This window comes from Ranitomeya imitator, chromosome 2 (assembly GCF_032444005.1).
Source record: "Ranitomeya imitator isolate aRanImi1 chromosome 2, aRanImi1.pri, whole genome shotgun sequence".
Lineage (NCBI taxonomy): Eukaryota > Metazoa > Chordata > Amphibia > Anura > Dendrobatidae > Ranitomeya > Ranitomeya imitator.
The window spans coordinates 376,506,313-376,567,260 of record NC_091283.1 but is presented as its reverse complement, the minus strand read 5'-3'; the positions used below and the strand labels follow the sequence as shown (position 1 = coordinate 376,567,260).

General features: G+C 45.2%; 1 protein-coding gene across 2 annotated transcripts; it reads right to left on the bottom strand.

The window, feature by feature from the left end:
• Positions 1 to 217: 217 nt before the first annotated feature.
• Positions 218 to 41,364, bottom strand: LOC138664023 (zinc finger protein 345-like). Of its 2 annotated transcripts, none has more exons than XM_069750428.1 (7): positions 41,322 to 41,364; positions 28,365 to 28,497; positions 28,056 to 28,235; positions 27,850 to 27,973; positions 27,660 to 27,766; positions 27,371 to 27,461; positions 218 to 2,661 (listed from the first exon to the last, which is right to left on the bottom strand). In XM_069750428.1, the coding sequence occupies exons 2-7, from the start codon at positions 28,440 to 28,442 to the stop codon at positions 1,316 to 1,318; spliced, it is 1,926 nt and encodes a 641-aa protein (XP_069606529.1). In that variant the 5' UTR covers positions 28,443 to 28,497; positions 41,322 to 41,364; the 3' UTR covers positions 218 to 1,315. The 2 variants fall into 2 exon arrangements, with proteins under 2 accessions (XP_069606529.1, XP_069606530.1); XM_069750429.1 differs by having other exon boundaries at positions 27,371 to 27,464; positions 27,672 to 27,766.
• Positions 41,365 to 60,948: the final 19,584 nt, after the last annotated feature.

Sequence of the window (60,948 nt, the reverse complement as noted above, 5' to 3'; positions counted from 1 at the left end):
CCCAAAAATTTAAAATATGACAGATCACTATCATGTTTGGCAACAAAATGCTTGCCTGCACCGGAATAACACCCATTTTTCTTGACCATATTGTTTAAATGCTCCAAAATTCTTTGTTTTAATTTTCTTATAGTGCATTCTATATACTACATCCTGCATAAATTGGAAAATATAGAGTACACTATGTGATAAGTATCATCAAAAAACATCAATATGATATGTGTCTCCTTGAGATGAGAAAAATATTTTTATTTATTCTGCAGCAAAAATGCACACGTTGCAACTATTTTCACAGCCCTTTTAGGGCCATTATGGAACAGACTAGGTGAAAGCATGTTGCCTAAAGTACAGCTCCTCTTTGACACAAATCTACAACCCTGAGAAATTATTTTATGAAATGTCATCTTGGTTTATAACAGGGTGATTTTTTTGTATGATATTCATGATTTGGCTATATTATAGGCTATATGACATGAAAAAGGTGACAGGTGCACATCAGTATTTCCTGGAGAGTTGAGAGGAGATAAAAAATTGCCAGGGCACTTTTTCAGTGGCCAGGTCAGTATTCACTGGATGGGAGCCCTGAAAGTAGGAATTAGTCCTACCGGTAATGGTGTTTCCATGGTATGGTTCTTTTCCTCAAGAAGGAGAATTTTAAAGGGACACTGTCACCTGAATTTGGAGGGAACAATCTTCAGCCATGGAGGCGGGGTTTGGGGCTTTTGATTCACCCTTTCCTTACCCGCTGGCTGCATGCTGGCTGCAATATTGGATTGAAGTTCATTCTCTGCCCTCCATAGTACACGCCTGCGCAAGGCAAGATTGCCTCCATGGCTGAAGATTGTTCCCTCCAAATTCAGGTGACAGTGTCCCTTTAAGTTAGAAATGGACAGTTTTTCAAGCCACTGGATAGATGTCAGATAAACCAAGCTCTGCTGAAACTGGTGTCGTCCCAATTAGGACCTAAGACTTTAATCCAATGTATTTTTTCTTGTAGTATTTTTAAAAGTAAATGAGCTAATTAAAGAAACTGATTTTTGGTTAAACCATTTACTGCATACAGCACATTAAAATAGTTTTTTTCACAATGTATCTCGTTTGGTTTTCCACAAAACTGGATTTCTGTTAATATTTACTTGAGCATGAAAATGGTTTCTCTCGTAAAAGGTTTTTGATGGTCAATAAAATTTGATTCTACATAACACCTTTTTTACCGCAATCAGAACATGAAAATGACTTCTTCAATCAGTGAGTACTTTGATGTGTAAGAAAAGAAGAGTGAATTTCAAATAAAACGTTTCCAATGTTTAGAGGATTAAAATAACTTTGCCCTGATGTGAATTCGCTGATGAGAAGCAAAGGAAGATTTACGTTTAAAAGATTTCCCACAATCTAAACATGAAAATTGCTTTTCCTTTGTGTGAGTTTTTTGATGATTGACAAGATAGGACCTCCAATTGTAAGATTTGCCACATTCTAAACATGAAAATGGCTTCTCCCCTGAGTGAATTTTCTGATGGGCAACAAGATCTGATTTGTGGCCAAAACATTTTCCACATTCCGGACATGAAAATGGCTTCTCCCCTGTGTGAATTCTTTGATGCCTAAGAAGATCTGCATTCTGGTGAAAACATTTCCCACATTCTGTACATAAATATGGTTTCTCCCCTGTGTGAATTCTCTTATGTTTACCAAGATTTGATTTATCTGTAAAACATTTTCCACATTCCGAACATGAAAATGGCTTCTCCCCTGTGTGAACTCTCTGATGCCTAGCAAGATCTGAATGCTGGTTAAAACATTTGCTACATTCTGAACATGGAAATGGCCTCTCCCCGGTGTGAAGTCTCTCATGTTTCTCAAGATTTGATTTAATTGTAAAACATCTGCCACATTCTGAACACGAAAATGGCTTCTCCCCCGAGTGAATTTTCTGATGCGCAATAAGATCTGATCTGTGGCCAAAACATTTTCCACATTCTGAACATGAAAATGGCTTCTCACCTGTGTGAGTTCTCTGATGCGCAATAAGATGTGGTTTGTGGCCAAAACGTTTCTCACATTCTGAACATGAAAATGGCTTCTCTCCTGTATGAATTCTCTGATGCGCAATAAGATGTGATTTGTGGCCAAAACATTTCCCACATTCCAAACATGAAAATGGCTTCTCCCCTGTGTGAGTTTTCTGATGTGCAATAAGATGTGGTTTGTGGCCAAAACATTTCTCACATTCTGAACATGAAAATGGCTTCTCCCCTTTGTGAATTATCTGATGTCTAATTATATCTGAATGCTGGTTAATACATTTACTAAATTCTGAACATGGAAATGGCCTTTCCCCGACGTGAATTCGCTCATGTTTTGCAAGATTTGATCTAATTGTAAAACGTCTGCCACCTTCTGAACATGAAAACGGTCTTTCTTCATTGTAATTATTTTGATGTTCAACACTCCTTGGGTGACGATTATTTTGTTTAACAGTATGTACTGAATTAGTAAGCAGGACTTGTTGAAAATGATCAGATGACAAATCTTTGCTTTGAAGGGTTGAAGGTATGGCTGGAATGAATACATTTATTTCAAGCTCATCTTCTATCATACCACGATCATCTGTTATAAAATCTGAAGATATCAGATGTCCTGAGCTTCTAGCATCGTCTTCTGTGAAGAAAAAAATCGTGGATTACTTTTCTAAATTCTAGGATCAAAAAATTATAATTTGTTAAATAAATTTTCTAAATACAAATTTGAATATGCCCTTGTCCCAAACATATTTTGCGCTCCAAAATTACTAAAGGAGAGCTCAGTCATCTCCTCTCTAAATCAACACCAAACTTATCCCATTCCTAACCCATCTCTTCAACATATCACTAACTTCTGGTACCTTCCCTTTTTCATTTAAACATGCCACTATCACGCCTATCCTCAAAAAGCCATCCCTCGACCACTATGACTTTGCTCTATCATGGATCTCCTAATACTATTTCCAACCGCACATTTAGTGTTTTCCACACCACCTGCTCATCCCGCCCTCTCTCTCTGTTGGTGTCCCTCAAGGCTCTGTCCTATGAACCCCACTCTTCTCCATCTATATCCTTGGCCTGGGACAACTCAAAGTCCCTTGGCTTCCAGTACCACCTATATACGCTGATGACACTCTGGCCCGGACATTACTTCTCTGCTGTCCAGAATCTAGTAGTGTCCATCAGCCATATCCTCCTTCTTTTCCTCCAGCTTCCTTATGCTCAGTGTGGACAAATCTGAACTCCTTATCTTTCCTCCATCACACGTATGTTCCCTACCTGTTCTATCGGTCACAATAAATGACATCACACTTTTTCTTGTACCGGAAATCCACTGCCTTGGAGTAAACCTTGACTCTGTTCTGTTCTTCAAACCACACATCCAAGCTCTCGCAACCTCCTCCGGCTTCCAGCTCAAAAATATTTCCAGAATCCGTCTTTTCCTCAACTCTAAATCCACTAAAATGCTTGCGCATGCCCTCATCATCTACCGCCTTGACTACTGCAATATCCTTCTCTGTACCTACCTGCTAACACTCTCGCACCTCTCCAGTCTGTCCTTAACCCCTTTCTGACCTCAGATGGGATAGTACGTCCGAGGTCAGAACCCCCGCTTTGATACGGGCTCCAGCGGTGAGCCCACATCAAAGCCAGGATCGCGATCCACCCGTCACTATTAACTAGTTAAATGCTGCTGTCAAACGCTGACAGCGGCATTTAACTAGCGCTTCTGGCCATCGGGCCGGAAATGCACGCATCGCTGACCCCAGTCACATGATCGGGGGTCTTCGATGCATCTGCATGCAACCAGAGGTCTATTGAAGACCTCTATGGTTGTTGATGTCGGATTGCTGTGAGTGCCACCCTGTTGTCGGCGCTCACAGCAATGCAGCAATTCTACTACATAGGGGCAATCTGAGAATCGCCATGAAGGCTATTGAAGTATGGCAAAAGTTAAAAAAAAAATGTTTTAAAAAATATGAAAAGAGTAAAAAAAAATATAAAAGTTTAACCCCTTTACCCCCAAGGGTGGTTTGCACGTCAATGACCAGGCCAATTTTTACAATTCTGACCACTGTCCCTTTATAAGGTTATAACTTTGGAACGCTTCAACGGATCCCAGTGATTCTGACATTGTTTTCTAGAGACATATTGTACTACATGATAGTGGTAAAATTTCTTTGATATTACCTGCGTTTATTTGTTTAAAAAACGGAAATTTGGCGAAAATTTTGAAAATTTTGCAATTTTCCAACTTTGAATTTTTATGCAATTAAATCACAGAGATATGTCATACAAAATACTTAATAAGTAACATTTCCCACATGTCTACTTTACATCAGAACAATTTTGGAACCAAAATTTTTTTTTTATTAGGGAGTTATAAGGGTTAAAAGTTGACCAGCAATTTCTCATTTTTACAACACCATTTTTTTTTAGGGAGCACATCTCATTTGAAGTCATTTTGAGGGGTCTATATGATAGAAAATACCCAAGTGTGACACCATTCTAAAAATTGCACCCCTCAAGGTGCTCAAAACCACATTCAAGAAGTTTATTAACCCTTCAGGTGTTTCACAGGAATTTTTTGAATGTTTAAATAAAAATGAACGATTAACTTTTTTTCACAAAAAATTTACTTCAGCTCCAATTTGTTTTATTTTACCAAGGGTAACAGGAGAAAATGGACCCCAAAAGTTGTTGTACAATTTGTCCTGAGTACGCTGATACCCCATATGTGGGGGTAAACTACTGTTTGGGCGCATGGGAGAGCTCGGAAGGGATGGAGCGCCGTTTGACTTTTCAATGCAAAATTGACAGGAATTGAGATGGGACGCCATGTTGCGTTTGGAGAGCCACTGATGTGCCTAAACATTGAAACCCCCCACAAGTGACACCATTTTGGAAAGTAGACCCCCTAAGGAACTTATCTAGAGGTGTGGTGAGCACTTTGACCCACCAAGTGCTTCACAGAAGTTTATAATGCAGAGCCGTAAAAATAAAACAAAAATTTTTTCCCACAAAAATTATTATTTATCCCACAGTTTTGTATTTTTCCAAGGGTAACAGGAGAAATTGGACCCCAAAAGTTGTTGTCCAATTTGTCCTGAGTACGCTGATACCCCATATGTTGGGGTAAACCCCTGTTTGGGCACACGGGAGAGCTCTGAAGGGAAGGAGCACTATTTTACTTTTTCAACGCAGAATTGGCTGGAATTGAGATCGGACGCCATGTCGCGTTTGGAGAGCCCCTGATGTGCCTAAACAGTAGAAACCCCAAATTATAACTGAAACCCTAATCCAAACACATCCCTAAGCCCAACGGTAACCCTAACCACACCCCTAACCCTGACACACCCCTAGCCCTAATCCCAACCCTATTCCCAACGGTAAATGTAATCCAAACCCTAACCCTAACTTTAGCCCCAACCCTAACCCTAACTTTAGCCCCAACCCTAACTGTAGCCTTAACCCTAGACCTAACCCTAATGGAAAAATGGAAATAAATACTTTTTTTTTTAATGATTGGCAGCCGTCACACACTGAAAGACGCTTTTTATTGCGAAAAATATTTTTTGCGTTACCACATTTTGAGAGCTACAATTTTTCCATATTTGAGTCCACAGAGTCATGTGAGGTCTTATTTTTTGCAGGACGAGTAGACATGTTTATTGGTACCATTTTCGGGCACGTGACATTTTTTGATCGCTTTTTATTCCGATTTTTGTGAGGCAGAATGACCAAAAACCAGCTATTCATGAATTTCTTTTGGGGGAGGCGTTTATACCGTTCCGCGTTTGGTAAAATTGATAAAGCAGTTTTATTCTTCGGGTCAGTACGATTACAGCGATACCTCATTTATATAATTTTTTTATGTTTTGGCGCTTTTATAAGATAAAAACTATTTTATAGAAAAAATAATTATTTTTGCATCGCTTTATTCTGAGGACTATAACTTTTTTATTTTTTCGCTTCTGATGCTGTATGGCAGCTCGTTTTTTGCGGGACAAGATGACGTTTTCAGCGGTACCATGGTTATTTATATCCGTCTTTTTGATCGCGTGTTATTCCACTTTTTGTTTGGCGGTATGAGAATAAAGCGTTGTTTTTTTGCCTCTTTTTTTTTACGGTGTTCACTGAAGGGGTTAACTAGTGATATAGTCTTATAGGTGGGGTCGTTACGGACACGGCGATACTAAATATGTGTACTTTTATTGTTTGTTTGTTTTTATTTAGATAAAGAAATGTATTTATGGGAATAATATATTTTTTTTTCTTTATTTAGGATTTTTTTTTTTTTTTTTACACATGTGGAAATTTTTTTTTAAACTTTTTTACTTTGTCCCAGGGGGGACATCACAGATCGCTGATCTGACAGTTTGCACAGCACTCTGTCAGATCATGTTTGATCGCGGCGTGCCGGGGGCGGTCCGTGATCGCTCCTGGCACATAGAGCCGGATGTCAGCTGCGATAGGCAGCTGACACCCGGCCGTGCTCCCCCCGTGAGCACGGCCGATCGCTACAACGTACTATCCCGTCGAGGGTCAGATAGGCCCAGGTCACCTCGACGGGATAGTACGTCAAAGGTCAGAAAGGGGTTAAATCCTTTCGCCCCATTCAAAATAAAACAATAAAAATTAAATCAAACATACACATATTTGGTATCGCCGAGTTCAGAATCGCCCGATCTATCAATAAAAAAAAAAAGGATTAACCTGATTGCTAAACGGCGTAGCGAGAAAAAAAAATAGAAACGCCACAATTACGTTTTTTTTGTTCCCGCGACATTGCATTAAAATTCAATAACAGGCGATCTAAAGAAAGTTTCTGCACCAAAATGGTATCATGGAGTCAGCTCGGAAGGCAAAAAAATAAGCCCTTGCCCGACGCCAGATCATGAAAAATGGAGACGCTACGGGTATCGGAAAATTGCGCACTTTTTTTTTTTTAAATAACCTTTCAATTTTTTTTTCACCACTTAGATAAAAAATAACCTAGACATGTTTGGTGTCTATGAACTCGTAATGACCTGGAGAATCATAATGGCAGGTCAGTTTAAGCATTTAGTGAACCTAGCAAAAAAGTTAAAAAAAAAACAAGTGTGGGATTGCACCTTTTTGCAATTTCACCCGCACTTGGAATTTTTTTCCCTGTTTTCTAGTACATGACATATTAAAACCAATGATGTCGTTCAAAAGTACAACAAAAATAAGCCCTCATATGGCCATATTGACAGAAAAATAAAAAAGTTATGGCTCTGGGAAGGAGGGGAGTGAAAAACGAAAAAGCAAAACTGAAAACAGCTGGGGTCATGAAGGGGTTAACTCTGCTGCACAGCTAATCCATCTCTCTCCTTGCTACTCCTCTACTTCCCTTTGTAAGTCCCTTCATTGGCTCCCAATTCCCTAGAGAATCCAGTTCAAACTACTAAAACTGATCTACAAAACTATCCATAACCTGTCTCCTCCGTACATCTCCGAAATAATCTCCGATATGTTCCCTCATGTAATCTCTGGTCCTTCCAAGACCTCCTTCTCACACTGATCTGTGCTCTGTAGAGCATCTTCTGACCCACTGCAATGCTTGGCACAGAGGGCTCGCTGTAGTGACACCCTGTGCGCTGAGATGTCACAGAGCTCAGGTGCAGAGGGGGCATGATGGAAGAGGGATCAGCAGCTGACGGCTCCCTCTCCCATCATTGTTTGTAACTGCTCAGCATCCAGAACAATAACACTTGGTGTATAGTAAATATAGAACTGATCATCAATAACAACTGTGTACATACAACCATTTTATATGCAATCATGTCAAACTATGACCAGTCCCACCTATTTGCACCCTGAAGTCTCAAGAAGGGGACCGTTGAATAGAGCTGCCATAAGATGATTGGGGTCTAGGGAATGTGTCATAAGTAGAGTTATGAGTGATACAGATCCAAGGCTGGGGGCATTGGATCACTGCCTTCACCCCCTGCTGAGAACAGGTAATTGAAGCAGGTTATCTGATGAATACCAGGCCTGAACTTTGAATACATAGTAATAACTGGTAACTGTCAATATTGGATAACTATTTGGACCAGCAGATGTGCCCCTGTATTCCTTCACTTGCACATATGTGTTAAAGTGAACTTGTTAGCTGATACATGTTGTCCAAGGACTGAGTAGCATGTACCAGGCACTGGCTGTATTATCTCAGCCAGGTATGTTTGACTCTGAAACGCTGCGACGTTGGGCAGTATGCATCAGCTAACAGATTCACTTTAACCCCTTAGCGACCGCCGATACGCCTTTTAACGGCGGCCTCTAAGGGTACTTAAACCACAGCCCCGTTAATTAACGGTGCTGTGGAAAAAGTAAATAGCACCCCCCAGAGTCGGATTTTCTCTGGGGTCTCGGCTGCCTGGGGTAGCCGAGACCCCAGAGAACATGATTCGGGGGGTTTTGTACCGACCCCGCATTTGCGATCGCCGGTAATTAACCGTTTACCGGCGATCGCAAAAAAAAAAAAAAAAATACGCGATTTCTTTTTAATTTCTCTGTCCTCCGATGTGATCGCACATCAGAGGACAGAGAAAAGGGGTCCCAGATAGCCCCCCGATACGCACCTATCTCCCCCGGTGCTCCTCATGGCTCCCAGTGGGCGCCGCCATCTTCAAAATGGTGGGCGCATGCGCAGTGCGCCCGCCGGCCGGCACCGGGAGAATCTTTGGGGTCTCGGCTGCCGGGGGTAGCCGAGACCCCAAAGAACATGATCGGGGTCGGTTTTACCGACCCCTGTTTTGCAATCGCCGGTAATTAACTGTTTACCGGCGACCGCAAAAAAAAAAAAAATCAAAGTGTAATTCTCTGTCCTCTGATGTGATCGCACATCAGAGGACAGAGAAATAGGGGGATTCAGGGACCCTATCATACTCACCTGTGTCCCTGGATCCTCCTACTGCTCCTCCTGGCCGCCGGCCGGCAGGAGAACAGCAGTTGGGGCTAAAATTAGGGTTAGGGCTAGGGTTAGGGTTGGGGCTAAATTTAGGGTTAGGGTTGGGGCTAAATTCAGGGTTAGGGTTCTTTCACACTTACGTCGGTACGGGGCCGTCGCAATGCGTCGGCCCGACATACCGACGCACGTTGTGAAAATTGTGCACAACGTGGGCAGCGGATGTAGTTTTTCAACGCATCCGCTGCCCAATCTATGTCCTGGGGAGGAGGGGGCGGAGTTATGGCCACGCATGTGCGGTCAGAAATGGCGGACGTGACGTACAAAAAAAACGTTACATTGAACGTTTTTTGTGCCAAAGGTCCGCCAAAACACAACTGATCCAGTGCACGACGGACGAGACGTGTGGCCATCCGTCACGATCCGTCGGCAATACAAGTCTATAGGCAAAAAAACGCATCCTGCGGGCACATTTGGAGGATCCGTTTTGTGTCCAAAACGACGGATTGCGACGGATGTCAAACGACGCAAGTGTGAAAGTAGCCTTAGGGTTAGGGTTGGGGCTAAAGTTAGGGCTAGGGTTGGGGCTAAAGTTAGGGTTAGAGTTGGGATTAGGGTTAGGATTAGGGTTGGCATTAGGGTTATGCTTGGGATTAGGGTTAGGTTTGGGATTAGGGTTAAGGTTAGGGGTGTATTGGGATTAGGGTTAGGTTTGAGGTTAGGGTTGAGATTAGGATTAGGGGTGTGTTGGATTTAGGGTTTTGATTAGGGTTATGGTTAGGGTTGACATTAGGGTTGTTTTGGGGTAAGGGTTGTGATTATCGTTAGGGTTAGTGATTAGGATTATGGATCGGGTTGGGATTAGGGTTAGGAGTGTATTGGGGTTAGGGTTGGAGACAGAATTGGGGGGTTTCCACTGTTTAGTTACATCAGGGGTCTCCAAACACGACAGCCAATTTTGCGCTCAAAAAGTCAAATGGTGCTCCCTCCCTTCTGAGCTCTGCCGTGCCCCCAAACAGTGGGTTACCCCCACATATGGGGCATCAGCGTACTCGGGATAAATTGGACAACAACTTTTGGGGTCCAATTTCTCCTGTTACCCTTGTGAAAATAAAAACTTGGGGGCTAAAAAATCTTTTTTGTGGAAAAAAATATTTTTTTTTATTTTCATGACTCTGCATTCTAAACTTCTGTGAAGCACTTGGGCATTCAAAGTTCTCACCACACATCTAGATAAGTTCCTTGGGGGGTCTAGTTTCCAAAATGGGGTCACATGTGGGGGGTTACTACTGTTTAGGTACATCAGGGGCTCTGCAAACGCAACATAACGCCCACAGACCATTCTATCTAAGTCTGCATTCCAAAACGGCGCTCCTTCCCTTCCGAGCTCTGCCGTGCGCCCAAACAGTGGTTTACCCCCACATATGGGGCATCAGCATACTCGGGATAAATTGGACAACAACTTTTGGGGTTCAATTTCTCCTGTTACCCTTGTGAAAATAAAAATTTGGGGGCAAAAAGATAATTTTTGTAGAAAAAATGCGATTTTTTATTTTCACGGCTCAACGTTATAAACTTCTGTGAAGCACTTGGGCATTCAAAGTTCTCACCACACATCTAGATAAGTTCCTTGGGGGGTCTAGTTTCCAAAATGGGGTCACTTGTGGGGGGTTACTACTGTTTAGGTACATCAGGGGCCCTGCAAACGCAACATAACGCCCACAGACCATTCTAAGTCTGCATTCCAAAACAGCGCTCCTTCCCTTCCGAGCTCTGCCGTGCGCCCAAACAGTGGTTTACCCCCACATATGGGGTATCGACGTACTCAGGAGAAATCGCACAACAACTTTTGTGGTCTAATTTCTCCTGTTACCCTTGTGAAAATAAGAATTTGTGGGCGAAAAGATCATTTTTGTGTAAACAAAAGCGATTCTTTATTTTCACGGCTCTACGTTATAAACTTCTGTGAAGTTCTTGGGGGTTCAAAGTGCTCACCACACATCTAGATAAGTTCCTTAAGGGGTCTAGTTTACAAAATGGTGTCACTTGTTGGGGGTTTCCACTGTTTAGGCACATCAGGGGCTCTCTAAACGTGACATGGCGTCCGATCTCAATTCCAGCCAATTCTGCATTGAAAAAGTCAAACGGCGCTCCTTCACTTCCAAGTTCTGCGGTGCACCCAAACAGTGGTTTACCCCCACATATGGGGTATTGGCGTATTCAGGAGAAATTGCATAACAAAATTTATGGTTACATTTCTGTTTTTATACTTGTGAAAATAAAAAAAATGGTTCTGAATTAAAATGTTTGCAAAAAAAAGTTAAATGTTCATTTTTTCCTTCCACATTGCTTCAGTTCCTGTGAAGTACGTAAAGGGTTAATAAACTTCTTGAATGTGGTTTTGAGAACCTTGAAGGGTGTAGTTTTTAGAATGGTTTCACACTTCGTTATTTTCTATCATATAGACCCCTCAAAATGACTTCAAATGTGATGTGGTCCCTAAAAAAAAAAGGTGTTGTAAAAATGAGAAATTGCTGGTCAACTTTTAACCCTTATAACTCCCTAACAAACAAAAATTTTGTTTCCTAAATTGTGCTGATGTAAAGTAGACATGTGGGAAATGTTATTTATTAACTATTTTTTGTGACATATCTCTCTGATTTAAGGGCATAAAGATACAAAGTTTGAAAATTGCAAAATTTTAAAAATTTTCGCCATATTTCCGTTTTTTTCATAAATAATCGCAAGTAATATCGAAGAAATGTTACCACTAACATGAAGTACAATATGTCACGAAAAAACAATCTCAGAATCAGCGGGATCCGTTGAAGCGTTCCAGAGTTATAACCTCATAAAGTGACAGTGGTCAGAATTGCAAAAATTGGCCTGGTCATTAAGTACCAAATTGGCTCTGTCACTAAGGGGTTAAACGCAGGAGCATCAATGCTTTCAACAGGGAGTAGATTCGCATCAGTGGGTAAAATTGCAAAGGTTTTAGTAGCTGGAAATATCTCCCTGAATTACGGATAGATCATATTTACGTGTGGAATCTATGGAATGTTTGAAGGTTGTTCAGTGATATGTCTGTCTATGAGGTTCCTGAGGGAAAATATTACCAAAAATGAGGGCTAAAACTGGATTAGAATCAAATTTGTATCTAATCACTCATCCCTCTCTTACCTAAGCTGAGAGAGGAGTGAGGGGTCTGGTGAGACACGTTACGTTATAACATGTAATCTAAGGACTATCCATCCCAGACCCCAGGAGAACGAAGAGTATTGATGATATGTCCATATTTCTCACAACATTCTCCTCAGCCAGAAGCGTTCATGGATCTAATTTTTAAAACCTATGCGTATTTATCCCTTTTGTTTTGTGCTGTTTTTGCTTCTGTGTACGTCTTTTTGTTATTTCTTCTTTAGTAACCTTTTTAAGCACTTTACTCTTTTTGTACGGTATATTAAATCTGAAATTTAATAAGTTTATTGCTTGCACCCTCTCCTACTCTCTAGGCTCCAGTCACTTTGCATTAAGGACACTGCTCTCTCCTGGTTCTCTTCCTATCTTTCTGACCGCTCCTTCAGTGTTCTGTTCTCTGGCTCCTCTTCCTCTCCCTGTCGAGGTACCTCAGGGCTCAGTCCTTGGCCCCATTCTCTTCTCTCTCTACACGGCCCCAATTGGACAGACCATCAGCAGATTTGGCTTTCAGTACCATCCTTATGCCGATGACACACAACTATATACGTCATCCCCTGACCTTACCCCCGCTGTACTACAGAACTCCAGTGACTGTCTGTCCGCAGTCTCCAACATCATGTCCACTCTCTATCTGAAACTCAACCTCTCCAAAACTGAACTTCTTCTGCTCCAGTCATTACACTGGCTACCCATTCATTACAGGATACAATTTAAAGTACTTGTTCTCACCCACAAAGCTCTCAACAGTGCGGCACCCCCATACATCTCCACCCTCATTTCGGTCTATCAGCCTAGCCGACCGCTGCGCTCTGCAAATGACTTTCGGCTAACCTCTGCACTACCTCCCACTCCCGACTCCAAGACTTCTCCCGCGCTGCGCCAATCCTCTGGAATGCTCTACCCCAAGATATTAGGACCATCCACAATTTGCATAGTTTTAGGAGCTCGCTCAAAACACATTTGTTCAGAGCGGCCTACCATGTTAACTAATCAAAGTCATTTCATGTTTGTGTGTAGCCCATTCACCATCTCCTTCTATCCCCAACCCCCTGAAGATGGCTGGACCATCATTGTAAATACACACCTGTACTTTGTATCTCCCCCACCTCATTGTAGATTGTAAGCTCTCACGAGCAGGGTCGGCTTATTTCGCTTTAATTATTGTATTGTTAACGTTGTTACTTATGACTGTTGTGTTTGAAACTTTTAACCCCTTCATGACCCAGCCTATTTTGACCTTAAAGACCTGGCCGTTTTTTGTAATTCTGACCAGTGTCCCTTTATGAGGTAATAACTCAGGAACGCTTCAACGAATCCTAACGGTTCTGAGATTGTTTTTTCGTGACATATTGGGCTTCATGCTAGTGGTAAATTTAGGTCGATAATTTTTGCGTTTATTTGTGAAAAAAAATGGAAATTTGGCTAAAATTTAGAAAATTTAGCAATTTTCAAATTTTGAATTTTTATTCTGTTAAACGAGAGAGTTATGTGACACAAAATAGTTAATAAATTACATTACCCACATGTCTACTTTACATCAGCACAATTTTGGAACCAAAATTCTTTTTTGCTAGAAAGTTATAAGGGTTAAAATTTGACCAGCGATTTCTCATTTTTACAGCAAAATTTACAAAACCATTTTTTTAGGGACCACCTCACATTTGAAGTCAGTTTGAAGGGTCTATATGGCTGAAAATACCCAAAAGTGACACCATTCTAAAAAATGCACCCCTCAAGGTGCTCAAAACCACATTGAAGAAGTTTATTAACCCTTCAGGTGCTTCACAGCAGCAGAAGCAACATGGAAGGAAAAAATGAACATTTAACTTTTTAGTCACAAAAATGATGTTTTAGCAACAATTTTTTTTATTTTCCCATGGGTAAAAAGAGAAACTGGACATCAAAAGTTATTTTACAATTTGTCCTGAGTACACCGATACCCCATATGTGGGGGGGAACCACTGTTTGGGCGCACGACAGGGCTCGGAAGCAAAGGAGCGCCATTTGACTTTTTCAATTAAAAATTGGCTCCAATCTTTAGAGGACACAATGTCGCGTTTGGAGTGCCCTGTGTGCCTAAACATTGGAGCTCCCCCACAAGTGACCCCATTTTGGAAACTAGACCCACCAAGGAGCTTATCTAGATGCATAGTGAGCACGTTGAACCCCCAGGTGCTTCACAAATTGATCCGTAAAAATGAAAAAGTACTTTTTTTTTCACAAAAAAATTCGTTTAGCCTCAATTTTTTCATTTTCACATGGGTAACAGGATAAAATGGATCCTAAAATGTGTTGGGCAATTTCTCCCGGGGGTTATGGTCACGTGACTTGCTACGTCACTCAGGTCCTGCGCACTGCCGGCTAGTACCGCCGCTGACACACGCGGCGTCAGCTCTGCAGGATCTCCGTCTCCTCCCGGAGACCAGCTGTTTGTGGCTTGCCGCCGGCCGGGGCAGCCACTTGTCCAGACTTTCTGTGCCCGCTGATAGGACTCATCACGGAACAAGAGCGCTCAAGATTCTTCATCCTACGATACAGGTAGGAACTACCTCTGAGTGTTCCGAAGTGTTATTGCCCTTGCCAGGTGAATATACTGTCATTCTGTCAGCGGTCATTTGTCTACTTCGAAGATTGAGATCGGGACATTTCTCTGAGCAAGGCTTGTTTTACTGTGCTACTATTTTATTTTATTTCTTTTCTACCACCCTTCGTTATTTTCCTAGCGCTTACCGGTATATATTACCCACGTATATATACTTATTTATGTGTTTTGAAACCACTGTTTGTGCACACGGCAAGGCTCAGAAGGGAAGGAGCGTCATGTGTGTTCATTTCCACATGGGCAACAGGATAAAATGGATCCTAAAATGTATTGGCCAATTTCTCCTGAGTACACGGATACCTCACATGTGAGGGTTAACTACTGTTTGGGCACACGGTAGGGCTCAGAAGGGAAGGAGCGCCATTTGACTTTTTGAATGAAAAATTAGCTCCAATCGTTTGCTGACACCATGTCGCGTTTGGAGAGCCCCTGTGTGCCTAAACATTGAAGCTTCCCCACATGTGACCCCATTTTGGAAACTAGACCTCCCAAGGAACTAATCTAGATGTGTGGTGACCACTTTAAACCCTCAAGTGCTTCACAGAAGTTTATAACGCAGAGCCATGAAAATAAAAAATCATTTTTCTTTCCTCAAAAAATTATTTTTTAGCCCACAATTTTTTATTTTCACAAGAGTAACAGGAGAAATGTTGTTGTCCAGTTTGTCCTGAGTACGCTGATACCCCATATGTGGGGGGGGGAACCACTGTTTGGGCACACGTCGGGGCTTGGAAGAGAAGTAGTGACTTTTGAAATGTAGACTTTGATGGCATGGTCTGCGGGCGTCACGTTGCGTTTGCAGAGCCCCTGATGTGCCTAAACAGTAGAAACCCCCCACAAGTGACCCCTCTTTGGAAACTAGACCCCCAAGGAACTTATCTAGATATGTGGTGAGCACTTTGAACCCCCAAGTGCTTCACAGAAGTTTACAACGCACAGCCGTGAAAATAAAAAATCATGTTTCTTTTCCAAAAATGATGTTTTAGCAAGCAATTTTTTATTTTGACAAGCGTAACAGGAGAAATTGGACCCCAATAGTTGTTGCTGAGTTTTTCCTGAGTACACGGATACCCAATATGTGGGGGTAAACCACTTTTTGGGCACACGTCGGGGCTCGGAAGGGAAGTAGTGACTTTTGAAATGCAGACTTTGATGGAATGGTTTGTGGGCGTCACGTTGCGTTTGCAGAGCCCCTGATGTGCCTAAACAGTAGAAACCCCCCACAAGTGACCCCTCTTTGGAAACTAGACCCGCCAAGAAACTTATCTAGATATGTGGTGAGCACTTTGAACCCCCCAAGTGCTTCACAGAAGTTTACAACGCACAGCCATGAAAATAAAAAATCATTTTTCTTTCCTCAAAAATGTTTTAGCAAGCAATTTTTTATTTTCACAAGGGTAACAGGAGAAATTGGACCCCAATAATTGTTGCCCAGTTTGTCCTGAGTATGCTGGTACCCCATATGTGGGGGTAAACCATTGTTTGGGTGCACGTCGGGGCTCGGAAGGGAGGGAGCTCCATTTGACATTTTGAATGCAAGATTGACTGGAATCAATGGTGGCACCATGTTGCGTTTGGAGACCCCTGATGTGCCTAAACAGTGGAAACCCCTCAATTCTAACTCCAACACTAACCCCAACACACTCCTAACCCTAATCCCAACTCTAGCCATAACCCTAATCACAACCCTAACCCCAACACACCCTTAACCCTAATCCAACCCTAACCCCAACACACCCCTAACCCTAACCATAACCACAGCCTAATCTTAACCCTATTTCCAACCCTAGCCCTAATTCCAACCCTAACCCTAAGGCTATGTGCCCACGTTGTGGATTCGTGTGAGATTTTTCCGCACCATTTTTGAAAAATCCGCAGGTAAAAGGCACTGCATTTTACCTGCGGATTTACTGGGGATTTCCAGTGTTTTTTGTGCAGATTTCACCTGTGGATTCCTATTGAGGAACAGGTGTAAAACGCTGCGGAATCCGGACAAAGAATTGACATGCTGCGGAAAATACAACACAGCGTTTCCGCGCGGTATTTTCCGCACCATGGGCACAGCGGATTTGGATTTCCATATTTTTACATGGTACTGTAAACCTGATGGAAAACTGCTACGAATCCGCAGCGGCCAATCCGCTGCGGATCCGCAGCCAAATCTGCTGCAGATCCGCAGCCAAATCTGCTGCAGATCCGCAACCAAATGCGCACCGTGTGCACAAAGCCTAATTCTAACCCTAACTCTAGTTCTAACCCTAATTCTAGCCGTAACCCAAACCCTAACCCTAAGGTCAGGTTCACATGCGCTAGCAGCAGCCCATTAGTGTATGTGCTGAACGGGCTGCTGCTAGCGCAAGTGCCGACGTTTGCATCGCGCTAGCGCAGATAGAGCATCTGCTAGCTCTATCTGCGCTAGCAGTGACGGACCCGGAAACGCTGCAGCCCGCGTCTCCGGGTCCGTCACTCAATGACGGCACATCCCTAGCGTACATCCATTGTGGGCGTGCGCTAGTGATGCGTCCGACATTGCTGTCAATGGCGGCCGTAACGGACTACGTTACAGCACGTTCATGCCGTGGTGTAACGTAGTCCGTCTAACGGACTGCTTAGACGCAGTGTGAACTAACCCCAACCCTAACCCTAGTGGGACAAAGAAAAAAAAAATTTTTCTTTATTTTATTTTTGTCCCTACCTATGGGGGTGATAAAGGGGGCGTTTATTTATTTATTTTTTATTTTGATCGCTGTGATAGAACCTATTACAGCGATCAAAATGTACTTGTAACGAATCTGCCAGCCGGCAGATTCCTCGAGCGCACTGCGCATGCGCCCGCCATTTTCCAAGAAGGCGGCGCCCATGCAGCAGCCGGATGGACACCGGGAGGCACACGGGAGGTCGGTAAGTATGATGGGGGGGATTGGACAGCGGTGGGGGGGGGGGGGGACCGGACAGCGGGGGAGCGGACAGGAGGACGGAGGGGAGCGGAGGACAGGAAATGACAGGACAGAGGACGGAGGGGAGGTGATCGGTGGCGGTGGGGGGGGGGGGGGGCACATCGCGATCTCCAGCCATGGCTGATGCTATTGCAGCATCGCCCATGGCTGGATTGTAATATTTCACCAATTTTCATTGGTGAAATATTACTATCGCTCTGATTGAAAGTCACTTTCAACAGCCAATCAGAGCGATCGTAGCCACGGGGGGGGGGGTGAAAATAGAATTATTCTTACCGTTAATTCGGTTTCTAGGAACCTTCCACGACAGCCACTTCGGAAGTTGTCTTCCCCGCCCTAATAGGGGACAGGAACACAAGAGGTTAAATACCCCTCCCCTTCCTGCACCGCCAGTGTTTTCCTGGACACAGTAGCATGTATAGTTACCACAAAAGTGCAGGAATCATCCAATAAGAATATCAGGTAGGGAGGGAAATTAGTGCTGTCGTGGAAAGTTCCTAGAAACCGAATTAACGGTAAGAATAATTCTATTTTCTCTAGTCACCTTCCACGACAGCCACTTCGGAGTAGTACCAACAGCTAATTTCTCTAGGGAGGGACTACAGCCTGCAGAACACGTCTGCCAAATGTTAAATCCCTATTGAAATTTAGCCGGTAATGTCTGGTGAACGTATGGATGGACGACCAGGTGGCGGCTCTGCATATCTGCTCTGATGAGGCATTCCCCCTCTCTGCCCACGATGTTGCCATTGCTCGGGTAGAGTGTGCTTTCAGAGAGGCAGGTGGATCCAGTCCCTGCGATGAATAAGCCAAGCAAATAGACTGTTTGATCCAGTTTGCGATGGTGTTTTTTGCCGCCTTCTTTCCCTTGTTTCGTCCCAAGAACTGAATGAATAAATTTTGATCAATTCGCCAGGTTTCAGTTTGTTGTAAGTAAAATAAGACCACCCTGCGAACATCCAAGGTGTGGAAGGTCTGTTCTTTAGGGTTGGAGGGGTTTGGGCAAAAAGAAAGTAGTAGAATGTCCTGATCTCTGTGGAAATTCGAGACCACCTTAGGTAAAAAGGACCGGTCTAGTTTTAGTACAATGCTATCCGCAGTGACCGTTAGATAGAGTTCCTGTATTGACAGGGCCTGTAATTCACCAATACGTCTAGCCGTAGTGATTGCGACTAGAAAGACTGTTTTCAAAGTTAAGTTTTTTATGGTTATAGCATCCAGGGGTTCAAATGGATCCTGGGTTAGTGCGTTAAGTACAGTATTGAGGTCCCAGGAGGGTACCCTATTACGGAGTGTAGGACGAATTCTGGATGCGGCTGTCATAAAATCGCTTGATCCAGCGGTGATTGGCTAAATTTGAGTCAAAAAAGCTACTAATGGCCGATACTTGCACTTTGAGTGTGCTAGGGGTAAGGCCTATATCCAAGCCCTTCTGTAAAAATTATAAGAACCTCGCTATATCAGGATTGAAGGGGTCTGGAACTTCTGGGGAGCACCAGCACGTAAATTTTTTCCAAACCTTAGTGTAGATGGCATTGGTTACCGCCTTTCTGCTTTTTTGAAGGGTCTGGATTACATCATCTGAGAGTCCTTTAGCTTTTATAGATTGTGGCTTCAGTAGCCATGCCGCCAAGTTCAATCTGTTCAGGTCCGGATGTAGTAGGGGACCCTGGTGTAGGAGATCGGTCTTTTGAGGTAGAAGGCAGGGACCTTCCAGGGCCATATCTAATAGGGCGCCTTACCAACTCCTCCCGGGCCACAATGGGGCAATCAAGATTGTGGTCACTTCGTCTGTCCTGATTTTTTGCAGAGTTTTCGCCAGCATGGGAATGGGAGGAAAGGCATATGCAAGGTTGAATTTCCACTGGTGTGAAAAGGCATCTATTCCCTGTGCCTTGTTGTGATGAAGGGAGAAAAATGTTTCTACCTTCGCATTTTGCCTGTTGGCGACTAAATCCACCTCTGAAGTACCCCATTTTTCGGATAGGGACTGAAACACTGCTTGGTCTAGGGACCACTCTCCTGGATGAATGTCTTTCCTGCTGAGGAAATCCGCCTGAGTGTTGTCCAATCCCCTCAGATGTACTGCTGTGACCGATAGAAGGTTTTTCTCTGCCCAGAAAAATATTCTTGCAGCTACTTCTTTTAGAGAGGCATACTTTGTCCCCCCTGGTGTCGTAGATAGGCTACTGTGGTCATATTGTCCGAGTAAATACGAACGTGATGATTTTTGATCAGTGCAGATGATGCCTTTAGGGCCTCCTCCACAGCTTTCAATTCTCTTAGATTCGAGGAGCTGCTGCTGATGTTCGATGTCCATTGTCCCTGAAAGTGGAAACCCTCTACCACCGCACCCCAGCCTCTTTTGCTGGCATCTGAGCGGAGTGTTTTTAGGGGAAGGTGGTCCTAGCTGACCCCTCTCTGGAGATTTTGGTAATCTAGCCACCATTTTAGCGCTGATTTCACATGGCCAGGGAGAAGTATCTTCTGACTCAATGGAGTCTGTCGTCTCCTGGAATGTAGTAGTACATAAGTCTGGAGAGCTCGTGTGTGAGCCTGGGCCCAGGAAACTGATTGTATACATGCGGTCAGGGACCCTAGTACAGACATCGATTCTCTGAGGGTCGGTGCACACTGGCCTCTGAACTTGGCTACCTTGCGGACAAGGTTGATTTGATGACCTTTGGGTAGAAAAGATGTTCTTACATCCAAGTCCAGTAGCACCCCCAGAAATTTCCTTCTTGTGGAGGGATGGACCTCTGACTTTTCCAGATTTGAGATCCAACCCAGGGTTTGTAATATCTCTAGGGACTTTGATACGTCTGTTTCCAGACGGGAGGCAGATGGAGCCATGATAAGCATATTCCCTGTTGACGGATGAAGATTATCGCTTCCACCATAATCTTTGTGAAAACCCGAGGGGCCGAAGAGATGCCGAAGGGGAGAACATTGAACTGGAAATGTTTGATCTGGTGACCCTTGGAGACTGCGAACCTGAGGAATTTCCTGTGGTCTGGATGGATTGACACATGGTAATACGCATCCCTCAGGTCCACAGTCGCCATCATCCAATTTTGACCGATGAGGGGGATTACTGATTTGACTGTCTCCATTTTGAATCTCCTGTATCGGACTGATTCGTTTAAGGGTTTCAAATTTATGATAATTCTGTTTTTCCCCGACGGCTTGGTAATCAGAAAAAGGCGTGAATAATGACCACGTCCTTCCTCTAACTTCGGCACCTGAGAAATCACATTTGATTGCATTAGTTTTTGTAGATCTTGTAACAAGAAGTTTTGGAGATCTGGGTTTTGAAGGGAGGTCATCTTTAAGCATTGTGGGGGTGGTCTCACGAATTCTATTTTTAATCCCTCTTGAATGGTACGAAGGACCCACTGATTTGTAGAGATGGTTTGCCACTCGGTGAAAAACTGTGAGAGTCGACCCCCGACCGGAGCACAGTCATTGCTTATCTGGGGTTTGCTGGGCCTGAGGGGCCAGGATATTTTTGCCCCTGCCTCCCTTAGGATAACTCCACCTTCCCGTTTTGCCTTTTCCTCTCTGCGAGGATTGGTCACGGGAGGGACGAAAAAAGCGTTTTTTGGGGATCTTCTGCTCAGGGAGAGATTTCTTTTTATCTGCCGCCTTATCCAAAATATTGTCCAGAACGGGTCCAAATACATTATGACCCTGAAAAGGTATGCTACATAATTTGGACTTGGAGACAAAATCGCCTCCCCAGGATTTTATCCAGAGTGCTCTCCTGGATGAGTTAGAGAGAACGGCAGCTTTCGCGGCTACTCGTACCGATTCAGCAGAAGCATCGGCTAGGAACCCCGTTGCTTTCTGTAGCAAGGGTAGGGAGTCTAAAATCTCCTCTCTTGGGGTGCCTTGTGTCAAGTGATCCTCAAGTTTGCGTAACCAGATAAATAAATAGAGATCTGGCCACGCAAGTAGAGGCTATATTAGACTTTAGCAGATTTGTGGAGGTGTCCCAGGACTTTTTTAATAAACTCTCTATTTTACGATCCATCGGATCCTTGAGTTGCGAAGAGTCCTCAAAGGGAAGGGCAGTTTTTTTAGTTACCCTGGACACCTGTACATCCACTTTCGGGGTCTCCCATAAGGAGTTATCCCCATCCAATGGGTACCGGTTTTTTAGTTCCGATGGTACAGTCAGACCTTTTTCAGGGAGGTCCCATTCATGCAGAATTAGATCTCATAAATTCTTATGTACTGGAAACCCTTTTTGATCTTTGGGTTTCAGACCCTCAAACATCTCATCATGTACTGTGAGTGTAACTTCTTCATCCTCTACCCCTATGGTGCCTCTTACTAAACCGATTAGGTCACTCATGTCCTCAGAACTAAAATAATATTTTTTGCTTTCTGATTTACAGGTGGGGGTAGAAGTGGAGCCTTCGTTTTCCCAGTTATCCTCTGAACCTGAGGACTGGATCTCTCCCGAGTCCGGGTCGGATTCTACTGGGGCTTTTTTCCTCTTTTTTGGAGGGGGTGGCTGAGGCACCGACATCTGTGAGAAGGTAGCCATAGAAGAATGGACCTCATCTTTAATGAGGGATCTAATGCTATAAAGCAGTGAGGGTTGTTCAGCGCGTAGGACCTTATCCGTACAGGATTGGCAGAGCTTTTTCCCGTATGTTGATGGGAGTTTGGCCGTACACACTTTACATTTGCGGCTTGACTTTTTAGGATCAGAAACCTTTTCTCCCTATGAGAGAGAGAGATAGGGTTTGCTAAGCCACTTAGGGGTATATAGCTACATATACATGAATGCACATACATACGTATATAAGGGATAGCTGGGCCCGACACCTGCTACTTACTTTGGTAGGAGGGGGAACGCTGGCATCTGCAGATGCAGAGCAAGGGGGTCTGTCACCGTCCATGTCCGTCAGTGTAACAGTCAGACAGCTTACCTTGCTACCCGGATCTCTTTATAAAGGATCGGTGGTCCCAGCGTGATAGTGCTCCTCCCCCCACGTGTAGCCCGATTGGGGTAGGGTCCTGGAACGCCCCCGAAAACGCTGCTGTATGGCGTGTTTTGCTGCCTGGACGCCATTGCCGGCCGGCGTGCGCTCCATGGAACGCTTCCTGATTGAACCGGAAGTGATGCACGTTAACCCGGAAGTAGTCAGGCCTCCGGCCACAGCCCGGGAAGCGCGCCACCTCCAGCGCTGCAGCCATGGGAGGAGGGAGCCGGGGGGCTGCAGGAGGCCCCCCGGCAAGCACGTCACCGCCCCGCATTACTCCCGAAGGGAGCGCCGGAGGGGCGGGAAGGTCCCGAGTCCCTCCGAAGAGAGGAGTCGGGAGCAGCATTATTTGAGGAGGGAAGCCCGACCTCCATGCCGCCTGGCTTTCTCGGTAAGTGGAGCTCCGTCGCCGGCCACGGCAGCCCCTTCAGAATCTCCTCATGCCCCATAGGGGACAGGAAAAAACTGGTGGTGCAGAAAGGGGAGGGGTATTTAACCTCTTGTGTTCCTGTCCCCTATTAGGGCGGGGAAGACAACCTCCGAAGTGGCTGTCGTGGAAGGTGACTAGAGAAATTACAGTTAACCCTTTCACCCGGCCTGCAGGAGCCCAATCCGGCCATGACGCATATGCTGCGTCACAGGTCGGAATGGCACAGGTTTTCATGACGCATACGCTGCGTCAAAGGTTGGGAAGGGGTTAAACTGTAAAGCGCTGCGGAATATAGTGGCGCTATATAAATAAAGATTATTATTATTATTGCTACTCTAAATGTACCCACAAATCCTCAAGAGGGCGAGTACAGCTTGTTTGTGTTACCCTGTATATGCCAGAGTGCAGGAAGAGTACCCAACAGGTGCTCCGAAAAGCAGGGTTGCTTCTTAATTCTGCACATTATTATTGTTTCATGTTGATCTTTATCACTTAATATTGAGCAGAATTTAGTCTTCTGACTCGCTGCTACTGTTAATACATGTGACGATATGGCTTATAGCAACTTGTTTTCTTACCTGTAGTAGCTAAACAAAATCACATAATTTACAGCTTTTTATAAAGTTTATGTAAAACAGTAAATCATACTGATTATGTTATTCAGCTCTTGTGTATTGGTCAACAATTTTCAACACAATATGATGTCCCCACAGTCTCCTCAAAAGTATGATGTTTCCTCGCACGGTAGGTATGATACCCAGACACATCCCCCTTGCACAATACTATGTCCCAATACAGCCCACTTACATAGTATAATATTCACACACAGCCCACCTACTTAGTATAATGTCTCCACACAGCCCACCTACACAGTATAATGTCCCCACACAGCCACCTACACAGTATAATGTCCCTACACAGCCCCCTTCACAGTATAATGTCCCTACACAGTCCACCTACGTAGCATAATGTACGAACATAGCCACCTACACAGTATAATGTCCCCACACAGCCCCCTTCACAGTATAATGTCCCCATACAGCCCACCTACATAATATAATGTCCTCACTCAGTCCCCATACATGGTAAGTTGTCCCCACCATGCCCCTCTGCACAGTGTGATGTCTCCAAACAGTCCCTCATTCAGCTCACCACACAGTCCCTGGGACCAGTATTATACCCCACAGTTTACAAATATGTACTGTCAAAAAAACAAATCTCCCGCTGCTCAAGACTGTGCTGTGTACTGAGGCTCAGCTGGGGAGATGAATTGATGTCATTGCACCTGCAGAAATCTCAGACAGAGGAAGGTACACTTCGGTGGTGACACGCGTTGGGTGTTGTGCCTTGTCCTTGTTTCGGAGCTCATCTGACCCAGACCACCATGCTTGCTTTATGATCCCACACCATTGGCATCTCTGCTCTTTATGTGTAGGTATTAGTGATGAGTGAGTATACTCGTTGCTCTGGTTTTCCCCGAGCACGCTCGGGTGACCTCAGAGGATTTGTTAGTGTTTGGAGATTTAGTTTTCATCACCTCAGCTGAATAATTTATAGCTATTAGCCAGCTTGATTAAATGTGTAGATTCCCTAGCAACCAGACAACCCCCACATGTACTCAGGCTGGCTAACAGATGAAAATCATTCAGCTGCGGCGACGAAAACTAAATCTCCGAACACTAACAAATACTCGGAGGTCACCCGAGCGTGCTCGGGAAAACCCGAGCAACGAGTACACTCGCTCATCACTAGTAGGTATCAATGACTCTTTATCCACTACAGGGGCTCTATTGCACTATGAGCACCTTATAATCTGTGTATTATGCACCTTATATTGTTTTCTTGATTTTGGGCAACAAACGCTATTAGTTGCTTTCCTTTTCATTTTTCTTCCCCTTCCTCCTAATGCCATAACTTTTTTATTTTTCCATCCACATAGAAATATAAGAGCTTGATTACTGTAGAATGAATTATACTTTTGAATGACAACATTAATTTTATCATGTGATGCACTGGAAAACAGGAAAAAAACTAAATGTGAGCTAAAATTGCAAAAAAAAGTTAAATTCCACAATTGTTTTTTTATTTATCATGTCTACTATGCGAAAAAAATGACCATTGTAAAAAAGGAAAGAAAGAAAGAAAGAAAGGAAAATTCTTGTGTTGCCATTATCCAAGACCCGTAACATTTTCAGCTTTATGGAGCTCTGTGAATACCGTATATACTCGAGTATAAGCCAAGATTTTCAGCCCTGACTGTTCAGGTCAGAGGGCGCGGCGCGATGACGCATATAGTGTGCGCGGCGCCCTGTGCCTGATCAGTCAGTGCGGAGAGACGCCGGGACGAGACGCCGAAACGAGACGCCGGGAGCTGCAATCAAGAGTGGTGAGTATGGCTTTTGTTTTTATTATTATTGCAGCAGCAATGGCAGAGCTTTCTATGGAGCATCTATGGGGCAAAAATGAACGGTGCAGAGCACTATATGGCACAGCTATAGGGCAAGAAAGAACGATGCAGAGCACTATATGGCACAGCTATGGGGCAATAATGAACGGTGCAGAGCACTATATGGCACAGCTATGGGACAAAAATGAACGGCGCAGAGCACTATATGGCACAGTCATGGGGCAAGAAAGAACGGTGCAGAGCACTATATGGCAGTTATGGGGCAAGAAAGAACAGTGCAGAGCACTATATGGCACAGTTATGGGGCAAGAAAGAACGGTGCAGAGCACTATATGGCACAGTTATGGGGCAAGAAAGAACGGCGCAGAGCACTATATGGCACAGTTATGGGGCAAGAATGAACGGTGCAGAGCACTATATGGCACAGCTATGGGACAAAAATGAACGGTGCAGAGAACTATATGGCACAGCTATGGGACAAAAATGAACGGTGCAGAGCACTATATGGCACAGCTATGGGACAAAAATGAACGGTGCAGAGCACTATGGCACAGCTATGGGACAAAAATGAATGGTGCAGAGCACTATATGGCACAGCTATGGGGCAATAATGAACGGTGCAGAGCACTATATGGCACAGCTATGGGGCAATAATGAACGGTGCAGAGCACTATATGGCACAGCTATGGGCAATAATGAACGGTATGGAGCATCTATTTTTATTTTTGAAATTCACCGGTAGCTGCTGCATTTTCCACCCTAGGCTTATACTCAAGTCAATAAGTTTTCCCAGTTTTTTGTGGCAAAATTAGGGGGGTCGGCTTATACTCGGGTCGGCTTATACTCGAGTATATACGGTACTTATTTTTTGCACCCTGAGCTAATGTATTGATTGATACTATTGTGGGGTAGATACAATGTTTTCATCACTTTTTATTGCATTTTACCGTAATATTGCGGTGGCCAAAAAGACAATTCTGGCGTTTTGGTTTCTTTTCTGGTTACGCTGTTAACCCATCAAATGAGTTTACTTTATATTTTATTTTGATTGCGTTTTATGAATTTAATGATACCAAATATGGGTGTGTATATATATATATATATATATATATATATATATATATATATATATATATATATATATATATATATATATATATATATATATATTTTTTTTTTTTTTTTTTTTTACTGTATTTGTTAGTTTCCTTAGGGAACTTGAATCTGTAATAGTCTGATCACTCCTACGATACACAGCAGGGCTACAGCACTACAATATATAGCAAAAATTATGGTCTTCTATGAACACAGTTGAAGCGTCATGACGAACATGGAGGTCTTCAGCAGACCCCCTGCTGTCATGGTAAACCATCAATGTCCCGCACCGCTCCACCCACTGCTGTCAGAAGCAGATGATGGCTGAATAATACAACCATCACATGCCGGTAATGATGCTGCCTGTCAGTGACCAGACAAATGATGTAACTGAACATTATAGGTCGATATGGGTTTAAAAGTGGAATATCAAACCTTTTTAAATTACAAAAAATAAAACAACATTAATACTTTATATTTTTTCATTTGCTATATTTTTTTCTTTATTTTGATGATACATTCCCTTGCATTATCCTATCCTTTATTTTTCAGGAGAAAAGCCAGAGGTCTCACCCTAGCCAAACATTCAAGTGTAAGAGGAGGCCAGAAGTTGACCGAACAAGTATTCAGTTCACTTCTATCATCTGTGTAAGTGACGTCGGTTATACAGTAATAGTTTTGTTGTTTATTTTAAATAAGAGACTATTTATTGCATTGGTGGTTACTACTCACTTGTGCAGTTATCTGCAGGAATCTCCTCTTTACACCGCTCATCATCCCTCACATATGTCTCTGTAGTATTAATATGGGTCAGATCTTCACCCTGTAACAAATATTGTAAACTTCACAGACAGATGGAGAAGTCACATCTATGATCATCTCTAATCCTGCCATCTCCACCGTTCTCATTACACAAGTATAAAACATATAATACTGGTGGATAAAACAAGACTGAGCACAAGACCTTCACAGCCTTCTACACATCATAGGGGAGATCTCATGACACCTTCTCTCCATCTACCTGATGATCCTGATGATCCTGAGGAACATTGGGATTTTCATGGTTACAGTCCTGTGGAAGAAGAGGATGGGGACATCTCTCTGGTGTTGTCCTCTCACTGGATAGAACTGGAGGAAATACATACAGGCACTGAATTCATTCTTTACATACAGCTAATTATAGGCCGTGTGTATTTAGTCCTGTCTATTACCTGGTGATGTGAAGGGCTGGGGAACCTCCATCATGACGTCCTTGTACAGATCTTTGTGTCCTTCTAAATACTCCCACTCCTCCATGGAGAAATAGACGGTGACATCCTGACATCGTATAGGAACCTGACACATACAATGATACCGTCATCCCCCGATCCCTCCATAGCGTTACTGTATAATGTCACAGCATTCCCAGCAGTGTCACCTCTCCAGTCAGCAGCTCAACCATCTTGTAGGTGAGTTCTAGGATCTTCTGGTCATTGATGTCCTCATGTATCAGCGGGTGAGGTGGAGGTCCCATGATTGGGCTCAGTGGTCTTCTCCATCCCTCAGACACAGGGGCCTGACAGCACTCACTAGAGGTCTTCTTCACTACGGTGTAATCCTGGTTATGGAGAGACACATTAATAAATCTCACTACAGACATTTCCAGAGTCCTCACCTCTACAGTTCTGTCCATCTGTTATTCCCATAGACAAGAATGATGTAATGTGACGTCATCAGAATCTCTCACCTCTCCAGTAATCCAGAAGAGGATCTCTAGGGTGAGGTGTAATATCCTCTCCACCATCTTGTCCCTGTCTATATCCATCCTTGGTGGGTCAATCTGGATAATTCTCTTACATAGGATCCAATATTGTAGGGACCTGAATGGAAAAAAGGCGAGACAATGTGAAATCATAACATTTTGATAAAATCACAGTTTCATCAGCAGGAGATTACCATGAGAGGACTAGTAAACCTGCTGCTGTGTAGTCATCCATATTCATAGGGATCTCTATAACCCCACCATAGATTGGTAGCTTTCTGCCTACACACTGTACACAGAAAGCTACTAATCAGTGGTGTGGTCAAGGATATACACATTTCAGCGTTCAGAGAATTGGTAGATCTGCAGTAGATAAAACAGTGATTTTGTGAAAAATATAACACGTAGCCCCGTAAGTGACACTCCACTATATTCCGAATCTCTGCTCCTGTATCATGCTTCTCTCAGATGGCAGCAGATTCCCTTTAAAGTATGTAAAGATATCCATTAAACCCTGTTGGAACTCTATAGGGTCTGTCTGGCGCAATGGATTCTGGACCTAGCTATTTTCATATGTCTGTCCTTATAACAGAACAAAAGTATGAAAATAATACAAGTAGAGCCCAAAACGTATCGAACTTTGGACTATCTACAATCATAGCCAAAAGTGTTAGCACTCGTAAAATTGTTCCAAACAATGAAGTATTTCTCCAAGAAAATTATTACAATTACACATTTCCTTTGAGTGTATCATAACACAAAAAAGCAGAAAAAAAGGAAAATTGGACATGATTTCACGCAGAACACCAAAAATGGGCCAGACAAAATTGTTGGCACACTCAACTTAATATTCGCTTGCACACCCTTTGGAATAAATAACTGCAATCAATCGCTTCCTATAACCATCAACAAACTTCTTACACCTCTCAGCTGGTATTTTGGACCACTCTTCTTTTGCAAACATATTTGAAGGGTGCCATATCCTAATAGCAATTTTAAAATCTCTACACAGGTGTTCAATGGAGTTAAGATCCAGACTCATTGCTGGCTACTTCAGAACTCTCCAGTGCTTTGTTTCTATTTATTTCTGGGTGCTTCTTGAAGTATGTTTGGACGACCCATGACCTAGGACACAAACTCAGCTTTCTGACACTGGGCACTATATTGGGACCCAAAATCCTTAGGTAATCTTCAGATTTCATGATGCCTTGTACAAAGTAAAGGCACCCAGTGCCTGAAGTAGCAAAACAACCCCAAAATATCATTGAACCTCCATCATATTTGACTGTAGGTAATGTGTTCTTTTCTTTTTAGGCCTCATTCTGTTTTCAGTAAACAGTAGAATGATGTGCTGTCACGCACAGTGTGGGAAGACTAAGTGCAACATGAGGGCAAGGAAACTCAAAAACTAGGGAAATGGGGAGTGGAGACCTCTAGGCAGATCTAATAGCACCATGCCTCACTTACTATCCCTATATTGATTCCACACCAATCGCCAACAGAAACCTAAGCCCTGTTTATCCCATGAGCTAGGTCCTGAATAGGGAAGGGGGGGATGAGTACAAGTAAGTCCCCTCTGTACACTAAAGAGTAGAAATTTGCATGGCAATTATGAACAATAATGCACATCCACTATATGAGCTATTCATGAGACAGAAGAGCACCTTCAGTAACCGGCTAATACTTCTGAGGTGTAAGAAGGAAAAATTTAGGAAATCGTTTGTGCCAACTGCTATGGGGATGTACAACAATAACATTAGGGTTAAACCATAAAGGAGATTGTCTACTTTATTTCTTCTACTTTTCAGTTCACCCGCTGTGTATGTCCTATTCTAATGTATAATGTTCTTCTGTCAACAAACTGTCATGTCAATTAAGTAATTCATTTTATGATTTTTATGATGTAAGTTGTGCTGCTGTGATACCATAATTTCCCACGGGATCAATAAAGCGTATCGTATCGTATCGTATCGTAGAAGAGAGACAAACAAGGGGGGGACAACCTGGCTTGAGAAGAGAGGTAACACCAAACGCATCCAACAGCACCAGAGAGGAAGTAAGCCGACTGCTAAAGCTTCAAGCCTTCACAAGGGAAAATGCGAATATCGCCGGCAACTCCCTGAAGCAGACTTAGAGCTGGTGGGAGGTTGCCACTGGGTCCAAAAGTCAGAAGGATTAAGAAAGCATCTGCACTACCAAATGCAGAGACCTTCTGCAGCCAGATGCAGAGCGACTGTCTGTAGCATCTGACACACCCGTGACAAGTGCTTTACCAAAAAGCTCTCTCTTGGTCTCTGTCAGCGCAGCCTCAGCACCTCTACATGTGTCCCTTTGACTTACCCACCCAGACTCCTGCAACATCTGCTTCCTCCCAGAACTTGTGGACGGCACGTAGGTCTCCTGGGAGAATGTTTAAGGCGTGCACGCTCCATGCTTTTTAAATGGGCTGCACGTGCTTTTGAAAATGTCTCCAGCCAATGGCTGGGAGACATTAGTTACTTACGGCACCCTCCCCATATGGGAAGTGCCTTAGCAACAGAATCAGAACATACTTCTGCTATCCAGTTGTAAGGGCCCTATACATGTGCTTCCCGAATCAGACCCTACCCACCCTGTCTGCACTGTCCATCCTGCTGTTACCCAGTCCTGATCCTTCTTGTCTGCGCCTGTCCTACTGCCTCTGCCTGTCAAGCTGAAGTACCTGTGTTCTGTAAATCAAATGAGAGAAAAAGCAGCCAGCTCACCAATGACGATCGCAGGTGCACGGATCTCCGTTGCAGGCAAACGAGTAAATCCTCCGAAGAAAAAGTAGATGAGATCCAGCTCCATAAAACGTAATATTTATTGGTATCCAAACGATAAAATTCCACATACATAGAATGTAAAGACTCCCTCCGGTATGAAGCCCCTGCGCTGGAAAGGCTCAACGGCAACGCGTTTCGATCCAAAGATCTTTTTCAAAGCCATATCCTGATCTGGTTTAGCTACCCTATATAGGGAGACTTGCCCAATCAGGTTACCTGAATAGGTCACATGACACTTTCTAAGGTCCTTCATATAAAATCATTAAACAAATCTAAAATACAATGAACATACAATAAAAAATCACTCCCTACCTAACAGTAATGTAACATGGTTTCATTTCGTTTGTTTAATCCCATCGGGAATCGGGTATTTAGATGAAATATCCAAAAAGCCTCTCGCGTTAGGAGCCGCCTTCTGGCATCTCCACCCCGCGGAGGCACATTGACTTTCTCTATTCCCTGGATTTGGAAACTAGCAGTACTACGATTGTGGTGAGTAACAAAATGCCTAGATGCTGCCGATATATTTCTATTGCTGCCCTGTGTACTACTGATATCATGAAGGTGTTCACTAATGCGTGTCTTGAGTTTCCTCGTAGTACATCCTACTTACGATAAACTACATTCTTTGCAATTGATTTTGTACACAACATTGGTATGGTTACAGTTGATATATTGTTTGATATTAAATTCCATTGTTCCTTCCATGTTTTGAAATACTTTGGATATCAGGGCGTGCTTACATGTACTACAATTGTTTGTGCCACATTTATAAAAGCCCGAACAATTTAACCATGTTTTTGGACCCTTCTCTGGACGAAATGTATTAGATGCTAATTGGTTCCCAATGGTTGGTGCCCTTCTCGAAATTACATTAATACCCGACCCTAGTATATCATATAACTGGTCATCCTCATAGAGGATAGGTAAATATCTATAAATAATATCTCTAATTTTTCCAAATTGCGGACTATATTGAAAGCAAATATACGGTTTTTTCTCCATATTCCGATTAATATTCCTATTAGTTGTTATTAATTCCTTTCGTTCTTTTTTCTCTACAATTTTTTTCGCTCGGTTGATTGTCCATTGGGGGTATTTACGGTTTTTCAGTTTTCTCTCTATTTGTTCATATTCTCCTTTTAAATCTCCCTCTGAGCTGCAGTTTCTTTTAATTCTGGTGAATTCACCCACTGGGATAGCCTTTATTGTGTGTTTATTATGACTACTGCTGGCATGAAGAATAGTATTTCCTCTGACTGGTTTGTGATGCGTTTTAGTAATGACACATTGCTAAAGCTTCAAGCCTTCACAAGGGAAAATGCGAATATCGCCGGCGACTCCCTGAAGCAGACTTAGAGCTGGTGGGAGGTTGCCACTGGGTCCAAAAGTCAGAAGGATTAAGAAAGCATCTGCACTACCAAATGCAGAGACCTTCTGCAGCCAGATGCAGAGCGACTGTCTGTAGCATCTGACACACCCGTGACAAGTGCTTTACCAAAAAGCTCTCTCTTGGTCTCTGTCAGCGCAGCCTCAGCACCTCTACATGTGTCCCTTTGACTTACCCACCCAGACTCCTGCAACATCTGCTTCCTCCCAGAACTTGTGGACGGCACGTCTCCTGGGAGAATGTTTAAGGCGTGCACGCTCCCTGCTTTTTAAATGGGCTGCACGTGCTTTTGAAAATGTCTCCAGCCAATGGCTGGGAGACATTAGTTACTTACGGCACCCTCCCCATATGGGAAGTGCCTTAGCAACAAAATCAGAACATACTTCTGCTATCCAGTTGTAAGGGCCCTATACATGTGCTTCCCGAATCAGACCCTACCCACCCTGTCTGCACTGTCCATCCTGCTGTTACCCAGTCCTGATCCTTCTTGTCTGCACCTGTCCTACTGCCTCTGCCTGTCAAGCTGAAGTACCTGTGTTCTGTGCCAGAGTCTGTCTTGTGTTCCTGCGCTTATCCTGCCATGCCTTATCCAGCATCTGTCTACCAGCTGAACCCCCTCCTCCTACTATCCATTTCCTGACTGGTAATGCTTCCCTGCCCCTTGGGGGTAAGCTGACGCGACTGACTACAGGGTCTGTCCTGGAGTAGCACCTGGCATCCATCTGGGTTCAAGTCTAACCACACTATCATTGGCTCTAGTGAAGAGCTAGGTGGTCATTTAGTTACGCCCCTCCAGGCTCTCCTTGGAGCGTGACACAGTGGTTGCACAACAACATGCATAACAGTCTTATCTGTCCACAAGTTGCTTACCCCGAAGGATTTTGGCTTACAAACATTTTGGCAAAGGGAAGTCTACCTTTTTTATGTATTTGTGTCAGCAGTGGGACCCTCTGGGGCCTCCTGCCACAGCGTTTCATTTCATTCAAATGTCAACAGATAGTTTGCACTGACACTGATGTACCTGGAGCCTGCAGGACAGCTTGAATTTCTTTGGAACTTGATTGGGGCTGCTTATCCACTACTCGGACTATCCTGCATTGTAACGTTTCATACATTTTGCTCTGCTGTCCATGTACAGGGAGATTAGCTACAGTGCCATCTACTATATAATTGTCTAAGGATCACTTCCGTCTGTCCTTCTGTCACGGTTATTCATTCGCTGATTGGTCTCGGCAGCTGCCTGTCATGGCTGCCGCGACCAATCAGCGACGGCCACAGTCCGGAAAAAAATGGCCGCTCCTTCCTCCCCGCAGTCAGTGCCTGTCGCCCGCATACTCCCCTCCGGTCACCGCTAACACAGGGTTAATGACAGCGTTGACCGCAGTGTAACGCGCTCGGTTAACGCTGCTATTAACCCTGTGTGACCACCTTTTTACTATTCATGCTGCCCATGCAGCATGAATAGTAAAAATATCTAATGTTAAAAATAATAAAAAAAATAAAAAATAGTTACATACTCACCCTCCGGTGGCCCCCCGGATCAGGAACCGGCCTTTCACGCTCCGCGCGATGCCCCGGTGACCGCTGCATGCATTGCGGTCTCGCGAGATGATGACGTGCGGTCTCGCGAGACCGCTACGTCATCATCGCGCGAGACCGCAATGCAATCTTCACACCGGACTGCGCGACATGCATTGGGAACCGGCCGCTTCGATCCGGAGGCTCCAGGAGGTGAGTATGTAACTATTTTTTATTTTAATTCTTTTTTTAACAGGGATATGGTGCATACTACGTGACTGGCCAATATACTATGTGACTGGGCAATATACTATGTAGCTCTGTGCTGTATACTACGTGGCTCTGTGCAATATACTATGTGACTGGGCAATATACTACATGACTGGGCAATATACTACGTGGCTGGGCAATATACTACGTGGCTGGGCAATATACTACGTGGCTGGGCAATATACTACGTGACTGGGCAATAAACTATGTGGCTGGGCAATATACTACGTGGCTGGGCAATATACTACGTGGACATACATATTCTAGAATACCCGATGCGTTAGAATCGGGCCACCATCTAGTGGATTATAAGGCTATGTTCACACATAGCGTCAGGTCCCTGCGGGTTCTCCCGCAGCGGATTTGATAAATCTGCAGGGCAAACACGCTGCGGTTATCCCTGCAGATTTATCACATTTTGTCCTGCGGGTTCCGCTGCGGGATTTTACTCCTACTATTGATGCTTCATATGCAGCATCAATAGTAATGTTAAAAATAATAAAATAATGTTATACTCACCCTCTGACGTCCCGATCTCCTCGGCGCTGCAGGCGGCGGTCTGGTTCCAAAGATGCTGTGCGAGAAGGACCTTCGTGACGTCACGGTCATGTGACCGCGACGTCACCGCAGGTCCTGGTCGCATAGCAATCCTGAGACCGGACGGTAGCGTGCAGCGCTGAGAGGTGAGTATAGCTTATTTTTTATTTTAATTCTTTTTTTTACCCACAAATATGGTTCCCGGGGCCTGGAGGAGAGTCTCCTCTCCTCCACCCCGGGTACCACCCGCACATTATCCGCTTACTTCCCGCATGGTGGGCACAGCCCCATGCGGGAAGTAAGCGGATCAATGCATTCCTATGGGTGCAGAATCGCTGCGATTCTGCACAAAGAAGTGACATGCTGCGGGTTGTAAACCGCTGCGTTCCCGAACGGTTTTTCCCGCAGCATGTGCACAGCGGTTTGCGGTTTCCATAGGGTTTACAGGTTACTGTAAACGCTATGGAAACTGCTGCGGACCCGCAGCTGCAAAATCGCCGCGGTTCCGCGGTAAAAACCGCAAAGTGTGAACATGGCCTAAACGTATTGATTATGTTGCGCTCCATAGACAAAGGAGCATCAAGATCTCTGGAGATGGACTTGTCACCTTGAGATTGTTGATATTGTTTAACAATTTTGGTTCATAAGTTCTCAGACAGGTCTCTTCTCTTTCTGTTCTCCACGATTAGTGTGGCACACACAGACACACAATGCAAATATTTAGTCAACTTCTCCCTATATATCTGGTTTCTGGTGAGATTTTCATATTGCCCACACCTGTTCCTTGCCACAGGTGAGTTTGAACAAGCATCTCATGTCATGATAGGACTGTCGAGTAAACTGGGACCAGGGGCACCTTTCCTGGCTCTAACACTAGGGGGTGCCCTAGCTCGCCCTGTTCCAGGGATACCTCAGATGGTGAGGATGCCGGGGCCTCCGCCCTTGCCATGTCTCCTAACTGCAGCCCTGCGTCTGTCCCCTTCCCCCACCAGGGGAAGAGAGGTGCTACCGTGTACTGCAGTACACCAACCTGACAGACAGGGTAACAAAGACAAGGGTAACAAAGACAAGGGTAAAAGAAAATTCCACTCACACAAAATATACTATGACAAATAACAGAGGTATTCATCAGGGTGTGAAGGAATGGGGAAGAAAATAAGGCAGGTAAAGATGAGGAATTTCCAAGCATACAAACCAAGCAACAGTCGCACAATAAACTCCTCCAGCTCTTCAAACACCAGCTTCTCCCTCTCCAGATCTAGGTAGTAAGTGCGATCTCAGCAAGGATCTGGCCAGAAGGCCTAGCGTTTATAGGAGAGAGGAGTGGCTAACAGAGCACAGCTAAATGCAGGGATTTCCACATGACCGGTTAACCCCTGTCCTGCTGAAAGAAAACAAACACATTCAATACACCGGAGAATGGCTTCTTCTCAGCAGCGAAGCAGGAACCATCAGATGCTGCTGCCTTCTGGCTCTGATCTGTTGCGGTAACTCCATGGCAGCTCAAGCTTGAACAAAGTTGTTTACCCATTTCTTCAGAAAAGCTTGCAGACTTACACACTTTTATAATCTAATGTACTCAGCACAACTTACACACACAACCACATTATAAATTCATGCACCAATAAAACCAAAACATTACTGTTATTACTGTAACTATGCCTCTAGAAAACTCCTTGAAGTTTGAAAATTGCAAAATCTTCAACATTTTTGCCAAATTTCCAACATTTTCACAAATAAACGTAAGTAATATCAAAGACATTATACCACTATCAAGAACAACAATATGTCACGAAAAAACAAACTCAGAATCACTGGAATCCATTGAAGTGTTCCAGAGCTATTACCTCATAATGTGAAAGTGGTAAGAATTTTAAAAATTGGACTGGTCAGGAAGGTGAAAACAGGTTTCGAGGTGAAGGGGTTAAACATCAAAATACGGAAATCATACAGATGACATTCATGCGTTATTCATTTTATTTTTCCAGGACCATTGATTTCCACTGGAAAATGATGTTTGAAAGCGGCTTTACGGAAAAAGGTAATACTGCATGCCGAACTTTAACATGGCAAACACCAAGGACTATTTTCTGCTGTTCAGTTTGGAACTTCAGACACTAGTGTGAACATGGCCTATTGAGTACTGCAGATCCGCTCCTATTTAAGAGCTGGCATCAGCTGATGTATGGGGATACAGCATGTTGGACCACCACCGATATGATATTGATGATCTTTCCCAAGAGAAAATCATCTGGCAGGACAATACCTTTAACGTTATGGAGGCAGAGGTCACCGCACCGTTGTATATCTCACCACATCTGAAATCTGCCAGAGTCTAAATGATTATTAGATAACAAAAATTCTAGATTCAGATGTCTGTAATCATAGGATGAGGCACTGTCATAACAGGAGTTATCCTGGACATCAATGCACTCTGGTTGTTTCTGTGTGTGAATGAGAAACCTGAATTGATTAGAAGGCCCTGAACTCCAGGATAAAAGTCAGTAAGATCAATGCTAGTTTCATCCAAGGGTACGTGCCCACGATTAAGAATTACAGCGTTTTGTACATAACCCATTTGCATAATGGGTGTGATTTATAGAAATCCCATGCCCACTGTGATCCTATTTACTGCTACTTACTTACAATATAATACAGTTAAAGTGTATACAGATGTATACCTACCAGACAAAGGCTGAAAGAAGACACTTTTGGCCATCCTAGGGTGAGTGGTCGCCTATGGGCGTATTGCACTATGCTTTGGGAAAAACTCCAGTAAAAGCCTGTAGGCTAAGTGCACAGATGCAGTGCACACCTAGAATTACTGTCCGTCTTCCTGCTCTTAGCTCCTACACATTAACTGAAGATGTGCTAAAAGTTGGGCTACCCTGCAGGTGGCAGCCGTAAAGGCTCACTCAGACGTTTTTTTGCGAACGAGTGCTCTCCTTGCCTTTTCATTGATGGCTTTCATAACTATAGTGATTACTTGTTTGCTCCCCAAACAGTCAAAAATGTCTGATTTCAGATCGGCGTGTAGTATCAAAAACGGTAATGTAAGTTTCAGTCCATGAAAAAAAGAAATTGCATAATTGTAAATCACCGCACACTCAAATTGGGATAATGCAAAAAATATTTCACAATTTTATTTGGAATAACAAAAAAAGAGAGAGGAGGTTATTATTAAAAAAAACAAACAACAATATTCCGCCCTCTGCTGGATGTCCTCATATGAACTCGAGCGTGGGAAAATATTCTGAAAAGTTCCCAGGCTCGAGTTCATATGAGGACATCCAGCAGAGGGCGCATCCCCGCAACTCGAGGTAACTACAGGTCATTCACCTACATTCCATTCATTCGCCGAGTTTTTACAGGCAGGGGCGGCTGCATTAGCAGGCTTCTCCTTGTAAAATTAGTTAACCCTTTCAGATGGATTTACAGCGTGGGACGAGACTGATCATTGGAAGGTATGGAATATTGTTGTTTGTTTATTTTACATTTGTTCCAGGTGACAAGGGTCTTCAGGTGGATTACCAGTATAATAAAATATTACAACAACCTGTGTATTTATTTCATTAAAATACTTTGTAATAATGTGTGTGTATTTTTTTAACCATTTCATACTATTGGATTAATAATGGATAGGTGTCATAATTGACGCCTCTCCATTATTAATCTGGCTTAATGCCACCTTACAATAGCGAGGTGACATTAACCCTTCATTTCCCCATATCCCACCGCTACACGGGAATGGGAAGAGAGTGGCCAAGTGCCAGAATAGGCGCATCTTCCAGATGTGCCTTTTCTGGGGTGGCTGGGGGCAGATGTTTTTAGCCGGGGGGTTGGGGGGGGCAATAACCATGGACCCTCTCCAGGCTATTAATATCTGCCCTCAGTCACTGGCTTTACCATTCTGGCGGAGAAAATTGCACGGGAGCCCATGCCAATTTTTTCAGCGATTTAACCCTTTAATTTAATAGCTAGAGCGCCCAAATTTTGCACATACACACTACTAACATTAGTAGTGTGGAATATGCAAAAAAAAAGGGACATGAGATGGTTTACTGTATGTAAACCATGTCTCATATCATGTCGGGTTTGAGAAGGAGATAGCAAAAGCCGGCAATTGAATTACTGGCTTTTAAGCTATCTAGCGCTGTATGATATATTAATATATATATACTAGCTATTGAACCCATTCTACGCCCGGGTGGCGAGCATTTATATTGGTATATGGTCTCCATCCTGGTATGTGCTGCTCCATCCTGCGTCCCCATCCTGTCATGTGCTGCTCCATCCTGCGCCCCATCCTGTCATGTGCTGCTCCATCCTGCGTTCCATCCTGTCATGTGCTGCTCCATCCTGCGTCCCCATCCTGTCATGTGATGCTCCATCCTGCGCCCCCATTCTGTCATGTGCTGCACCCATCCTGCGCCCCCATTCTGTCATGTGCTGCTCCTATCCTGCACCACCGTTCTTTAATTTGCTGTTCCCATCCATATGCCTCATACGCTGCTTCATAAAGGTTTATGGCCCCCATAAGATGCTCCATAAAGGTTTATGGCCCCCATAAGATGCTCCATAGTATATGCCCCGTACACTGCTCCATAAAGGTTTATGGCCCCCATAAGTTGCTCCATAGTATATGCCCCGTACACTGCTCCATTATGGTTGATGGCCCCATAAGATGCTCCATAGTGTATGCCCCGTACGCTGTTCCATAAAGGTTTATTGCCCCCATAAGATGCTCCATAGTATATGCCCCCGTACACTGCTCCATTATGGTTGATGGCCCCATAAGATGCTCCATAGTGTATGCCCCGTATGCTGCTGCGATATATAAAAAAAAAAAATACCATACTCACCTATCGTCGCTGGGTCCCGAGTGCTGGGGGGCCTGAGCAGGCGGTGACACCGGCGTGCTGTGGGGGTCAGGTGCTGGAGTCACCGCTAGTTCAGGCCCCCGACACTTGCTATATTCACCTGGCCCTGATCCAGCGCTGCGTGCCGCTCCGTGTTCCGGGTCCTCTGGCTGTGACTGTTCAGTCAGAGGGCGGCGCGCATTAAGCGCGTCATTGCGCCCTCGAACTGTGAACGTCACAGGCAGAGGACCCGGAGGACAGAGCGGCGGGCAGCGCTGGGACGGGACAGACAGGTGAATATAGCTCAAACTCACCCTCCTGGCGCGTCCCTGCTATCCGTTGGAGATCGCGGTGTGCGTTCAGTGCTTACACATACCGCGATCTCCTGGGAGCGTCACTCTGTGGGGTCCAGACTGCGCCGGCGCTTGCGCAGTCTATAAAGGCTTCGGACAGAGTGACGCTCCCAGCGTAATATTATAGATATATTATGTGTCTCACTGATATATATATTCTATCTATCTATCTATCTATATATATATATATACACACAGTATATATGTTTTTACGATTATTTGAGCCCATGGATCCATTTTATGTCCGTATGTCGGTTTTGCAAGCCCGTGAGAAAATCTCGCAGTACGGATGCCATACAGATTACATACGGAGTATGCCATGCGCAAAATACGCTGACACACCCTGCCTACGGAGGAGATACGGACCACTATTTTGGGGACTTTTCTGCGTATTACGGCCGTAAATAAACAGACCATATTTTTATACGCTGAGTGTGAGGCTGGCCTTCGGATTGCTACTTCCAAGAGTTGGCACTAGAGCTCTAGTCCTCTTCCTCTCTGAAGAGACAATTTCAGTCTTAATACTAAAAGGTAATTTTAAGGACCACGGGGAAAGAAAAATTTGGGAATACAAACTAATGAATATGTTTAATTCGTTGACACTAGGACTCAATTTAACACCTGGATTTATGAGTCACTACATGGATACAATTCACACCTCCACCTGACATACTCCAGATTACTAAGAACATTATTCCCACTGCATCTCCATTTGTAAGAAAATGCCTCATTTGATTACCTTGGCTTATGTATGGACTCCTCACACTTCCCACCCCCTAACAAATGCCCTGCTGTACTATTCTTTAAATATTGTACTTGTTTCTTATTAATCTATTCGTAATCTTGCCTAATGAAGGAGCCACTGTGCTCTGAAAGCTGCAAACATATTATTTTCTGGTTAGCCAATAAAGGTATCACTCCTAGAATACTTCTGTCATCATTGGGCAGAAAAGTATTCACAGCCAAAATTAGGGAAATTACAGTTTCTCCATTTCTCCAGATTTCTATGGAGAGAAAAACCCGACATTTCCATTCCCTGTAATCTCCACCATCTGTCCCCAAACCAGAGCGCCCTCCCCTGTATACATGAGCACAGCCAGCGTTCTATTACTGTACATATACACATGGCAGAGCTGGGGGCACTATCTCCGGGAATGAAGGGGTTACTGCCCCCTGCCCCCGCCCAGTAATGGGGAATCTCCAGCACCTACCTCCACCTGCAGAGCCGCACACCACATATATGGCTGTTCTGTGCGCACAGGACCTGTGATGAGGTCACAGGAGGGGAGGAGTCAGGGGTCACATGATCAGGGGCCTCAGTGTATGCAGGACTCTGCTGTGCTGGTTGTCATGGTGCTGGATGAGGGGAAGATTATGTGTGGGGTCAGGAGGGGTTTACAGGGTGGATGTAGCAGAGCCGCGTGTGTACGAGGTGTATGGAGCAGAGCCGTGTGTGTACGAGGTGTACAGAGCAGAGCCGTGTGTGTACGAGGTGTACGGAGCAGAGCTGTGTGTGTACGAGGTGTACGGAGCGGAGCCGTGTGTGTGAGGTGTACGGAGTGGAGCCGTGGGTGTACGAGGTGTACGGAGAGGAGCCGCGTGTGTACGAGGTGTACGGAGAAGAGCCGTGTGTATGAGGTGTACGGAGGGGAGCTGCGTGTATAGGAGGTGTACGGAGCGGAGCTGCAAGGGTGTAGGAGGTGTACGGAGCGGAGCTGCGTGTGTACGAGGTGTATGGAGCGGAGCCACGTGTGTACGAGGTGTACGGAGAGGAGCCGCGTGTGTACGAGGTGTACGGAGAAGAGCCGTGTGTATGAGGTGTACGGAGGGGAGCTGCGTGTATAGGAGGTGTACGGAGCGGAGCTGCAAGGGTGTAGGAGGTGTACGGAGCGGAGCTGCGTGTGTACGAGGTGTATGGAGCGGAACCACGTGTGTACGAGGTGTACTGAATGGAGCTACATGTGTACGAGCTGCGTGTATATGGAGCGGAGCCGTGTGTGTACGAGGTGTACGGAGAAGAGCTACGTGTGTACGAGGTGTATGGAGCGGAGCCGTGTGTGTACGGAGCGGAGCTGCGTGTATATGGAATGGAGCCGTGTGTGTACGAGGTGTACGGAGAGGAGCCGTGTGTACGAGGTGTATGGAGCAGAGTCACGTATATGCGAGGTGTACGGAGCGGAGCCGTGTGTGTACAAGGTGTACGGAGCAGAGTCACGTATATACTACGAGGTGTATGGAGCGGAGCCATGTGTGTACGAGGTGTACGGAGCGGAGCCGTGTGTAGGAGGTGTACGGAGCAGAGCCGCGTGTATACGAGGTGTATTGAGTGGAGCCACGTGTGTACGAGGTGTACGGAGCGGAGCCGGTGTGTACGAGGTATACGGAGCGGAGCTGCGTGTGTATGAGGTGTATGGAGCGGAGTCGTGTGTGTACGAGGTGTACTGAGTGGAGCTATGTGTGTACGAGGTGTATGGAGCGGAGCCCTGTGTGTACGGAGCGGAACTGCGTGTATATGAGGTGTATGGAGTGGACCGTGTGTGTACGAGGTGTACGGAGCAGAGCCGCGTGTGTACGAGGTGTATGGAGCGAAGCCGCATATCTAGGTGTACGGAGAGGAGCCGCCTTTCTAGGTGTACGGAGAGGAGCCGTGTGTGTACGAGGTGTACGGAGCGGAGCCGCATATCTAGGTGTGTACGGAGCAGAACCGCGTGTGTACGGAGAGGAGCCTCGCGAGTAAGAGGTGAGCGGAGTCGTGTCTGTTTGCTATGTGTACGGAGCGGAGCCATGTGTGTATGAGGGGGCTCCCTCTGTTAGCCCTATCTCAGCACACTGATGGCTGCTTGTGTAGGAAGATGCAGCAGGCTAGAGGTCTCTCCTGTGTGTTCGGGCTGGAACTGTTGGGGCTGTCACAATTGTTGCCGGGAGAAAGACTTTCTGACTGGAGCAGACCTTTGCACCTGACTGTTTGGGGCGGATCTGAAATAAAAGGGACTGAGCGCGTGAAAACGGGGCTTTTGGCGGGTACTCGGCGTGTGCTGCATGAGGTTGACTCCCTCTCCACTGACCGATGCCAACTGACAGGACCGCGTGATTTGATAACGGCCTCCACTCAGACTTTGTACCGCAAGGGGATATTTCCACGCTACCCTCAGACCTCAACAGTACTAACCGGTCTGTACCGCTGACGACTTCAGACACGCAGCACAGTACCTACGGTGCACACTGATTGTAGTGAAACTGCGGTCTCCACTTCGGGACTTTGTACATCTCCTGCAGTGCTTCAGACTTGCTTGCGGACAGCACCCCATTCCAGGATCAAGAGACTATGTGTAGGAAGGCCAGGATACTTTGCCGCCATGCAGAGACAGTGCTTCTTCAGGACAGGATCCATCGTGGGATTTTCCAGCCTCCATCATCCAGGAACCAGAGACTGATAAGTTAACTTATTTGACCCTTTGTTATTACCCTGTTACCGTTTGTTACTTTGTGCTTTTCCATATACCTTTACCCCCATACTCCCTGCGTGGAGTATTACTGCTGTGTTAACTATGTATAAAGAACCAGTTAACTCTTGCACTGTCTCCTGCTTGTCACTGAATCCCACGTACCTGCAAATACCTTACATTTGGCATAGTTGGCAGGATGCAGTCAAACAACATGGAGGCAGCAGACCAAGCCGTTGGGGTGGCCGCTAGATCCAGTATATCACGGGGGGGCAATGTTGAACAGTTTGCCAAAGTTTACAGGAATTAACACCATGCTGTGGAGCTGGACTGAACACGAGGGGTATGATGAGAATGCACCCCATGACTCCTGCATTGGAAGCGGAGGTGGCTATCATGGCAATAGATGGGGAAGCGAGGGACTCAGTTATGTTACGGACCCCCAGAGAGTGGGACACCTTTAATAAGGTGTTGCAAATTTTGGAAGAGACCCATGGGGATCCCACAGACATAGGGGAACTGAGGACACTTCTCTTTAGTCGCATTCAGAGGGAGGGGGCCACCGTGACTCAGTACATGAACGCACTGCAGGAGTTACGTACTGCGATTGTTAGAAAAGATGGCATTGGTATAGGCCCTATGGACATAATGCTACAAAACCTTTTAGTGACAGGCTTGCGGGACGTGCTGACGAAACAGGCCCTGCGGGAGCATGTGCATGTAAACCCTCGTATGACTTTCTCAGAGATAGGAAGTGAAGCGTGCATGCGTGAACAGGAGCAGAGGGTGACAGTCACTGTGGGGAAGGACCGGAGCGGGGAGGTGTCCGTGAATGCAATAACCGACCATCGGGCCGGCCCGTCAGGGTTATGAACACTTCTTAGTGATGGTAAATCACTTCACAAAATTTGCCGTTGTGACTCCAACCTGGGATCAGACTGCGGAATCAGCTGCACATGCCATTTGCAAAAATTTCATTCAACTTTATGGTTGTCCGTAAGGGATCTATTCTGATCAGGGAGCCTGTTTCTTGGGAAAAGTGATGGAAGAATTACATCGCATGTACCAGTTTGACAAATCCCACACCACACCTTATCATCCTCAGGGAAATGTCACCTGTGAATGGTTCAACCGGACATGAATTCAAATGTTGAAAACTTTGGAAGAAGATCGGAAAGCCCGGTGGCCTGAGTATGTTTCAGAGTTGGTGTGGATATATAACAATTGAGTACACCGAACCAAGGGTTATACTCCATATTCCCTCTTGTTCGGCTGGGATGGAAAGGAAATTACTGAGTTACAATTGGATTCAGAAGAGGACTATCCGCGGACGGGGGTGTCCTCATGGGTTGATGAACATCGTCATCGCCTGCAGACTTTACATCGGTTGGCACAGACCAGGCTTTGGAGTTGGAACATGCTAAAAGAACTCCACTGCAGGCAACAGATCTTTAGGTCGGAGACCGTGTCTTTGTGCGAGAAAGGCTTCCTCGAGACAAACTGGAAAGTCTGTCTGAGTGGGGGCTGTAATCAAATCACGCGGCATTGTCAGTTGGCGTCGGTCAATGGAGAGGAAGTCAACCTTCTCTTGCAGCAAGGGGACATTTCCAAGCTACCCTCTGACCTTAACAGTACTAACCGGTCTGTACCGCTGACGACTTCAGACACACAACACAGTACCGATCCTACGGTGCACGCTGATTGTAGTAGTGAAACTGCGGTCTTCACTTCGGGACTTTGTACATCTCCTGCGGTGCTTCCGACTTGCTTGTGGACAGCATCAAGAGACCACAGGAAGGAGACAGTGCTTCACTTATCTTCAGGACCGACTCAGGGACTTCTCGCGCCACCTGCGATACCATCGTGGGATGTTCCAGCCTCCATCATCTAGGGACATCATACATAGAAAAAACTCAGAAAAAATAGATACCATGAGATACAGCCTTCCCAAAACCCTGTCTGATGACAAATGCACACTTAGCAGGATGCAGCAGGCCTCCACTAATAAAGGCTAGGGGCGGCACAGGTGCAAACTACTTGATAAAAACAGCCACCCCCACACCAACCAAACATTGCAGGGGTTGGCTGCCTAGTAGAAAAAATGCACATTGATATAACTCACATAGGACGCCAGTCACACTGGTAAGTGTGGTGCACAGTGTCTGGTATGCAGCCTATCAGTGACGCCCCTTGTATTAACAGGCGTCATAATATGCAGCACACAGTGACAGACGCCCTAGAAAAACCTAACCAACAAAAAGAGGCCTGGCCACATCCTACAAAAAAAGACATGATATAGTGCAAAAAATGTATGCATATGATAAACAGGGGTGAACCTAGCCACACTGCTGCCTGAGGCAAACTTCAAAACGGTGCCCCCCAAACACATATACTGTACAGTGCAGCCCCCTATAGGGCTCCCATCTCATATACAGTCCCCCCATACATTACATGAGTGATAACTATTGTACATTCTACAATAGGTCATAAATCAGACAGTAAAGTCCTGCATACAGTATTTTGGGCACCGCAATGCTCCATTCAGAATAATGAGCCCCATATATTGCTCCATGCACTATAATGAGCCCCATATATTGCTCCATACAGTATTGTGGGCACCGCACAGCGCCCCATACAGAATAACATGCCCCATATATTGCTCCATACAGTGTAATGAGCCCCACCTGATGCTCCATACTGTATAATGGCCACACACGATGCTCCATACTGTATAATGGCCACACACGATGCTCCATACTGTATAATGGCCACACAGTGCTCCATACTGTATAATGGCCACACATGATGCTCCATACTGTATAGTGGCCACACAGTGCTCCATACTGTATAATGGCCACACATGATGCTCCATACTGTATAATGGCCACACAGTGCTCCATACTGTACAATGGCCACACATGATGCTCCATACTGCATAATATATGAGGTATTGGTTTAATATTTTGGCCAAAATAAAGTAAGCTCGCAACCCAACCTCAAGGGTCCTCATAATCTTGCAAGTCCTACCACTAATATCAAAAAACAGCTAACATAGAAAAAACTCAGAAAAAATACATACCATGAAATACAGCCTTCCCAAAACCCTGTCTGATGACAAATGCACACTTAGCAGGATGCAGCAGGCCTCCACTGATAAAGGCTAGGGGCGGCACAGGTGCAAACTACTTGATAAAAACAGCCACCCCCACACCAACCAAACATTGCAGGGGTTGGCTGCCTAGTAGAAAAAATGCATATTGATATAACTCACATAGGATGCCAGTCACACTGGTAAGTGTGGTGCACAGTGTCTGGTATGCAGCCTATCAATGACGCCCCTTGTATGAACCGGCGGGCTGCCCAGCACTAGAATATGCAGCACACAGTGACAGACGCCCCAGAAAAACCTAACCAACAAAAAAGAGGCCTGGCCACATCCTGCAAAAAAAGATATGATATAGTGCAAAAAATGTATGCAGATGATAAACACATACATTATATGAGATATTGGTTTAATATTTTGGCCAAAATAAAGTAGGCTCGCAACCTAACGTCAAGGCTCCTCATAATCTTGCGAGTCCATCATCCAGGAACCAGAGACTGATAAGTAAACTTGTTATTTGACCCGGTGTTATTACCCTGTTACCGTTAACACTTTGTGCTTTTCCATATACTTTTACCCCCATACTCCCTCCGTGAAGTATTACTGCTGTGTTAACTATATATAAAGAACCTGTTAACTCTTGCTGTCTCCTGCTTGTCACTGCATCCCGCGTACCTGCTTGTTCCTTACAATTGTATGGCATACAGTCTGATTGTCAGTGTAAGGCCTCGTTGACATTCGCGTATAGAAAGCCTGTCCGATTCCACTCCTGAAAAGTTGAACGAGTGGAATCCATGTGGTCGAATTTATGTCATGTGTGCAATGCGAGTGCGGATTATTTTCTTGCCTATCCATATGGCGACTGATTTTTATGCACATAGCTCAAAGAAGCCAGGAAATTGAAGCAGGCAAGGACCCTGATGAAAGAGAATAGATAACCGGCAGATACATAATTTCACAACCTCCCAACATAATCTAAAATTGCACTGCCGCGCTCTGTGAGACCCCGGTGACTGAGAACAGCAGTAATGTTAGTCACTCGGTAACGTCACCGCTCATCACAGCTGCCAAGTTTTGTGAAATCAGAGGGACCCAGAGTGGTTGCAGCTACAACCTATGGAGCTGCATTCTCGGAACAAGGATTCATAGTCTTTGTGCATCGGATTAGGAGATCTTCTTGGGAACGCCATGGACTACATTGGACCTGCATGGGAACTTTTTGTTTTCTAATAAATTGGTGAATGAGGGAGAGTGCATTGCCTTTATTTCTCTCTTTTTCTGTTTTTTAAGTTTCCATTTGTAGAAATCTGTCAGATTTCCTGGACTACGCCAGATTGAAAAAGGATTTTTTCTTTTGTAATAAAAACGTCAATCGAGGAAAGTGTCGCTGATTTTTTTTTTTTTTTTTTTTACAATACAGGTTTTTTGTGTGCGTTTATTTCTTTTTATTACCAGGTTAGTAATGGGGGTGTCTGATGGACACTTCTCCATTACGAACATCAGTATTTGATGTCAACCATCCCTGATGAAGGAATCCGCTGACATTTCGAAACGCGTTGGTTTTTTGGCTCCTACTGCGATCTGTACTTACTCCGGGGGAATCACATGACTGTGCTAGTCACGTGACCTGAACGTCACGAAGGTCCTGCTGAGTACCGCACAAGGATCTCTGTATTCCAGGCTGAGCGAGTGCTTGACCCCTGCCGGAACAGCGCTCGCAGAACTTGCCTGCAAGCCGACGAACAAGAACAATAAGGACTATAAGCTGAGTAAACATTTTCTACCGCTACCGCCAAGTTTCCACTGACATATTTCGAACAATCCACGACCGTACCTCTGTCACAAGTACCAAGCTTTCATTTAAAAAAATTATGATACTTGTAGTACTTGCCCTATGTGGATAGCTCACAACCTGAGGGGTCGCTAAGTGTTTTTATAGTATATATGTTTTTATCTCACAGACACTAAGTTTTATTTAGTAGTGCCTCCTAGTAGCACTTGGTCATTTTACTCTTAAAGGGGGCACCAATATATTCAAGACGCCACATAGTGCTCCAGCACATCATGATTGTACTAAACATCCTCTTTTTCCTTATTTTAGTCCAATTCTACATATCTTTGACTCGACCTTCCCCATTACTGAACATTTCAAGCATCACCCTCATCCAACAGGTATTTAATATATTTTTAGTGTTTAATCAATGCATTTTGTCTTATAGCGCGGGTACATTGTTCTCTTTCTGAAGTTGTACTTTTGAATTACATGGTTGGTTTTAACATATCGTGTCCTGGAAAACGGAAAAAAAAATTCCAAGTGCGGTGAAATTGCAAAAAAGATGCAATTAGAGGGGCGTGGCTAGCATCTGAAGGAGCAGGACACACTCTCCTTGTGCTCCACTGATAGATCTTGCAATCTAATCAATCTGAAGGTTTTGTGTGGTGGTATTTGTTCCTTGTATGTGGTATTATTGGTCATCATGTGGTGGTAATATGTGGTCTGGACATGGTGCGGTGGTATTTGTCCCTTGTATGTGATATTATTCGGTAACTGTGGTGGTAGTATGTCATTTGGACATGGTGTGGCGGTATTTGTTCCTTATATGTGGTAATACAGGTCCTTCTCAAAAAATTAGCATATAGTGTTAAATTTCATTATTTACCATAATGTAATGATTACAATTAAACTTTCATATATTATAGATTCATTATCCACCAACTGAAATTTGTCAGGTCTTTTATTGTTTTAATACTGATGATTTTGGCATACAACTCCTGATAACCCAAAAAACCTGTCTCAATAAATTAGCATATTTCACCCATCCAATCAAATAAAAGTGTTTTTTAATAACAAACAAAAAAACCATCAAATAATAATGTTCAGTTATGCACTCAATACTTGGTCGGGAATCCTTTGGCAGAAATGACTGCTTCAATGCGGCGTGGCATGGAGGCAATCAGCCTGTGACACTGCTGAGATGTTATGGAGGCCCAGGATGCTTCAATAGCGGCCTTAAGCTCATCCAGAGTGTTGGGTCTTGCGTCTCTCAACTTTCTCTTCACAATATCCCACAGATTCTCTATGGGGTTCAGGTCAGGAGAGTTGGCAGGCCAATTGAGCACAGTAATACTATGGTCAGTAAACCATTTACCAGTGGTTTTGGCACTGTGAGCAGGTGCCAGGTCGTGCTGAAAAATGAAATCTTCATCTCCATAAAGCATTTCAGCCGATGGAAGCATGAAGTGCTCCAAAATCTCCTGATAGCTAGCTGCATTGACCCTGCCCTTGATGAAACACAGTGGACCAACACCAGCAGCTGACATGGCACCCCACACCATCACTGACTGTAGGGAACTTGACACTGGACTTCAGGCATTTTGGCATTTCCTTCTCCCCAGTCTTCCTCCAGACTCTGGCACCTTGATTTCCGAATGACATGCAAAATTTGCTTTCATCAGAAAAAAGTACTTGGGACCACTTAGCAACAGTCCAGTGCTGCTTCTCTGTAGCCCAGGTCAGGCGCCTCTGCCGCTGTTTATGGTTCAAAAGTGGCTTTACCTGGGGAATGCGGCACCTGTAGCCCATTTCCTGCACACGCCTGTGCACGGTGGCTCTGGATGTTTCCACACCAGACTCAGTCCACTGCTTCCTCAGGTTCCCCAAGGTCTGGAATCGGTCCTTCTCCACAATCTTCCTCAGGGTCCGGTCTCCTCTTCTCGTTGTACAGCGTTTTCTGCCACATTGTTTCCTTCCAACAGACTTACCATTGAGGTGCCTTGATACAGCACTCTGGGAACAGCCTATTTGTTGAGAAATTTCTTTCTGGGTCTTACCCTCTTGCTTGAGGGTGTCAATGATGGCCTTCTTGACATCTGTCAGGTCGCTAGTCTTACCCATGATGGGGGTTTTGAGTAATGAACCAGGCAGGGAGTTTATAAAAGCCTCAGGTATCTTTTGCATGTGTTTAGAGTTAATTAGTTGATTCAGGTCGTTTAGAGAACCTTTTCTTGATATGCTAATTTATTGAGACAGGTTTTTTGGGTTATCAGGAGTTGTATGCCAAAATCATCAGTATTAAAACAATAAAAGACCTGACAAATTTCAGTTGGTGGATAATGAATCTATAATATATGAAAGTTTAATTGTAATCATTACATTATGGTAAATAATGAAATTTAACACTATATGCTAATTTTTTGAGAAGGACCTGTATAGGTCACTATGTGGTAGTAATATGGTGTCTGGTCATGGTGCGGTGGTATTTGTCCCCTGTATGTGATATTATTGGTCATTTTAAAAATTGAAAAATAAATAAAAATATACCTAAATTGTATTGGATATTTTAACAAATGATTAATAGGATAGAGTAGAGTAGAGCTCGGCCAAAAGTCTACCTTGTCGTGGTGGCAGCTTAAAAAATCTTTTGACTGTGGACAGTTCGAGGGGTTGAGCCTGGCTGGAGTCTCAAGGAGGCCCTGAAAATTTTGCCAGTATGGGGCCCCAAAATTCCTAGTGGCAGCCCTGCTCAGAACTGACTGGTGCAGGTGTGGTACCCAGATCCTCAAAGAAGAGATTTAAGATGGCTGGCTTGAGGAGAGATACATGGAAGACGTTAGGCACGCATAATGAAGCTGAGGGCTTCAATTTGTAGAATACCATGTTGATTTGCTTGAGAACTTAATCGTAAGGACTGATGAACCGGGGATGCAACTTGTAAGATAGCATCTTCAAGCAGATATATTTCTATGAAATCCATACCTTACCTCCTGGCTGGAGGGCTGTTGGGTCCAAATGTCTCGTTAGCATGCCTTTTCATCCATTCAGAGGACTTCTCCAGAGTGGCTTTGGTATACCTCCAGATCATGGAGAATTCTTTAGCAAGGGCATCGGCTGCAGGTACACTGGAAGCGGCTGACACTGTAAGGTAACGTTCACACTAGCGTTGTGCTAGTGTGCGTCGGGTGCGCACTCGTCATGCGCCCCTATATTTAACATGGGGGACGCATGCGTTTTTGTTTGTTGCGTTGTGCGACGCATGCGTCTTTTTTGCCGCAAGCGTCGGACCAAGAAAACGCAATAAGTTGCATTTTTCTTGCGTCCGATTTTCGGCAAAAAACGACGCATGTGTCGCAAAATGCAGCGTTTTTGCGTGCGTTTTGCCGCGTTTTTGCGTGCGTTGTGCTTTGCGTCGCCGACGCAACGGTGCACAACGCTAGTGTGAACGTAGCCTAAGAGGGGTGCTAGGCTGGTGACTAAAAACGATGAAAAATGATGATTTTGCGAAGGCCTCAATTACATGATTATTATAAGAGAACTCTGTCAAAGGCAACAGATGGACCCAGTCATCATATTCACATTCATGAAATGCAGCAGAAAGTTAGACAGGATCTTGTTGACTTTTTCCACTTGACCATTGGAGTGAGGATGGTAAGCAGACAAGAAGTCCAAAACCACATTCAATAGTTTACGAGTAGCTCTTCAGAACCTGGATGTGAACTGGACAACCCTGTCGGACACAAGGTGAAGTGGAAACCCGGGAACTGGTGGGGCAGCAGTTCCTAGTGCAGGGTGCACTGGTTTATAAACTCACAGCATTGCTTGGGATCCCCATCGAAATGTGGTGGTGCACACAGACGAGGAGCAGGTTCAGAAACATGAGATGCAGGTTGAGTAGTCGCAGTCGCAGCTGCCTCAAATTAAACTGTAGCGGATGAAGCACTCAAGGCATCCAAATAAACATTTCCATTCTGACAGGACAGGATTTTGTCTTGCTGATCACATTGTTGGGACATCTTTTGGAATAACTCAAAGATCAGAGAGGTCTTAAGCTCAGCAGGGCCATGGCCTGAGCAAACGTTCACGCTGGTGAATCATGGACCCACTGTGCTGTGAACCGGGGAGAGTCTGGAGAGGTATAGCTAAGCTTCACCTGGGTTTTCACTAGAACTCCTGATGGTGTCATTAGTCTTGAGCCACAGGTAGACACCAGCTGCTGCTCCAGGACAGATCCTGGTAAAGCAGCAGTTGACACCAAGGTGGGACTGGCTTCTGGTGAAAAAGATATTAAAGCTGGTTCAGACAGGACAGGCTTTAAACACAGACACCGATTCAGGAACCGCCGGATCGGTTTCAGGTTCAGGTACTGCATGTGTGGTTTTGGGTTCAGGTAGCGCCAGAGCAGTTGAGCCACAGATTGACACCAGTTGCCACTCCAGAACAGATCCTGGTAACACAACAGCTGACTCCAAGGTGAGGCAGCAGACACAGAGTCCAAGGTGGGACCAGATTCTGGTGGAGCAAATATTAGAACTGGCTCAGATGGGACAGGGTTTCAAGCACAGGTACTGGTTCAGGCACTGTCGAAGCAGTCTAATGTTCAGGTCCCGTTGGACATGACAATGGGCTAGCAGATTGACTAAACACAATTGTTGGCTATTGGCTGGGGACACATTAGGAATGTGTGCACTGTCTTTTTAAGATACAAGGAGCACTCGCACACCCAAAGCACGCTGCCAGGGGACCTGCGAGACATGTGCTGTCCCTAGTGCACAGAAGCTGGAGCAAGGGATGCAACAGGGCAGTAAGTCAGCTTTCCTGCCAGGAAGTAAGAGCAGAGGCATGCAGGGATGCCAGAGTTCCAAAATGCAGTTAATTAGAAGACCAATTCAGGAATAAGCTCTCTGTAATAGTTTTTGCAAATGTTTGTAAATAGTTTTTTTTGCAAACATGTTACTTCAGAACCAATTTTTTTTATTTTCATAAAAGTAAAAAGAGAAAATGAACCACAAAATTTGTTGTTCAATTTCTCCTGAATACGCCGATACCCCATATGTGCGGGTAAACCACTGTTTGGGTGCTCGGCAGGGCTTGGAAGAGAAGGAGCGCCGTTTGACTTTTTCAATGCATAATTGGCTGGAATTGAGATCGGATGCCATGTCGTGTTTGGAGAGCCCCTAATGTGCCTAAACAGTGGAAACCCCCCACAAGTGACACCATTTTGGAAACTAGACCCCTTAAGGAACTTATCTAGATGTGTGGTGGCACTTTGAACCCCCAAGTGCTGGACAGAAGTTTATAACGTAGAGCCGTAAAAATAAAAAAAATCGCATTTTTTACACAAAAATGATTTTTCGCCCACAAATTCTTATTTTTACAAGGGTAACAGGAGAAATTAGACCATGAAAGTTGTTGTGCAATTTCTCCATGTCGCATTTGGAGAGCCCCCTGATGTGCCTAAACAGTAGAAACCCTCCACAAGTGACACCATTTTGGAAACTAGACCCTTTAAAGGAACTTGTCTAGATGTGTGGTGAGCACTTTAAACCCCCAGGTGCTTCACAGAAGTTTATAACGTAAAGCCGTGAAAATAAAAAATTGCATTTTTTCTACAAAAATGATATTTTCGCCCCCAAATTTTTATTTTCACAAGGGTAACAGGAGGAATTAGACCCCAAAATTTGTTGTCCAGTTTGTCCTGAGTACGCTGATACCCCATATGTGGGGGGGGCACTGTTTGGGCACACATCGGGGCTCGGAAGGGAAGTAGTGACGTTTTAAAATCCAGATTTTGATGGAATGGTCTGCGGGCGTTATGTTGCATCAGAGCTCCTGATATACCTAAACAGTAGAAATCCCCCATAAGTGACCCCATTTTGGAAACTAAACCCCCCAAAGAGCTTATCTAGATGTGTGGTGAGCACTATGAACCCCAAACTGCTTCACAGAAGTTTATAATGTAGAGCCATGAAAATAAAAAAAACATTTTTTATTCCACAAAAATGATCCAGATTTTTACTTTCACAAGGGTAACAGGAGAAATTGGACCCCAAAATTTATTGTGCAATTTATCCTGAGTATGCTGATACCTCATATGTGAGGGGGACCACTGTTTGGGCGCATGGCGGAAGGGAAGACGCGCCATTTTGGAATGCAGACTTTGATAGAATGGTCTGCAGGCGTTATGCTGCGTTTGCAGAGCCCCTGATGTACCTAAACTGTAGAAACCCCCCACAAGCGACCCCTTTTTTTTTTAAACTAGACCCCTCAAGGAACTTATCTAGATGTGCGGTGAGCACTTTCAACGCCCAAGTGCTTCACAGAAGTTTATAATGCAGAGTCATGAAAATATTTTTTTTTTGTTTTTACACAAAAATGATTTTTTATTCCCCAATTTTTTTATTTTGCCAAGGGTAACAGGAGAAATTGGACCACAAAATTTGTTGTCCAATTTGTTCTGAGTACGCTGATACCCCATATGTGGGGGGACCACTGTTTGGGCACACATCAGGGCTTGGAAGGGAAGTGGTGACGTTTTAAAATGCAGACTTTGAAGGAATGGTCTGCGGGTGTCATGTTGCATTTTCAGAGGCCCTGATGTACCTAAACAGTAGAAACCCCCCACAAGTGACCTTATTTTGGAAACTAGACCCCCCAAGGAACTTATCTAGATATGTGGTGAGCATTTTGAACGCCAAAGTGCTTCTCAGAAGTTTGACACAGAGCCATGAAAATAAAAAATCATTTTTTCCCGACAAAAATCATTTTTTAGGCTTTATAGAGGTTCTCTGGACGGCAGCAACTTCTTGCAGCATCCCCGGGAGCTTCCCGGACACCCAGGAGGAAGGGGCGCCGAGTCGCTGGCGCATGCAGGGGTCCGGTTTGCTCACAGCCCGGACCTTGGGACACTGGAGTCTTGACTCCCCCTTCCTCTCTGCCTAATCGCGGTCCGAAGCCAAGCCGCAACAACCCGGGAGCACGGTGAGGAGGACCGGAACACCTCGAGACAGCCAGGCAGCAGCGTCTGACGAGCGAACCGCAGCGCAAGGTACCTGTTCGTGGGCAGCTGGACGGTGGGGGCCTAAGTGCTGGTAGACGTCGGACGGGACAGGCCGGTGTTCCCCCGTTCCCTGACGGGCAAGACGAGACGGAGCGGTAAGAGACCGGCGAGGGAAGCTCCGCCCACCTTGGCGTGTACACGCGGGCAGCGCCATCTTGCCGCATCGCATAGCTGCCAGAGGCTGCCAGTGTGAGGAGCCTGCTCTCCCTTCCCCTCTCTCATATACGGAGCTCGGTTTGTGCCCCTGAGACGGCGAGAGGTGCCGAGATTGCCCCACAACAACGGCCCCCACTCCATTTAGCTCCCGCTGTCTCTGTCGGCATAGAGGGACTTGCCTCAAAGCAGGCTCTGCCTCCCCAGAGGATTTAAAACAACAGAGGGGATATTTAGTGGTCATATCACAAACAGCTGTGGTCTATAGCTTTCTATTCTACAACCTTACTTATGACTGACCGCTACTCCAGATTCTTGTCAAAGACACACGCCACAAGCATGCTCGCATAACTCATATTCCTGGGCATGAGTGGTGATATAAGGAACATACATCTTACATCTCATAAATCTATAATGGTAAAGACGGGCAAAGAACGTTCTAAGAACTCAGCTTCAGAGTCGAATCACTGGAAGCTACTCAGGTCTCGCTCATAAATCATGAAAGATCACTTGGAATTGAAGCTACTCAGGTCTCGCTCATAAATCATGAAAGATCACTTGGAATTGAAGCTACTCAGGTCTCGCTCATAAATCAATCAAACTACATGAAAGATCACTTGGAATTCCACAGACTACAATTGAAAAATGCCTCTCTTGCTTTAGAGGACCAGGAGAACCGGAGCCGCAGAAAGAACATTAGAATAATAATAATAATAATAATAATAATAATAATAATAATTTTTATTTATATAGCGCCAACATATTCCGCAGCGCTTTACAAATTATAGAGGGGACTTGTACAGACAATAGACATTACAGCATAACAGAAATACAGTTCAAAACAGATACCAGGAGGAGTGAGGGCCCTGCTCGCAAGCTTACAAACTATGAATTAGGCTGCCGTCACACTAGCAGTATTTGGTCAGTATTTTACATCAGTATTTGTAAGCCAAAATCAGGAGTGGAACAATTAGAGGAAATGTTTAATAGAAACATATGCACCACTTCTGCATTTATCACCCACTCCTGGTTTTGGCTTACAAATACTGATGTAAAATACTGACTAAATACTGCTAGTGTGACGGCAGCCTTAAAGGCTTGCCCGAAAAAGTCTCGTCTCGCAAAAGATACTAGAAAAGGCTACCACAGAGATATTTGCTCTACTTCTGCCACAAGATAAATGTGACCAGATTGTCATTGAAAGAGTCCACAGATCGCTTCGTCCCAAACCTAAACCCACAGACACGCCGAGGGATGTAATTTGCGGATTACTGAGCTATCTAGACACATCTGCTATACTGATGGCCTCTAGAGATAACGGTAGGATGTTTCGCCCCCAGCAGTTTGCCCCTGGGTACATTTCGCCCCCGCACATTTTGTCCCCAGCATTTGGCCCCAGGATGTTTCGCCCCCGCACATTTTACCCCCACACATTTCGTACCCAGCAGTTCGCCCATTTCCTCCCCGACAGTTCGCCCCCCGATGTTTGTACCCTTGTGGTTCATGAATTCCCCTCCATCATCAATGTTTCGCCTCCAGCAGTTCGCCCCTGGATATTTGTACCCTTGTGGTTCATGAATTCCTGTCCGTCATCAATGTTTCACCCCCGGCAGTTCGCCCCCGGATATTTGTACCCTTGTGGTTCATGAATTCCCCTCCATCATCAATGTTTTGCCTCCAGCAGTTCACCCCTGGATATTTGTACCCTCGTGGTTCATGAATTCCCCTCCGTCATCAATGTTTCGCCCCTGGCAGTTCGCCCCAGGTTGTTTGTACCCTTGTGGTTCATGAATTCCGGTCTGTCATCAATGTTTCGCCCTCAGCCGTTCGCCCCCGGATGTTTGTACCCTGTTTTGCCCCCAGAATTTTGTGCTTGGATGTTTCACCAGTTTGTCCTTGTGGTTCATGAATTCTCGTCCGTCATCAATCCACATGCCACAAAAGTACTGTACAGAATGCTGCACATTTGTGACATGTTTAATCAACTGATTCCATCTGTAAACCTCCCAACTGATTGCATTATAGTGTCATAGCTTTTTGCCCGCAATTTTAACAAGACATTTCCCAAAACTTTCTATGCCTGTGTGCACACATTCAGGATTTTTCGCGTTTTTCGTGTTTTTTCGCTATAAAAACGCTTAAAAAACACATATGCATCCCATCATTTAGGCTATGTGCACACGTTCAGGATTTTTTGCGTTTTTTTACGCTTTTTCGCTATTAAAACACGATAAAAACGCTTTAAAAATGCATACATATGCATCCCATCATTTATAATGCATTCTGCAATTTTTGTGCATATGTTGCGTTTTTTTCCGCGAAAAAACGCATCGTGGTAAAAAATGCAGCATGTTCATTAATATTGCGTTTTTTTTTTTGCGTTTCTACTGCTATATAATGCATTGGGAAAGCGCCGGGAAAAAAGTGGTAAAAACGCGAGAAAACGCATGCGGATTTCTTGCAGAAAATGTCCGGTTTTCTTCAGGAAATTTCTGCAAGAAATCCTGAAGTGTGCACATAGCCTTATAATGCACTAGCTATTGAACCCGTTCTACGCCCGGGTGGCGAGCATTTATATTGGTATATGGTCTCCATCCTGGTATGTGCTGCTCCATCCTGCACCCCCATCCTGTCATGAGATGCTCCATCCTGCGCCCCATCCTGTCATGTGCTGCTCCATCCTGCGTCCCCATCCTGTCATGTGCTGCACCCATCCTGCGCCCCCATTCTGTCATGTGCTGCTCCCATCCTGCGCCCCCATTCTGACATGTGCTGCTCCCATCCTGCGCCCCCATTCTGACATGTGCTGCACCCATCCTGCGCCCACATTCTGACATGTGCTGCTCCCATCCTGCGCCCCCGTTGTCATGTGCTGCTTCCATCCTGCGCCCCCATTCTGTCATGTGCTGCTCCCATCCTGCGCCCCCATTCTGTCATGTGCTGCTCCCATCCTGCGCCCCCATTCTGTCATGTGCTGCTTCCATCCTGCGCCCCTGTTCTGTCATGTGCTGCTCCCATCCTGCGCCCCCGTTCTGTCATGTGCTGCTTCCATCCTGCACCCCTGTTCTGTCATGTGCTGCTGCCATCCTGCGCCCCCATTCTGTCATGTGCTGCTCCCATCCTGCGCCCCCATTCTGACATGTGCTGCTCCCATCCTGCGCCTCCATTCTGACATGTGCTGCACCCATCCTGCGCCTCCATTCTGTCATTTGCTGCTCCCATCCTGCGCCCCTATCCTGTCATGTGCTGCTCCCATCCTGCGCCCCCGTTCTGTCATGTGCTGCTCCCATCCTGCGCCCCCGTTCTGTCATGTGCTGCTTCCTTCCTGTGTCCCCATCCTGTCATGAGCTGCTCCATCCTGCGCCCCCATCCGGTCATGAGCTGCTCCATCCTGCGCCCCCATCCTGTCATGTGCTGCTCCATCCTGCGTCCCCATCCTGTCATGTGCTGCACCCATCCTGCGCCCCCATTCTGTCATGTGCTGCTCCCATCCTGCGCCCCCATTCTGTCATGTGCTGCTCCCATCCTGCGCCCCCGTTGTCATGTGCTGCTTCCATCCTGCGCCCCCATTCTGTCATGTGCTGCTCCCATCCTGCGCCCCCATTCTGTCATGTGCTGCTCCCATCCTGCGCCCCCATTCTGTCATGTGCTGCTTCCATCCTGCGCCCCTGTTCTGTCATGTGCTGCTCCCATCCTGCGCCCCCGTTCTGTCATGTGCTGCTTCCATCCTGCACCCCTGTTCTGTCATGTGCTGCACCCATCCTGCGCCTCCATTCTGTCATGTGCTACTCCCATCCTGCACCACCATTCTGTAATTTGCTGCTCCCATCCATATGCCCCATACGCCCTGCACCACCATTCTGTAATTTGCTGCTCCCATCCATATGCCCCATACGCTGCTCCATAAAGGTTTATGGCCCCCATAAGATGCTCCATAGTATATGCCCCGTACACTGCTCCATAAAGGTCTATGGTCCCCATAAGATGCTCCATATTATATGCCCCGTACACTGCTCCATAAAGGTTTATGGCCCCCATAAGATGCTCCATAGTATATGCCCCCGTACACTGCTCCATAAAGGTTTATGGCCCCCATAAGATGCTCCATATTATATGCCCCATACACTGCTCCATAACGGTTTATGGCCCCCATAAGATGCTCCATAGTATATGCCCCCCTACACTGCTCCATTATGGTTGATGGCCCCATAAGATGCTCCATAGTATATGCCCCCGTACACTGCTCCATTATGGTTTATGGCCCCCATAAGATGCTCCATATTATATGCCCCGTACACTGCTCCATAAAGGTTTATGGCCCCCATAAGATGCTCCATAGTATATGCCCCCGTACACTGCTCCATTATGGTTGATAGCCCCATAAAATGCTCCATAGTATATGCCCCGTATGCTGCTGCGATATATAAAAAAAAAATACCATACTCACCTATCGATGCTGGGCGCCGAGTGCTGGGGGGCCTGAGCAGGCGGGGACACTGGCGCGCTATGGGGGTCACGTGCCGGAGTCGCCGCTAGCTCAGGCCCCCGACACTTGCTATTTTCACCTGGCCCTGATCCAGCGCTGCGTGCCGCTCCGTGTTCCGGGTCCTCTGGCTGTGACTGTTCAGTCAGAGGGCGGCACGCATTAAGCGCGTCATCGCGCCCTCTGAACTGTGAACGTCACAGGCAGAGGACCCGGAGGACAGAGCAGCGGGCAGCGCTGGAACGGGACAGGTGAATATAGCTCATACTCACCCTCCTGGCGCGTCCCTGCTTCTCCGTTGGAGATCACGGTGTGCGTTCAGTGCTTATGCATACTTGTTATGTTTGCTAATGACAGGTGTTATGAAGGCAATCCAGAAACACAGTGTGCTTAGCGATCAGAGCGCACACAGTGATCTGACAAATACCCAAAAATACAAGAACGAGCTCTGAGACGTGGAAACTCTGTAGACTGCACACCTGATCCTATCCTAAACACAACTAAAAGCGGCTGTGGATTGCGCCTAACAACTACCTAGGCAACTCGGCACAGCCTAAGAAACTAGCTAGCCTGAAGATAGAAAAATAGGCCTGACTTGCCCCAGAGAAATTCCCCAAAGGAAAAGGCAGCCCCCCACATATAATGACTGTGAGTAAGATGAAAAGACAAAACGTAGGGATGAAATAGATTCAGCAAAGTGGGGCCCGATATTCTAGGACAGAGCGAGGACAGTAAAGCGAACTTTGCAGTCTACAAAAAACCCTAAAGCAAAACCACGCAAAGGGTGCAAAAAAAACCCACCGTGCCGAACTAACGGCACGG

Excerpts from the sequence above, each read along its gene's own strand:
- LOC138664023 (XM_069750428.1), bottom strand. The coding sequence starts at position 28,442 with ATGGATATAGACAGGGACAAGATGGTGGAGAGGATATTACACCTCACC. Across the intron at positions 27,462-27,659 it reads AGGATCATCAGGATCATCAG|GGTGAAGATCTGACCCATAT; the intron begins GTAGATGGAGAG and ends TATTTGTTACAG. Across the intron at positions 2,662-27,370 it reads TCCTGCAGATAACTGCACAA|AAGACGATGCTAGAAGCTCA; the intron begins GTGAGTAGTAAC and ends TTTTCTTCACAG.